Source organism: Pongo pygmaeus, chromosome 2 (genome assembly GCF_028885625.2).
Source record: "Pongo pygmaeus isolate AG05252 chromosome 2, NHGRI_mPonPyg2-v2.0_pri, whole genome shotgun sequence".
Classification (NCBI taxonomy): Eukaryota; Metazoa; Chordata; class Mammalia; order Primates; family Hominidae; genus Pongo; species Pongo pygmaeus.
In genome coordinates this window covers 157,254,353-157,326,441 of record NC_085930.1, presented here as the reverse complement: position 1 = coordinate 157,326,441, position 72,089 = coordinate 157,254,353, and the positions used below count along the sequence as shown (strand labels likewise).

General features: G+C 35.3%; 1 long non-coding RNA gene across 1 annotated transcript in view; it reads left to right on the top strand.

Annotated features, from left to right (window-relative positions):
- Nucleotides 1–355, top strand: part of LOC129033482 (uncharacterized) — a 7,064-nt gene extending 6,709 nt beyond the window's left edge. Inside the window, exon 3 of the long non-coding RNA XR_008501588.1 lies at nucleotides 1–355. This exon is cut by the window's left edge and continues 2,878 nt beyond it. This is a non-coding gene — a long non-coding RNA (uncharacterized LOC129033482).
- The last annotated feature ends 71,734 nt before the right edge of the window (nucleotides 356–72,089 follow it).

The following is a 72,089-nucleotide window of genomic DNA, read 5'->3' as shown; positions in this document are numbered from 1 at the left end:
TTTTGATAAGCTCTACATAAATATTCACAAGTAGGTTTTTATATCCTCAGTGCACATTGTTCAATATCAACAAATATTAGATGATTAGTTACTCTGCTGAAGCATTGACCTTTCAGATGGTCACTGACAAAAAACTCTCAATGAACTTTGTACATTACTGCTTATTTGGACTGTGAATTCTAGTTCAATTGTGAGAAATGTTTATTTTCCCACCCCTGTTTATATAGTTATGCTAAAATACTTCATTGCTATTTTCTTTAACACATGCACTGAATAGAAACAAAAAAGGGAAAAGACTTGTACAGTTATTGTTATAAAACTTCTGGAAAAAGCTAACATGGAGATAGAAATTTTTAAAAAAATGAATGTCAGCATGTGTTAACCCAATTTTATGAACTAAGATTGAGAATTCACAAATGATTAACTTTGGGAAAAATCAATTTACAGGTGTCTGGCTTTATTTCTGGGTTCTCTAATTTGATCCTTTAGTCTATGTGTCTGTTTTTGTACCAGTGCCATGCTGTTTTGGTTACTGTAGCCTTGTAGTATAGTTTGAAGTTGGGCAATGTGATGCCTTCAGCTTTGTTCCTTTGCTTAGGATTGATTTGGCTATTCAGGCTTTTTTTTTATTCCATATGAATTTTAGAATAGTTGTATTTTCTGATTCTGTGAAAAATGACATTGGTAATTTTCTAAGAATAGCATTGACTCTGTGAATTGCTCTGGGCAGTATGACATTTTAACATACATCACTGATTCTTCCAAGCAATCATCATAGAATGCTTTTCCATTTGTTTATGTCATCTCTGATTTCATTCAGCAGTGTTTTGTAATTCTCATTGAAGAGATATTTCCTCTCCCTGGTTAGCTGTATTCCTAGGTATTTTATGCATTTTGTGGCCATTGTGAATGGGGTTGTATTCTTCTTTTGGCTGTCAGCTAGCCATTATTGGTGCATAGAAATGCTACTGATTTTTGTACACTGATTTTGTGTCCTGAAACTTTACTGAAGTTGTTTATCAGTTCCATGAGTCTTTGGGCAGAGACTATGGGATTTTCTAGATATAGGATCATATAATCTGCAAGAGAGATAGTTTGACATCCCGTTTTCCTATTTGTTTGTTTGTTTTTAAAAAATTTTGTGGGTACATAGTAGATGCATATATCTCTGGAATACTTGAGATGTTTTGATACAGGCATGCATGTAAAATAATCACATCATGGAGAATGGGGAATCCATCCCCTCAAAGCATTTATCCTTTGAGTTACAAACAATCCAGTTACAATCTTTATTTTAAAATGTATGCTCCAGTTATTGTTGACTATAGGCATCCTGTTGTGCTATCAAATATTAGTTCTTATTCATTCTTTCTAATTTTTGTACGTCTTAACCAACTCACTTCCCTCACAGCCCCCAGCTAACCTTCCCATCCTCTGGTAACCATCCTTCTACTCTCTATGTCCATGAGTTCAGTTGTTTTAATTGTTAGATCCCCAAAATAAGTGAGAACATGCAATGCGTTTTTCTGTGCCTGGCTTATTTCACTTAACATAATGATCTCCAGGTTCCACCCAGGGTGTTGCAAATGACTGGATTTCATTCTTTTTTTATGGCTGAATAGTACTCTGTTGTGTATATGTACTACATTTTTTTAATCTGTTCATCTGTTGATGAACACTTAGATTGCTTCTAAATCAGCTGTTTTAAATAGTGCTGCAACAAACATAGGAGTGCAGCTATCTCTTTGATATACTGATTTCCTTTCTTTTGGGTATGTCTTATGGTTATATATCCATCAGTGAGATTGCTGGATCATATGGCAGTTCAATTTTTACTTTTCTGAGAAACTGCCAAACTGTTCTCCATAGTGATTGTGTGTCCGGCATTGGTGGGTTCTTGGTCTTGCTGACTTCAAGAATGAAGCTGCGGACACTCATGGTGAGTGTTATAGTTCTTAAAGATGGTGTGTCTGGAGTTTGTTCCTTTAGATGTTGAGATGTGTCTGTAGTTTATTCCTTCTGGTGGGTTTGTGGTCTCGCTGACTTCAGGAATGAAGCTGCAGACCTTTGCGGTGAGTGTTATAGCTCTTAAAGGCAGCGTGTCTGGAATTGTTTGTTCCTTCTGGTGGGTTTGCGGTCTCACTGGCTTTAGGAGTGAAGCTGCAGACCTTTGTAGTGAGTGTTACAGCTCATAAAGGCGGTGCAGACCCAAAGAGTGAGCAGCTGCAAGATTTATTGTGAAGAGTAAAAGAACAAAGCTTCCACAGCGTGGAAGGGGACCCAAGCAGGTTGCTGCTGCTGGCTGGGTGGCCTGCTTTTATTGCCTTATCTGGCCCTACCCACATCCTGCTATTGGTCCATTTTACAGAGAGCTGATTGGTCCGTTTTACAGAGAGCTGATTGGTCTGTTTTGACAGAGTGCTGATTGGTGCATTTACAAACCTTTAGCTGGACAGAAAAGTTCTCCAAGTCCCCACCAGTCCCAGAAGCCCAGCCAGCTTCACCTTTCACTGGTACTCGCCGTGGGATCCTGCAGCACCCAGCCTGGGCACTCTGGCAGCCCAGAGGGAGCTCATCCCAGACAACCAAGAGGAAAAGAGGGGAAGCAAGAAAGAGATGGAGGCAAACAAACAGACAGGCAAAATATCTGTGTCAGTGTACATCTTTCATCTGTCATTGGGTCAGGATCTGTGGGACAGACCCCACACCTTGTTAGATGGGTAGTTTGCAAATATTTTCTCCCATTCTGTGGGATTTCTCTTCGTTATGTTGATTGTATCCTTTGCTGTGCAGATGCTTTAAAACTTCATGTAACCCCCTTTGTCCATTTTTGCTTTGGTTGCCTGTGCTTGTAGGATATTGTTCAATAAATTATTGTCCAGACTGATGTCCTGGAGAGTTTCTCCAATGCTTTATTGTGGTAATTTCATAGTTTGAGGTCTTAGATTTAAGTTTTTAATTAATTTTTATTTGACTTTGGTATATGGTGAGAGATGGGGTCTCATTTCATTCTTTTGCACATGGATATACAGTTTTTCCAGCACCATTTTGTGGAAAGACTGTCTTTTCCCCATTGTATGTTCTCAGCACCTTGGTCAAAAATGAGTTCACTCTAGGCATGTGAATTTGCTTCTGGTTTCTCTATTCTGTTCCATTGATGTATGTGTCTGTTATACCAGTACCATGCTGTTGTGGTTACTCTGTTGTATAACTTGAAGTCAGGGAATGTTATTCCCCTAGTTTTGATCTTTTTGCTCTGGATAGCTTTGGCTATTCTGCATCTTTTGTGATTCCATATAAATTTTAGGATTGTTATTTCTATTTCTGTGAAGAATCCCATTGGTATTTTGGTAGACATTGCATTGAATGTATAGATTAGATTCCTTTGGTAGTACAGTCATTTTAACAATATTGATTCTTCCAATCCATGAACATGAAATAGTTTTTGGTGTCTTCTTCAATTTCTTTCATCAGTGTTTAATAGTTTTCATTATAGAGCTCTTTCACTTCTTAGGTTAAGTTAATTTGTAAGTGTTTAATTTTATGTGTGGCTATTGAAAATGGTATTACTTTTAAAATTTCTTTTGCACATTGTTCACTGCTGGCATATAGAAATGAAACTCATTTTCACATGTTGATTTTGCATTGTGCAACTTTACCGAATCTGTATATCAGTTCTAATAGTTTTCTTGTGGATTCTTTAGGTTCTTCAAAATATAAAATCAAATCTTCAAACAAGAATAATTTGACTTCTTCCTTTTCAGCTTGGATGCCCTTTATACTTTTCTCTGATCCAATTGCTCTAGCTAGGACTTCCAGTACTAGGTTGAATGATAGTTGTGATAGCATCCTTGTCTTGTCATGTTCCAGGTTTTAGAGGAAAGGCTTTTGGTTTTTCCCCATTCAGTATGATACTAGCTATGGGTCTATCACATATGGCTTTTATTACCTTTAGGTATGTACCTTCTCTTCCCAGATTTTTGAGGGTTTTTATCATAAAGGAATGTTGAATTTCATTAAATGCTTTTTCAACATCATTTGAAATGATCATTTGGTTTCCATTCTTCATTCTGTTGATATGATGTATCACCTTGATTGATCTGCATGTGTTGAACCATCCTTGCCTCTCAGGGATAAATCCCCTTTGGTCATGATAAATGATCTTTCTAATCTTTCTATTGTTGAACTCATTTTGCTAGAATTTTGTTAATAATTTTTGCATCAGTATTAATCAAAAAATATTTGCCTGTAGTTTTCTTTTTTTAATGTGTCTTTGTCTGGTTTTTGTCAGGATAATACCAAACTCATAGTATGAGTTTGAAAATATTCCCTTCTCCTCTATTTTTCAGAATAGTTTGAGTAGAACTAATTTTAATTCTTCTTTAAATGTTTGGTAGAATTCAGCAGTGAAGCCATTAGGTCCTGGGCTTTGCTTTACTGGGAGACTTTTTATTACAGCTTTGATCTTGTTACATGTTATTGGTTCATTCAGGTTTTGGATTTCTTCCATTCAATCTTGGTTGATCATATTTGTTTAGGAATTTGTCTATCTTTTCTAGGTTTTTCAATTTATTGACATACAGTTGCTCATAGTAGCCACTAATGATCATTTGAATTTCTGTGGTATCAGTTGTAATGTCTTCTTTTCCATTTCTGATTTTATGTTTTTGTATCTTCTCTTTTTTTCTTTGTTAGTATGAGTAAAGATTTTTCAATTTTGTTTAACTTTTTAGAAGACCAGCTTTTCATTTCATTGATCTTTTGCATTATTTTTTCATTTCAATTTCAGTTATTTCTGCTCCGATCTTTATTATTTCTTTTCTTCTGCTAATTTTGGGATTGATTTGCTCTTGCTTCTCTAGTTTTTTAAGATACATTGTTATATTGTTTCTTTGAAGATTTTCCTCTTTTCTATGTAAGCAGTTGTAGCTATAAACTTCCCTCTGAGTGCTGCTTTTGCTGTATCCCATAGATTTTGGTGTGCTGTCTTTCCATTATCATTTGCTTCAAGAAATTTATGTATTTATTTATTTATTTATTTTTTGAGATGGAGTCTTGTTCTGTTGCCCAGGCTGGAGTGCACTGGTGTGGTCTCAGCTCATTGCAAGCTCCGCCTCCCAGGTTCACACCATTCTCCTGCCTCAGCCTCCCAAGTAGCTGGGACTACAGGTGCCCGCCACCATGCCCAGCTAATTTTTTGTAATTTTAGTAGAGATGGGTTTCACCGTGTTAGCCAGGATGGTCTCGATCTCCTGACCTCGTGATCTGCCCACCTTGGCCTCCCAAAGTGCTGGGATTACAGGCGTGAGCCATCTCGCCTGGCCTGTTTCAATAGATTTTTATATTTACTTCTTAATTTCTTCAATGACCCACTGGTCATTCAGGAGCATATTATTTACTTCCCATCTACTTCTATAGTTTCAAAAAGTCCTCTCACTATTAATTTCTAATTTTTTTCCACTGTGGTCAGAGAAGATGCCTGATAGTATTTCAGTTTTTTTGAATGCTTTAAGATTTGTTTTATGACCTGAAATATTTTTTATCCTTGATAATTATTCATGTGCTGAGGAAAATAATGTGTGTTCCTCAGCCATTGGATTAAATGTTCTGTAAATATATATTAGGTAAATTTGCCCTATAGCACAGATTAAATTTGATGATTCTTTGTTGATTTTCTGTAAGTCTGTCCAATGCTGAAAGTGGGGTGTTAAAGTCTCCAGCTATTATTGTATTGGAGCCTTGCTCTCTCTTTTGCTCTATTTTTTTTTATGTATCCATGTGCTGCAGTGTTGAGTGCTTATATATTTAAAATTGTTATGTCCTCTTGATGAGTTGACTCCTTTATCATTATATAGCTACCTTCTTTATCTCTTCTTATAGTTTTTGTCTTGAAATCTATTTTGTCTGGTATATATATAGTGACTCCTGCTCTTTTTCAATTTCCATTGGCATGGAACATCTCTTTCCATCCTTTGTCCTCAGTCTATGTGTGTCTTTATAGGTGAAGTGTGGTTCTTGTAGGCAATAGATTGATGAGTTTTGTTTTTTCACCAAATTAGCCAGTCTATGTCTTTTGACTGGAGCATTTAGTCCATTTACATTCGATGTTATTATTGATAAGTAAGGACTTACCCTTGCCATTTTGTTACTTGTTTTCTCATTGTTTTTATGGTCTTCTCATCTTTCTTGCTTTCCTTCCTGTCTTCCTTCTTTAAAGGTGATTTTCTCTGGTAATATAATTTTGTTTCTAGCTTTTTCTTTTATTTTGTATCCGTTATATGATTTTGTTTTCATGTTACCATGAGGCTTGCAGATACTACCTTATAACTCATTATTTTAACCTGATAACAACTTAACACTGTTTGCACAAATAAGCCAAAAATAAACTAATAAAAAATCTACTCCTTAACTTTACATCCCTGCTTTTTAACTTGTTGTTGTTTCTATTTATATCTTATTGTACTGACTCTATCTTGAAAAGTTGTTGTAGTTATTATTTTTGATTGGTTTATTATTTACCCTTTCTATTTAGGATAAGAGTAGTTTACATACCATAGTTACAGTAATATTCTGTGTTTTTCTGTGTACTTAATATTACCAGTGAGTTTTGTGTCTTCAGGTGATTATTTATTGCTCATTAATGTCCTTTCCTTTAGGATTGAAGCACTCTCTTTAACAATTCTTGTAGGACAGGTCTGGTGTTGATGAAATTCCTCAGCGTTGTTTGTCTGGGAAAGTATTTCTTCTTCATGTTTATTTCTTCTTCATGTTTGTAAGATATTTTCACTGGATATACTATTCTAGTGTAACAGTTATTTTTCTTCAGCATTTTAAATATGTCTTCCTACCCTCTCCAGGCCTGTAAAGTTTCTGGTGAAGAGTCTGCTGCCAGACATATTAGACCTCCATTGTATATCATATGCTTCTTTACTCTTGCTGCTTTTAGGATCTTTTCTTTATCCCTTGGGAGTTTGATTATTAAATGCCTTGAGATAGTCTCCCTTGGGTTATATCTACTTGGTGTTCTATAACCTTCTTGTACTTAGATATTGGTATCTTTTTCTAGGATTGGGAAGTTCTTTGTTATTATGCCTTTGAATAAACTTTTTATCCCTGTTTCTTTCTCTACCTCCTCTTTAAGGTCAATAACTCTTAGCTTTTCCCTTTTCAGGTTATTTTCTAGATCCTTTAGATCAAAACATCCATGCTTTGTTGTTTTTAAATTATTTTTTCTTTTGTCTCCTCTGTATTTTCAAATAGGCTGTGATCATTAATTCTTTCTTCTGCTTAATCAAGCTCACCAATTCTTTCTTCCGCTTGATCAATTCAGCTATTAAAGGACTCTGTTGCATTCTCTAGCATGCCAACTGCATTTTTAAGCTCCAGAATTTCACTTGGTTCTTTTTAATTATTTCAGTTTCTTTGTTACATTTATCTGATGGAATTCTGAATTCCTTCTCAGTGTTCTCTTGAATTTATTTGAGTTTCCTCAACACAGCTATTTTGAATTCTCTGTCTGAAAGGTCACATATCTCTGTTTCTCCCAATTGGTCCCTGGTGCCATATTTAGTTCATTTGGTGAGGTCTTGTTCTCCTAGATGATCTTAATGCTTGTGGATGTTTGTGAGTTCCTGGACATTAAAGAGTTAGGTGTTTATTGTAGTCTTCATAGTCTGGGCTTGTTTGTACCCATCCTTCTTGTGAAGCCTTTCTAGATATTTGAAAGAACCTGGATGTTGTGATCTAAGCTGTATTAACTTTAGGGGACACCTCAAACCCAGTAATGCTGTGGTTCTTGCAGACTCACAGAGGTACTGCCTTGATGGTCTTGGACAAGATCTGGAAGAATTCTCTGGATTACCAGACAGATCCTCTTGTTCTCTTCCCCGACTTTTTCCCAAACAGAATTTCACTCTCTGTTCTGAGCCACCTAAAGTTGGGAGTGGAGTGACCCAGGCATCCCTGTGGCCACCACCACTATAACTGCACTGCATCAGACCTGAAGTTCCCACAGCACTGGGTTTTGCCCAAAACCTGCTCTAATCACTCCCTGGCCACTACTTACATTTGTTCAAGGCCTTGGGCTCTACAATCAGCAGGTGACAAAGCCAGCCAGGCCTGTGTCCTCTTCAGGGCAGCAAGGACCTTTAGGCCCTGGATGGGTCCAGAGGTGCATCAGAGAGTCAGGGCCTAGAGTCAAAAACCTTAGAAGTCTACCTGGTGTTCTATTGTACTGCAGCTGAGCTGACACTCAAACCACAATACACACACTGTCCTTCCCACTTATCTCTCCCCTTTCCAAAGGCAGAGGAGTCTCACCCTCTAGTTACCACCACCCCAGGCCATGAGGAGTACTGCCAGACTACTACCAATGTTCTCTTAAGGCCCAAGGACTCTTGTCAGTTTTTGGTGAATGTTGCCAGGCCTGGGAATCAACCTTCAGGGCAGTGTGCTCCCCTCTGGCCCAGGAGAAGTCCAGATATGACATATGAAAATCAAGTCCTGGAATTGGGCACCCAAAGAGCCTGCTTGGTACTCTACCCCACTGTGGTCTTGCTGGTACCTGAAGCCAGCAATCCTCTGAGGCTCTCCCAAAGCCCTCTGTGTAGTACTTGGGTAACATTGTTGGTTATTCAGGGCCTAAGGGCTCTTCAGTTAACAAGTGATGAATGTTTGTAGGACTGGGTTCTTTCCCTCATGGCAGCGGGTTTCCTTCTGGCTCAGAGTGTGTCTAGAAACATCATCTGGGAGCTAGAGAGACCTGGAACAGAGGCCTCATAACTCTGACAAGTGCCCTACCCTGCTGTGGCTGAGCTAGTATCCAAGATGCAAGACAAAGTCTTCCCTACTCATCCCTCTCCTTTCCTCAAGTGGAAATAAGGGGTCTCTTTTGGAGCCTTGAGCTGTGCAGCCTGGGGTTAGGGGAGGGGTGATACCTGCATTCTCTTAGCTGCCCCAGCTGATGTGTCAGCAGCTCAGTTGTCCCCCAGTCCACTGTCTCTGGGCCTAGTTCAGCTCTAGGACTTGTCTACGAGTTGCAGTCCTTATGGCCAACAGTGCCTTTCAGGTTTCCTTGGAGACACAGAGCACTGTAGCCCTCAGTGGTGAGGTTTGTGGGGACTCAAGTTTAGACCACTAGGATCAGCAATTCCCTTCTGTCTAGGGTTGGTTTAAATGCTCCCTCCATGGTCAAGTGTCATCTGAGTTTGGTCTGGTTTCCCTTTCTGTTCTAACAGGACAGCACTGAGTTCAGTGCCTCATAATTGCTGTGCTCTCCCTCCCTCAGTGTTCAAAGATGCTCTCTGCACCAGGCAGCTGCTGCCTAAGTTGTGGGAGGGTTGACGTCGGAGATTCAAGACTGTTTTTTCTATCTCTTTAGTGCCTCTTTCAGTGATATAGTTAAAAACAGGTACTATGAGTGCTGTCCTGATTTTTGGTTATTATGAAGTTGTTTTTCTGTGTGGGCTTGTTAAGTTGGTGTTATTGTGGGAGTACCATGGGGGACGATCAATGGAGTCTTCTATTCTGCCAGTTTGCTTTGCCTCTCCTTTCTTCCTGTTTGGATACCTTTTATTTCTTTCTCTTGCCTGACTGCTCTGGCTAGGACTTCCAGCATTATGTTGAACAGGAGTGGTAAGAGTGGACATGCTTGTCTTTTTCTGGTTCTCAAGGGGAATTCTTTCAGCTTTTGCCCAGTCAGTATGATGTTGGCCATGGGTTTGTCATAGGTGGCTCTAATTATTTTGAGGTATATTTCTTCAATGCCTGGTTTGTCAAGGGTTTTTAATATGAAGGGATGTTGAATTTTATGTAAAGTTATTTCTGACTCTATTGAGATGATCATGTAATTTTTGTTTTAGTTCTGTTTGTGTGATGAGTCAAGTTTATTGGTTTGCATATGTTTAACTAACCTTGCATCCCAGGAATAAAGCCTAGTTGATTAAGATGGATTAGCTTTTTGATGTGCTCCTGGGTTCAGTATGCTAGTATTTTATTGAGGATTTTTACATCAACGTTCATCAGGGATATTGGCCTAAAGTTTTCTTTGTTGGTTGTGTTTCTTCCAGATTTTGGTATCAGAATAATGCTGGCCTCATAGAATGAGTTAGGGAAAACTCTCTTCTTGATTTTTTGGAATTGTTTCTGTAGGATTGGTATCAGCTCTTCTTTGTACATCTGATAGAATTCAGTTATAAATTTGCTGGGTCCATGGCCTTTTCTGGTTGCTAAGTGTTTTATTCTTAGAACCATCTAATCTTTGACAAAGTTAGTTGTTTTGCTTTGACAAAAACAAGCACTGGAGAAAGGACTCAATATTCAATAAATGGTGCTGGGATAGATGGCTAGCTGGCTAGCCATATGCAGAAGATTGAAACTGGATCCCTTCCTTTTACAATATACAAAACTCAACCCAAAATTGATTAAAGACTTCAATGTAAGAGCTAAAACTACAAAAACCTTAGAAGAAAACCTAGGAACTACCTTTCTGGACATAGGCATTGGCACAGATTTCATAAAAATGTCTTCAAAAGCAATTGCAACAAAAGCAAAAATCGACAAATGAGACCAATTAAGCCAAAGGGCTTCTGTACAGCAAAAGAAACTATCAAGAGAGTACACAGACAACCTACAGAATGGGAGAAAATATTTGTAAGCTATGCATTAAAGAAAGAGCTAGTATCCAGAATGTATAAGGAACTTAAACAAACTAACAAGCAAAAACCAAACAACCCCATTAATAAATGGGCAAAGGACATGAACAGACACTTCTCAAAAGAAGACTTAAATGCAGCCAATAAGCATATGAAACATAATCAACTAAATAATAATTAGAGAAATGCAAATCAAAACCATAATGAGATACCATCTCACATTAGTCAGGATGGCTATCACTAAAAAGTTAAAAAATAACATGTTGTCTGGGTTGTGAAAAAAAGCGAACACTTATACACTGCTGGTGGGAATATAAATTAGTTCAGCCACTGTGGAAAGCACTTTTGAGATTTCTCAAGGAACTTAAAACAGAACTATCATTCAATACAGCAATCCTATTACTGGATATACACCCAAAAGAATATAAATCATTCTGCCATAAAGACACATACACGTGTTTGTTCATTGCAGCACTATTCACAATAGCAAAGACATGGAATCAACTCAGATGCCCATCAGTGGTGGACTGAATTAAAAAGAAAAAACTGTTTTATATATACACCCTGGAATACTACACAGCCAAAATAAAAGGAAATCATGTTTATTGCTGCAATATGGATGCAGCTGGAGGCCATTGTCCTGTGCAAATTAAAGTGGGGACAGCCATCTTGGCTCTACTCCTGTTACTGTTTTCCAAAATCTTATCTCTACTTTTTTCTTAATCCTTGAATTAGAGCTTATTATTGTTTTATCAGTCAAAGCTTATTTTGCTTTCTCCACAGATTTATCAACTTTTTAAACCTGAATGGTGATTAACCTATGCTTACAAGTTCTCAAAAAGAGTCTTTATTTATTTATTTTTTTTCAGACCCGTGGACCGAGAGGAAAAAAAGCTCCCTTCTAATCTCCCTTCTAATCTCTTTGTGTGAATGGACTTCTCATTAGTTAATTATTATTATTATTATTTTTCCTCAAGGCTGTAGTTCTTGGAGGGTCACAGTTTTTTGTGTTTGTGTGGGAGTTTTGCTCCAATTTCTTGTATTGTTTAGAATTAAGGGTTCATTCCATTTCTAAGCCCTTTATTGCTGAGATCTCTTTATTGCTGAATATCTCTTACCAGGATATTCCCAGAATAAGTTTGTTCTCCTCACTCTAAAATGGACTATTCCCCTTGATATCAGCCACTTGGTATTTCCTTTATTTTTTAATAGATTCTTTAAAAGGAATTATTTTATCCTTTTGTAGGATTTCTAGATGTTTCATTGTTTGAGGGCAGCAGGTTATTTAGTGTTGCATCTTGTCATATGCAAAAGTTGTAATCTTTATTTCTTTTTTTTTAAACCAGAATTCATTCTCTAAAAATGTTAGTGGTTAATTGAAGATGCGGAAGTAGTTGGGAAGTATGTGTAAATCTGGGCTTTTAATTTCCTATTTAGTCAAAGGAATTAATGAAGACAAATAACTTGACCATTATCGTACAGTTGTCCTTGACTGAAAAGGCATGTGTTACCTGCTCACTCTATCCACTGAAGTTCTATGATGTGAAGTATGCAATGATAACACATTTTCAATTTGCTTTTGTTTGTTTGTTCCCATTGCTTTTTTGTCCTCATTTTTCCAGGGCCTCACAAAGTTTGTGGTAAGTAATTTGTGCTAATTTTGCTGAAGGAGTTAATGAATAAATACACACTCAATATGAATATGTGACTCATGCACTATACTAAGGAACAAGAAAGTAAGGGGATGGAGTTTTTTGTTTTGCTTTCCATCTCAATATTGCAGTGGTAAATTGTTTTAACAAATCATTCTAAGTCAATCAAGTTGTAGCTCTAACATAATAATACATAGAACATTGCATCTAATGTGAATCAGCTCAAGTATCTCAAACCTCAGAATTATATTTACTTTATTAACCCATTTTTAAACTTCAGAGGTACACAGTAATTTTCATTAACATAGCTTTGATTGAAATAGTGAACTGTAAATAACTCATTGTAAGCTGGACTGACTCACTTTTTGTCAACTCACATCTTTGTAAATATTATATTTCAAATTTTAAGAAATCAGAAACTGTCTTGGATAGGTAGGTAATCCATGTGCATCTATTAAGTTTTATCATTCAAAGAGATAAATGTGAGAAAATAATGATTCTGATTGTATCTTAAAGACAGAACTATATTAGCATTGTAGAAAAACAATGCTAAAGTTAAAACTGAAAATTCTCAATAGCAGCATTTTGAGATTTAAATTTTATCTGTACTCCTGATACATGTTATTAAAATGCAGATACTTCAGAAAATCAAAACATAGTTTTTTCTGCAATAAGGTTAATTTCAGCAATTATTACTTATCATAAGTTAATTATAAAAAGAAAGACTCAAAGTTATTCATACTTAAAATAGAACAAGAAACAAATGTAGTAATAGGATATATCAAATGCGATTAAAATAAATGCAATTCAAATAAAAACCTAAATGTGAAATATATTTAAATCTCCAATCCTTGTCCCTCTTTAACAATTCTTTCGTTGTAACTCACGTGGACAGTTCTTGTTGATTGCTGTAATGAAACATAACCTCAACGTTTTTTACATCATTTGTTTACTAAGAGCCTTTGATATGACATTATACAGATACTTTTGAGATAAAAAACCTAGCTTACATTAAGGACTTCAACCTAGAGCTTGGCCATCTACAAAGCTGTCTCCTGTAGGGCGGTCCATTGCCATCTGAGTCCTCATTAAAATCACCTGATCTTTGTCCAGTGTCCTCTGTGGCAACATGGATGCAGTTGGAGGCCATTATCCTAAGCAAATTAACACAGAAACAGAAAAACAAATACCACATGTTCTCACTTATAAGTGGGCGCTAAACATTGTGTACACATTGACATAAAGATGCAAAAAACAGGCACTGGGGACTGCTAGAGGGGTGAGAAAGGGAGAGGGGCAAGGGCTCAAAAACTACCTACTGAATACTATGCACTACCTGGGTGATGGAATCATTTGTACTCCAAATCTCAACATCACACAATATATCCATGAAACAAATCTGTACATATAATCTAAAATAAAAGTGGAAATTATTTAAAAAAATTATCTGGTCAATCTGGCCATAGCACCACTCTGGCCCAATTAAATCAACTTTTATCCTTATAAACATGTTGTTCATAATACATACTGAGGTGGCAATATATTTTATAACAATAAATGTATAAAGAAAAATGAAGTGCAACACTTAAGCTAGATGTGTCTACTGTTACTGCTATCCCTGAGCTTGATGCTTGGAGCAGGTGGGGGCAATTCAGGTAGGTCTGAGTAAAGGGTGGGAGATTAGGTCTCCAATTGTTTACAACTGGAGTGGGAGTTGGGGGAGCAGGCAGTATTTGGGGCAGCATGTGTTTTGGTATTTTAAAAATAGCAGTTTACGATCAAAGTAGTTTGACTTAGTAACTGTTCTCATCCTCTCCCGACTTTATTAAAAAGAGAAAAAACTGATGTATAAATTTTCTAAACTGAGGTAGTCAGTGGACCATAAGTGGATTTATTAGAGTTGCTAAAAGATTTAGTTTTTTTTTCTTTTTTGGGGAGAGAAAACTTTTTTGATTAAAAATAGAAAAGCCCAAGATGATAGTCTACATAAGGCATGGTCATGTCTTGGATAGACAAGAGGAATGAAGGGAAAAAGTTGTGATATAGTATAAAATTTAGGTTAAGGAAGGAATTAATGTTGAAGATGAAATATATAGTGAAAGAATAAGGTTTTCTAAAAATAACATAGAGAGGGGAAATTGCTCAGCACTTAACATTTTGTCCTTTTCCTGTTTGAAAGTATATTGCTTATGTTATTGGGTTGTCCTGAGTAAGAACATTCAAGTTTTGAGAAATAATAGGCATATTAATATGTGCTTACTCATTGTATTTGCTTTATAGCAAAAAGTTAGTTTCCTGACTTTTTTGCCTGAGAAAATCCTACTATTACAATATTTATGATAGATGTGAGATGTAGACTTATCTAAACTTCTACATTTTTCCATTTTCCCCTGAAGCTAATGTGAATAAAACAATGTAAAGAATAGATTACCTCTCCTTTGAAAATGGACCAGTGAGGCAATTCCTTGGTAATAACTCAACACATAGTCTACTGATACTGAATTTTTTATGTAAGACCTTACAAAAATGTGTCTGTTTATGGTCTTGGCTACTTTTCGTCTCAATGGGGATGAAAGATTATGGACTATGACTTTATATGTAAACCATCATGATGCTATCATTCTTTAATATTAAAAAATGGTTTCTTATATTGTTAGGGAGGTTGATCCCTTTAAGCATAATTTTTAATTGAAACTACATTTGGGGAATTTGTAGTTTATTAGATAAGCCTGTTACCATCTTACTGCATATTACTGTCTAGTGTCTATTTCTTCACATTTGCAGGCATGGGCCCAAATCCAGAAGGCTTAATGATTAATTCCATGTTTCTAGTGATAGCAAAAGTTATTGTCTTTATGGTCAGGAGTAAGACCTGCTAAGAGTCATTTCTCCTCTTCTTGGTGACTACACACTTGGTAATTGGCTCTAAGAACCAAATTATGAGTTGTCTCTGTGTTTATTTTCATATTGAAATGGACTTCAAAGTTGGAAAAAGAGTCAGGAAATTTTCCTGGGAAGAACTGTGCTAGATGCTCAGATGACTATGGCACAGTTTCCATCCATGAGGAACTCTTGGTCTAGAGCTGATACTGATAGTTTAGTGCGCTAACAATGTGATCACAGACTTAACAGCCACTGCTCTGCAAAGGAAGGATGTTTAAACTCCATCATGAAGTCTGAGTTTCTCAGATGGCTAATGGAGTCAAGAACATTGTATGCAAAAGTGAAATAGTCCGGGGTATTCTGCAATAATGGCAAGTAACTTGCATCTGGATCATAGAGCAGGAGGGACAGTGCAGCCAGAAGTAAGGCAGGACAAGGGTTTGGATGATTTTTTTTTTCATGGAAGTAATAAAGTAGAGTAATAACATTATACTCAGCAATTTAAAAATAAGCTCTAGTAGACTGAAAGTATGGACAGACCATGTGGGAGAGTAATTAGGCAGTCATTGCTGTTATCCTGGATAAAGCTGATATGGACGTAATCCAAGGCAGCTGCCGTGAGATTGAAGAGGTGAGGGGACCCAGGGGACACTGGTGGACAGCAGGATGTGGGCAGTGGCAGTAAAGACTACAACTCAAGGATTACATTTGGTTTAGGTAAATGTGAAAGTGGTGATTTTCTGAGTAAAACAGGAATGTGTAAGCAGGAGCAAATCTGGGTCAGGCAGTGAGGTTTTTTCATGGACTTGATGAAGACAACCTTCTCTTCTCATCTCCCCAGATGAAAGAGAAAGTACTCTGAAGTCAGGGCCTTTTCTAAGAGCTTGCTTTCAAGCAAATATCTTCACTTGATTAGCGTAAAGGAAGAAATCAGTGATATTTGAAAAGACGTTTAAAGACATTAAAAAAGAGAAGACATGCTGTTGAATTTCAATAAATCCTACTGTAAGGATGCAATGGTTTGATACTTAAGGGAGGTATAGGTGTTACTATTTTACTATGAGCAAAGTTTTTATTAAAAGTTTACAAGTGTAAGATGGTCTAAGACGGTTGTAGATACTTATTTGTTGCAGAGTGCATTTTCAAGTACTCTTCCCTGAGAGGCTGTATCACTTTATGCAAATCCCTTATATAGTCTTAATCACATTGTTACAGTTACTTATATTGAGGACATGAACTGTCTTTTATAAATCTCTGTATGTCTCTAACCAAATAATGTATGCGGTGTAATTAGAACATTCTAGATCCTCAAAAATATTGTGTTAATTGAAGCATCCATTAAGTAATTGAGGTACTAATTACAAATTATATAATCAATTTCTTTAAAGGATATATTTATTTCCCAATTTAAAAAATATTTATTTTCTCTTGAAATAAAATAGCATATGTATTATGAACACTTTTAAACTGTTCAGATGGAACTTTCAAACCTGTAACTGCTATACACTACTGAGTTACTTTGTCACACTTGTTGTTAATTTCTAACACTTTTCAAAATCTTTAATTATTTTGATAATTTCTTCATATATATATATTTCTTCCTTAAAATGTAAACTCCACCAGAGAAAGGAACCCACCTGTCCAATTTACATCTGTATACTCAGTGCATAGGGTAGTACTGGCTCAAAATCAGTGCTAACTATGTTTATCTTGAGTGAAACAATTAATGGATTTTAAAAATCAAATTATATGACTTTGTTAGGAAAACACGAGGCCTTATTTTTAATAACAATAAATAAGTAGATGCATAGTATAATTGTTATGAATGAAGCCTTATTTTCTACTATTAAAAAAAGTAGTAATATTTGGAAACTTTTGGTTGCCAGGCACAGCACTAGATCTTTTAGTCCTGTTAAATCCTTGGAAATCTCTCAGAAGTTTTCTAAATTCAGCATATCTTATACATGAAAAATCTGAGACTCAAAATGGTTACAAAACTTGCACAATGTCTTACAGTAGAGTCTGGATTTGAATCTAACTTTGTAGAGTGCCAAACATGTGTTTTTTCCATTAAATTGCAAAATGATATTCTTTATTGCAATTAAATTTTGTTTTTTAAAGTATCACAAAATGCAAGGGCTGTTTGAAAAACAAATATATGTACTCCTAAGAAAAATTAGAAAATGAAGATATTCTTATTTGCTTTCAGAATGGATGTATCGAATGATAGGATTTCCTATCTGGTATTTGACCAGGTGTCTCAGGCTGAAATATATCCTAATTATGTATTAGTATACATTACAGTAAACTATGCCAGACCACAAGCATGAAAGGATGTTAGACACTATACATGTCAATTATAAAAATAAGGAAAATATGACATTTTATGCCTCTGTAACTCCATTATTGACCCCAAAACAATGTGAAGAATTATTCTCTTGAGATACAAAGGGGAGTAATAAAATGAAATGTTTTCCTTTTTGTTTTCTATGGAAACTTAACCTTCTGTTTTCAATGTGTACACAGAGGAATAAATGTCACATTGCTAGAATTATTCCAAAGATTTATATTATACTTTATATTTCAAATAAACGCATCTCCCTGTAAGCCAGTTTGTATGAGTTTTTCCAGTAAGCATAAAAATGAAAACTGAACCTAAAGTCAAAATTACCTTCCTGAAGAATTTATGTAATAAAAACGCTCCTCTTTTATAAGTTGTATAGAAATATCAATAGGGCTTTTCTCATAAATGAAGAAAATGATCTTGAATTTTATATAGAATAATAAAGTCATCAATAGCCAGAAGCTTTAAAAAATGAAGAATAAGAAAAGTCTTCCTTTATAGATCCAAAACATATTATAAAGTCATTATAATCAAATCAGTGGTAGTCCAAGGGAATAAGCAAATAGATCAGTGGAATGAAATAGACGATCCAGAAACAGATCCAAGCATAAATGAAAATTCAAATGTGACAAAGGTAGACTTTTCACTGAGTGGGATGGCACAGGCACAACGTGGTAAAAGTGGCTGCCATATGAAAAAAAATATGTAAAATTGTGCCCTTGCTTCGTATCATCACCTAGAACATCATCTTCCAGATAGCTCCATATTTAAATATTAAAAATTAAATGAGTACCTTAGAAAAATATCTGGGAAGCTACATATACATCTCAAAGTTAGTGGTTTTTTTTCCAAGACCAGAAATTCAGAAACTGCTAACAAGATATAGAGATGCTTAATAATATTTTTTTAAAATATTTGAAAGTTGGAACATCAAAATCAATAGATAAATAATAGATTTGGAAAAAAGTTTGAAAAATAGATAAGAACCAAAGGATTAATATATACACATGATTTTAAGAATTCTCAAGAAAAACATACAAACCAATACAAAGATTGTCAAATAATATGAAGAGCTCACAGAAAAGAAAATCTAAACTGATAAATGAAGTAGAAAAAAATGGTTAACCCCACTACTAGTTACAGAAATGCAAGTTAAATTAATAAAGAAATATTCTTGAATACTTATCAGACTGGAAAATATTTTAAGACTTTACCCATTGTTCACAATAATGATGAAAAAGGCCAAATGTGAAAATTTTCAGTTTTTTTTGTGGGAAAGTAATTTGGCAATATACATTACAGTAAAAAATATGCAAAACCCTTTGACCCAGAAGTCTTAATTCTGGAAATCTATCCCAAAGAAATAAATGTAGCAAAACATGTGAACAAATATAATATTCAAAGTACTTTAGCACTGTTATTAGTGGCAAAATCTGAGAAATAAAGTCAAATCCCAGCACAAAGCAAGAAGCAAAAACTTTTGTGCAAAAGTGGGGACATAAATGTATGTGTATCTATATCTGTGTGAGGATATTTGTGTCTCTGTGTGTATATATGTATATATATACACAGATACATATGCACATGCATATGTTTATATGAACATGGAAAAAAAGTAAAAACAAAAAGGAATGTATACCCAGTGTCAACATGCATTATCTCGAATGGGTGAGGTCATGTCAGAAGAAAAGGGGAGATGCAGAGGAGGGAAGAGGCAAAAACAAAACAATATATTTTACTTTTTTAATCAAAAAATTAAATATCTCATCCCATTGGGTGTGATCCAATTTAGGTATAATTACTTATGTAAAAAGAGTCAGTTTTATCCTTTGGAGTCTACGAAATGAAACAAGACATAGTCCATTCCTATCTAAGGTATACAGAAGTTTATTATAGTTATTCTTTGTAAACTGGGAATGTGAACCTTGTTGAATCACACTGCCCACCCAAATCTCTCTTCTTCTGGAATTACAGTGGTTGTTCATTATATTCTACATTTTACAGTAATTACATTTTAAAGTAATTTGGCTTTATTGATTTGCAGAAAACATGAGTACACAGACTTGTCTAGCCAGCTTGAAAACATGCTGGGCAATTTATCTGGCAACAACATGTTGAATGGAGTATTCATATTATTACCATAATCAGGTAAATTTGATATACTTTTAAGTTTGATGCTCTAAGTCTTTACTTCTTGCCAAAATTGTATTAAACCAAAGTTTTCTTTCCTTATTGTACTGTCTGGAGAGAACATTGTATACACTTAAAAAATTTTTCCTGCAGGCATAGTGAGCTAGTCATCCTTTTTGATTAAAATTTTTTTAAAAGTCTTTGTAAGCAGTATTTCTGATTCATAATATAATGTTAAAATATTGTTTTTAAAGTAAATTCGAGGGGATGAATTTTCACAAAATACAGGTGACCATTTTTGTTTAAGACTTTAGCCATTGAGAATTTACCTCTGAATACATCATATTTCATTCATCTGAGAATAGATCCTAGGATCCATGCCATGCAATTTGTACATGGCATTCATAGAAAACCTTATCAGGCTTCATCTCTCACTTAATGTATATTTGTGCATATTTGACACATAACTTTCTCCCGTTTCCTTATTTTATTTTTAAGTCCACAGAAATCTATATAAAGCCAATTAGAAGGAAGGTCAGAGGTTGCTACAGGTAGCAGAATAGCATAGTGTTTAAGAGCTCATATTCTTCTGTGCTTCAATCTCTTCATGTGTAAAATGGTAACACAATGGTGCCCATATAATGAGTTCATTGTGAACATTACATGAAGTAATATTGTAAAGTGCTTAAATAGTGCTTGGAACATAGCAAACACTCAATAATTGTAAACTCTTGTCAGCCGGGCGCAGTGGCTCATGCTTGTAAGCCCAGCACATTGGGAGGCGGAGGTGGGAGGATCGCTTGAGGTCAGGAGTTCGAGACCAACCTGGCCAAAATGGCGAAACCCCATCTCTACTAAAAATACAAAAATTAGCTGGGTGTGGTAGTGGGTACCTGTAATTCCAGCTACTGGGTAGGCTGAGGCAAGAGAATCCCTTGAACCTGGGAGGCAGAGATTGCAGTGAGCCAAGATATCACCACTGCACTACAGCCTGGGTGACAGAGTGAGACTGCGTTTCAACAAAACAAAAACAAAAAAAATGGAAATCATAACAAACAGTCTCTCAGACCACAGTGCAATCAAATTAGAACTCAGGATTAAGAAACTCACTCAAAACTGTACAACTACATGGAAACTGAACAACCTGCTCCTGAATGACTACTGGGTAAATAATGAAATTAAGGCACCTATAAATAAGTTCTTTGAAACCAATGAGAACAAAGACAAAACATACCAGAATCTCTGGGACACAGCTAAAGCAGTGTTTAGCAATAAATGTTATATGCAGTGTTATAGCACTAAATGCCCACAGGAGAAAGTGGGAAAGATCTAAAATCGACACCCTAACATCACAATTAAAAGAAATAGAGAAGCAAGAGCAAACAAATTCAAAAGCTAGCAGAAGACAAGAAATAACTAAGATCAGAGCAGAAATGAAAGAGATAGAGACATGAAAAACCCTTCAAAAAATCAATGGATCCAGGAGCTGATTTTTTGAAGAGATTAACAAAATAGACTGCTAGCCAGACTAAAAAAGAAGAGAAGAGAGAAGAATTAAATAGACACAATAAAAAATGATAAAGCAGATATCACCACTGATCCCACAGAAATACAAATTACCATCAGAGAATACTCTAAACACCTCTATGCAAATAAACCAGAAAATCTAGAAGAAATGGATAAATTCCCAGACACATATACCCTCCCAAGTCTAAACCAGGAAGAAGTTGAATTCCTGAATAGACCAATAACAAGTTTTGAAATTGAGGCAATAATTAATGGCCTACCAACCACAAAATGTCCAGGACCAGATGGATTCACAGCCAAATTCTACCAGCGGTAGAAAGAGGAGCTGGTACCATTCCTTCTGAAACTATTCCAATCAATAGAAAAAGAGGAATCCTCCCTAACTCATTTTATGAGGCCAGCATCATCCTGATAACAAAACCTGGCAGAGACACAACAAAAAAAGAAAATTTCAGGCCAATATCCCTGATGAACATCTATGCAAAAATCCTCAATAAAATACTGGCAAACTGAATCCAGCAGCACATCAAAAGCTTACCCACCACGATCATGTTGACTTCATCCCTGGGATGCAAGGCTGGTTCAACATATGCAAATCAATAAATGTGATCCATCACATAAACAGAACCAACGACAAAAACCACATGATTATCACAATAGTTGCAGAAAAGGCCTTCGATAAAATTCAACACCGCTTCATGCTAAAAACTCTCAATAAACTAGGTATTGATGGAACGTATCTCAAAATAATAAGAGTTATTTATGACAAACCCACAGCCAATATCATACTGAATGGGAAAAAGCTGGAAGCATTCCCTTTGAAAATAGGCACAAGACAAGGATGGCCTCTCTCACCACTTCTATTCAACATAGTAATGGAAGTTCTGGTCAGGGCAATCAGGCAAGAGAAAGAAATAAAGGGTATTCAAATAGGAAGAGACGAAGTCAAATTGAATCTGTGTGCAGATGACATGACTGTCTATTTAGAAAACCCCATCGTCTCAGCCCAAAATCTCCTTAAGCTGATAAGCAACTTCAGCAAAGTCTCAGGATACAAAATCAATGTGCAAAAATCACAGGCATTCCTATACACCAATAACAGACAAACAAAGAGCCAAATCATGAGTGAACTCCCATTCATAATTGCTACAAAGAGAATAAAATACCTAGGAATACGACTTACAAGGGATGTGAAGGACCTTTTCAAGGAGAACTACAAACCACTGCTCAAGGAAATAAGAGAGGACACAAACAAATGGAAAAACATCCCATGCTCATGGATAGGAAGACTCAATGTCGTGAAAATGGCCATACTGCCCAAAGTAATTTATAGATTCAATGCTATTCCCATCAAGCTATTGACTTTCTTCACAGTATTAGGAAAAACTACTTTAAATTTCATATGGAACCAAAAAGAGCCCATATAGCAAACACAATTCTAAGCAAAAAGAACAGAGCTGGAGGCATCATGCTACCTGACTTCAAAGTATACTACAAGGCTACAGTAACAAAAACAGCATGGTACTGGTACCAACACAGATATATAGACCAATGGAACAGAACAGAGGCCTCAGAAATAACACAATGCATGTACAACCATCTGATCTTTGAGAAACCTGACAAAAACAAGCAATGGGGAAAGGATTCCCCATTTAATAAATGGTGTTGGGAAAACTGGCTAGCCATATACAGAAAACTGAAACTGGACCCCTTCCTTACACCTTACACAAAAATTAACTTAAGATAGGTTAAAGACTTAAATGTAATACTTAAAGCCATAAAAACCATAGAAGAAAACCTACATAATACTATTCAGGACATAGGCGTGGGCAAGGACTTCGTGTCTAAAACACCAAAAGCAATGGCAACAGAAGCAAAACTGACAAAGGTATCTAACTAAACTAAGCTTCTCCACAGCAAAAGAAATTGTCATCAGAGTAAACAGGCCACCTACAGAATGGGAGAAAATTTTCGCAATCTATCCATCTGACAAAGGACTAATATCTGGAATCTACAAGGAACTTAAACAGATTTACAAGAAAAAAACAAACAACCCCATCAAAAAGAGGGTGAAGGATATGAACAGACACTTCTCAAAAGAAGACATTTATGCAGCCAACAAACATATGAAAAAAAATCTCATCATCACTGGTCATTAGAGAAATGCACATAAAAACTACAATGAGATACCATCTCATGCCAGTTAGAATGGTGATCATTAAAAAGCCAGGAAACAACAGATGCTAGAGAGGATGTGGAGAAATAGAAAGGCTTTTACACTGTTGGTGGGAGTGTAAATTAGTTCAACTATTGTGGATGATAGTGTGGCGATTCCTCGAGAATCCAGAACCAGAAATACCATTTAACCCAGCCATCCCATTACTGGGTATATACCCAAAGGATTGTAAATCATTCTACTATAAAGACAATGTATGTTTATTGCAGCACTATTCACAATAACCATGACTTGGAACCAACCCAAATGCCCATCGATGATAGACTGGATAAATAAAGGTGGCACATGTATACCATGGAATAAGTGCAGACATAAAAAGGATGAGTTCGTGTCCTTTTCAGGGACATGGATGAAGCTGGAAACCATCATTCTCAGCAAACTAACACAGGAACAGAAAACCAAACACTGCATGTTCTCACTCATAAGTGGCAATTGAATAATGACAACGCAAGGACATAGGGAGGGGAACATCACACACTGGGGTCTGTTAGGGGGTGGGGGGCTAGGGGAGGGATAGCATTAGGAGAAATACCTGATGCAGATGACAGATGACATGTTGATAGGTGCAGCAAACCACCATGGCACATCTATACCTATGTAACAAACCTGCACGTTCTGCACATGTATCCCAGAACTTAAAGTATAATTAAAAAAAAGAAACAAAGCAAAAACAAAAACAAACAAAATTACACAAATAATTGTAAGCTCTTGTTGTTAGAGTTACACTCACAGCAATCAACATTTGACAAAATATGATCTGAATTTTCTGACCCCATAAAAAGTGGGGGTCAGAAAATCTACTAAAAAAAAAAGATAATTTCAAAAAGCACAGAAATCTTGAGCTTATCTAGTGGAAAAGCAAATAATGCCTACAGAGCTTCCAGACCCTGAGAGTACAACAGGATTATAACTAAGTGAAATAATGTAGCATGACAACCCAAGGACATAAAAAATTTGATTTACATTTGGTGTTCTGTATTTAAGAAAATGGAGGAGAGATAGCATGGCTGAGTGGTCTAAGATTCTGAATTAAGTCTCCAGTCTCTTTGGGGGCGTGGTTTTCAATCCCACCGCTGCTAATTTGTCGCTGGGCACGGTGGCTCACACCTGTAATCCCAGCACTTGCAGAGGCCAAGGCGGGCGTATCACGAGGTCAAGAGATGGAGACCATCCTGGGCAACATGGTGAAACCCTGTCTCTACTAAAAATACAAAAATTACCTGGGCGTGGTGGCGCGTGCCTGTGATCCCAGCTACCCAGGAGTCTAAGGCAGGAGACTCGCTTGAACCCGGGAGGCGGAGGTTACAGTGAGTCGAGATCGCACCACTGTACTCTATCCTGGCGACAGAGCAAGACTCCATCTCAAAAAAAAAAAAAAAAAAAAAAAAAAAAAGAAACCAGAAAAGTGTATGATGCAATTCAAAATGATTCCTTAAAAACATTCAGAATTTAAAAGAATGTGTTTGTGCTTAATTCCCAGTTACCTAATTATCTAAAAAGATTCATTATCTGAGGGTGGTAGAAAGCACAGTTTTGTACAATATTTACAAATGTTTTATTTTGTATAATCTTTTACAATAAACTGTAAAATATTTGGACTATAATACATTAAAATTAAAAACTTAAATGATAAATTTATTAGTACTGAGTCTTTAGAAGTTTCTACCATGCATATTATCATATTTAATCTCATAAAATCCTGTGAGATATACATTATTATGCTCAATTTAAATATGAGAAAATAATCTCAGAGTGAGTAAATCCATATTGATTTCTTATCGTTATAAACCAATAATAAACCACCACAAATTCAGTGGCTTAAAACAACACCAATTTACTATCTTACAGTTTTGTACATTGGAAGTCTCACTGGTCTAAAACCAAGTTTCAGATAATATTCTAAAATTAGATCATGGTTATGGTTGCACAACTCTGTGAATAAAAAAAATCACTTTAAGTAAATGCTATTGTATGTGAATCATATTTTAATAAAGCTGTTAAGAAATTTAGTAGTGTAATAGTAGAATAAGTAATTTTCTAGCATCTAATTTGTGAAAAGCATCATGTTAGTTATGAAATATTGCTGAACACATTGCCTTGTGTGCCCAGAGCAGTTACATTCTCCTGGAAAATATTCCTTCACAACCATGACATAAAAGTTGTACAGGTCAACTCCTCCTAACCACAGGTTGAACACTGCAGCTGAGCCATTAAAGGGTCTGATCCATAGTCCTTCATCCACAGATGACAGTGTCATCCAAGATGGATCAATCAGTCTTCTGCCCAAAGATTTTTTTGGTTGGAGTTGGAGAGTTGTGTCTCTGGGTGAAGAGCTTACAAAGAAAAAAAAAGAAAAAATCAGCCTGCAATTATCAGTGGCCATTTTTTTTCTTCTGGTTATTTTCCCCTCCCAGTGAACTGCAGCAAGAAAGAATTAAAACCAATTAAAGAAAAGACAACAGATGGAATGGGGAAACCTTGATGTCTTCCACATTCTAGCTTCCAATGCTCCTGGGCCAGGTTAACTCTGTCCTTTCTGTTGCTCTGATATTATTCAAATTGATTGGAGTTGGGTCTCATGATTGCAACAAAAGTTCTGTTCTCAACTATCTTAGAGATGACTTGGGAAGAAAAACTATAAAGATTTGAAAAAAATAAATAGAAATCTAAGCCCGAAAGTAAAATGGGAAAAAAGGGAGTCTGCAATGAAAGTGCAACGTGAAAACAAGAGTATGCAATTAATTTCTAAGTGAGCGATTTAGATAAAGAGTTTCGTAAATTTAGAGGAGAGAGACAATACTGTAGCTTGGGTGATCTGGAAAGATTTTCTAGAGGGAAAGGGTCCAGACTAGAGTTAGACCTTGAAAAGTAGATTCTTTTAATTTTTTCTTAGGGTCATCTATGCTAGCTCACTTAAATGAGTTTCATTTGGAGAGAGATTTTAAAAGGATCCTTCGGAGGCAGACAAAACATGTCTTGAACAGGAAAGGGGAGAAGAGGCAAATTTCATCTGTGATTACAGCAAGGATATTTTGTTCAGATGTTAGTATTGATGGGCATATGATAGACTTTTATAATGGGAATAACATCCTTTTTGTCCTAGGGTATGCACTGCATTAAAAATGATAAATTCTGGCTCTCAGTAAAATCAGTGAAACTTTTAAGCTGATGAAAGATTAATGGAATAGTGTCAGAATCAAATAAGGATTGGATTCTGGTCAGTGTTGTGAAAGCAGTATAGTTCTTTGTTTGTTTGTTTAAATTATCAGCCTAAGTTCCAGTAATCCTTAAGAATCTATGCAATTTTCAGTTATACTTGTGTGGCTTTGATGTCTCTCTTTATTTTGAACCCTGATCTTGATTCATGAAAGTCTGTTGCATAACATGAAAAGAATGGACAAAATGCCTCTACAAGTTGCCTAGTGTTCCATAATTTATTTATGTCTTTTGAATTTCTTTTTAAACACATATCCCTGAGGTAATACTCTTTGTAAACTGTGAAATCCCATGGGTGAGATTATAATGTTGGTCACTTCAACAATGAACTGAAGTAGTCCTTAAGAGCTTTTCATCAAAATTGTTTTTCTCACAAAGAAAGGGAAATATAAAAATCAAGTTTCTAACACTGGGAATTATCTTCACTGGGCTTCCCCAAAGGAAATACTACCAAAAATATATTTCCTTTGGTTTCTTCTGAATGATTAACATGTAATTCTGAGCAAATTAGTAGAATTGTAGATTGTTAGAGTGAAAGAAATCTCTCTGACTTTGTTTAATGCAATAAACATCTTTTACAGTGTTAACACTGAGATCCTGAGAAACTGTTAGACTTCCCAAGTCAGGGACTGAGCAGCACCTAGAACAAAAATGTCCCAGCTTTTTAGATGACACCATATTCTTTTCTCTTAAAAATATTAAAATATTGCCTAATTCAAAGTATTTCAGAGATTTTTTTCATGTTAGTTCCATTTTAGCCAGTACAAGTATCTATAATTGGTCATAAATTGGAAGTTTCTCATGTTTTTGCTTTTTTACTTTGGCATCCTCTAAAATGTTCACATGCAGGGAGAATAATGTTAGAGTTTTATAATACATGGTTTGTAAAAGTCTTGGATGAAAATCTTTTAAAAGCTACAGTAAAATTCAGAACTGAAAGGAAATTACTTAAAAGGCATGGAATCTGAAAGCTGCAACACAAAATGTAAAATTTTTAGATGATATAAAGAATGTATGGGTAAAGTCAATAGTTAAATCGGTAATAAATTTGGAAACTTTTTATAATAATACCTCATGTGATCAGACCAGATAGGAGTTACAGCTCTGACAAGATGTTGATTCTTTTGGAATTCCTCTCATCTGGAAGGTGGCTAGGATCTCCAGGCTACTGTAGCCCAGCCAATGGCAGCCTCATAGTCCATTTACCCAGGATAAAGTACAAATATACATTTACAACTAAGTCAATTTACCCCATGATGATATAGAAATATAATTCTCTGGTTGTCATGGGGTAAAAAGCATTGGAAACACTTATCTGTGACAAAAAGAGGTCTTAAGAACTAAAACAACAATGTTAAAAGCCCAATAGAAAAACAGGAAAAGTATATGAACAACAATTTACAAAATTGCTATCTAAATTGCCAATATAAAATGTCTCCAGGTTTTTTTTAGTAACCATAGAGATCTAAATTGAAGTAAAATCTGTATATCTCTTTATACTCATAAGACTGGCAAAAATTTAAAAGTATGGTGAAATCTATTGCTGGTAGGGATGCTAACAGAATAATATTTTCATTTACTGCTAGTGGTTAGGTGAAAAATTTCTGCCCTTTTGGAAAAGTGATCTGTGCGTATCTTTTGACAGAGCAATTTTATACTGTTGGAAATACATTCCTTTAAATATGATCACCTGCCCTGATTTGCCTACACACATAGACACCCAAGAATACTTATTGCATTATGACGTATTTTTTTTTCTTTTCACAGCAGCAAAACTTAGGAGCCAAAATGAACAGATAAATAGTAATAGGGAAATGCTTACTTCAGTTTGAAATAACTTGAAACATTTTAGTTAGGAGTAGTAAGTTCAGGGATCTATTTTACAACATGGTGACTAGAGTCATTACAACGCATTCTTGCAAAATTCTAAGAAAGTGGATGTAAAGTGTTCTTGGCACAAAAATGAATGATAACTATGTGAGATAATGTACATGTTAATAATTAGCTAAATTTACTCATTTCACAATGTATACATACTCCAAAACATCATGTTGTACACAGTTAATATCATTTTATCTGTCAATTTAAAAATAGACCTTTCATAAAAGATATCTATGAAAAGACTCTTAGAATGAGAAATGAGAGCTTTTATTAAAATGCCAGCAATAAATCTAGCAATATTCCTTTTCTTATATTTACAGGAATAACTTCCAGATGTAATATTCAATTTGGAATTATAGCATTTTCATCTAGATAATTATTTTTTGGAAGATAGCATAACTCACCTTCTTTTCATACAATATATTTTTATCATTGTTCACGTCACTTGGCTGAAGCTGGTACCATGATGGATTTGTAGCTGCTATTAGAGATGCCACTCAAGGCAGAGGTAGGGGAAAATCTTCCTGATTTTCCTTTCTTTCTACACTCTTATCTCCTCTTAACTTCTTTAATATGCTAACCCCAGCCAGAAATGCTGGCCATAGGAATCTTTCCCTGTAATACAGAACAGACCAGGGTAAGGCAAACAGAAGATCTGAGAGAAAATTGGACAAGGACTGGCACACCTTCCCTTTGGGTGAGCAGATAAATTTGACAGTTTTCTTCATCCCTTCTCCCTGTAATCTCCAATATTTGTTTAGGAGATTTTGGATTTAGATTTTGCAAGAGTCTCTTCTCTTTATAGGAATTTTTTGGGACATTTTGTTTTGTGCCTGTTCTAAGAACAATCTTATACCTAATTTTAAGTTTCATTAATTTTATTGCTCACTATTTTTCATACCCCTTCTTTGCTATTTTTATTACAATTCTTAATTTTTTCTTTTGCTCTTATTCACATATTATGATTTAGGTAGGTGACACATTCTTAAGACCTTACTCTATTGTTTCTTAACATTTCATCTTTTGTGTAAGGAAGAGAATTCTAACGACAAATAGATAATGATAAATAGATTGATCTCTTGTGAAAGGAAGAGATTCTAATGACAAATAGATAAATGACAAATGATAACTCACATAGTTATCTTTCATTTCTGTACCAAAAACACTTTACATCCACTTTCTTAGAATTTTGCAAGAATACATTAAATTAACTCTAGTCACCATGTTGTACAGTAGATCCCTGAACTTACTCCTCCTAACTAAAATGTTTCAAGTTATTTTAAACTGAAGTAAGCACTTCTCTATTATTTGTCATTTTAAAGGCTACTTTTTCTTTCTGCATGGAAATGTATAGATTTCATTTTAAACGTTGGTTTTGAAATTAAGAACAGAGAAAATGAAAACCTTAGCCTAGTACTTGAAAAAAAAAATTTTTTTTTGATCTGATGCTTTAATTGTGTTTCAGTGAAGGGATTTTTTCCCTCTTTGATCATTGATTCTTCTTAATCTTACCATTTTATATTTATATTAAATATTCTTTTGATTTACATGTATTTAATCCCAGATAATTAACAATTACTTTAATCTGGATTTGTAGTTCTAACAGAAATTCCCTGAAATTTCTGGCATGTGTATGGTCTCATTTTGCTTGTTTCCAGGATTTATGTAGATGTTTTCTAGATATTTTTGTGTTTGTCATTTTAGTGGGAACTTAGAAGAGGATAGAGTTAAACATCTGCACTCAAATCACCATTCAAAATAAGAAATATCTCAATAAAATTTAAACATTATAAAACTTACCATTCCTTTCAAATATTACCAAAGTATGTGGCTACTTGGAACAAACAAAATGTTGTCTCCCTAAAGTGTTTCCAAGTTATAGAAGATGGAAAAAGGTCTTCCTTTAGAAATAGGAAAGTGAGGATTCTAATTCATCTCCTGGGCTCTTTGGTGGCCACAGGTTTTTCAGGCTATGTTATTGGTGTGAACCATCCTAACCCATCTGGTCATCTTGATGCAATGTTTCATTGGTGTGCTATGATGTCAAGCTGAAAGAGAATGTGGCACAGCGGAATTGCTTTCAAGACTAACAGATTCCTGCATTTTTAAGCAAGCACTACCATTTTCTCATCTGTAAAACAAACCTAATCCTACTTATGTGCATTATTACTTGACTTGTATAGTTTTATTGAGTGATTAAATGTGTTGTAGAGCATGTATTAGGATCCTAGTCTCTGCTTTCAAGAATTATATAGCTAAAAGGACTGTGAGGATTGTGTGAGAATTCATTAGCTTATATAGTAAATATTTGTAGAGAACATAATTCTCTACAATATCCAGTCTCTGCTTTCAAGAATTATATAGCTAAAAGGACTGTGAGGATTGTGTGAGAATTCATTAGCTTATATAGTAAATATTTGTAGAGAACATAATTGTTATTAGGAACTCTCCTAGGCATTGAGATATTAGGATGAATAAAAAATCTTATAAGCCTATTGCGATTATATTTTATTAGAGGACAAAGGGAGATGATTAAAAATTAAACATCTAATATAATATCAGATGTTGAAAAGTTCTGTGAAGAGAAATACAGCAAGAGTGGGGAGTATGTGTGTGTGAAGCAGAGAAGAGAGAACTATTTTAAATGGGGTAGTCTGGATAGCCTTTCTGAGAAATGTCTGGGAAAAGGGCATTGCTGAAAGAAGAATATATTTAGAGTGTTTGAGAAACAGCAAGGTAAGAATGGCTACACTTTGGTTATTTAAGGGAAAAATGACAAAAATAAGAATGAAGTATTTGCTAGAGTTTTTTGGCCATGGCAAAGAATTGAAATGTTATTCTAAGTGCAATAAAGGGAAACCATTGGAAGGATTTGCACAGAGAAAGATTATTTGATTTGTGCTTTGCAAAGATTAGTCTGGGTGTTTAGTAGGGAATAGCTGTAGAGGAGACAAGGTGGAAGTGGGAGAGGAGGAGGTAGAGTGGGAGTGATGGGAGGCTAACATAGGAGAACAAGAGAAAAAGCTGTGCTTTGACTTGGGAGCAGTGTTTTGGAGTGAATGAGTCTTCATCAGATAATATGATACTTGGTATGGATAAGCTTTTAGTAAATAATTCTATTGTTATTATCATGTCTATATTGAGCAGTTACAAAGAAACTACATGTTCAGGCTTTAAGCAAAGTGTATGAAAAATTACAAGCAATTTTCTCCTAACCCCTTCAAGAAAAAATAGTAGGTAATAAAAATGGAACTTAAGAGCCTTCATTAAAAGATCATAGAGAAACTTTTGTAAATTGGTAAGAAAAATAAATCTAATCCAATGGAAAAATGAAGAAAAGGAACTAAGAGGAATAATACATGGTTAACAAACATGAAAATACACTCAACTTTATTGTTCTGTCAGAGAAGTGAAAATCAAAACTGTAGGGAGACAATAGGTCACACCTACCTGTTTGGCAGGAATTAAAAAATTTAACACTAACAGATATTGGCAAGGATATGGAGAAATCAAAACATTTATACACATTGCTGGTGGAAGTCTATGTTGGCATAATGGAATACATGGAAAATAACAGAGCATTATATAATCAATTTGAAATTGCTGTTTTTTCATGACCCAGCAATTCTACTCATAGTTATATACTCTAGGGCAGTTGTTCTCAAAGTTGGTTCCTGGACCTGCAGCACCAGCATCACTTAGGAGCTTGCCAGACATATAAAATCTTGGGACCCATCACAGCCATACGAAATTAGAAACACTAAGATTAAGGCTCAACGATCATGTTTAAATAAGCTCTTCAGGTGATCCTGATACAGCTAAAATGTGTGAACCACTGCACTAGAGAAAGATTTGCACATGTGTACTAGGAGACATGTGCAAACTGTTTGCAGCATCTTTGTTTACAGTAGCAAAGTACCCAAAACAAACAATCTATTATGAATAGAAGGTATAAAGGAATGTATATTCACACAATGGAATACCGTACAACAGTGAAATGAACTATAGCTAAACACAACATTCATCAATCTCAGAAATATAGTAGTCAAAAAACAAGACAGAAGTTTGGAAGCAAAAACATAATTATACATATCAATAAAAAGTAAAGAATGTCTTATTGAAATAAATAAATATATGTAGCATATTTGGTAAAATTATATTAAAGAAATAAGGAAATATTAAGCTCAAAATTCAGGGAAGTGGTTACTTATGATGGAACAGAAAATGTGTAGGATCAGGGAGCAGTCTTCCCAATGGTGATAAAGTTTCATTTTCTAAACTGGGTAAGGAAATGGGTAGTTATTGTAATATTGTGCTTTATGCCCTACATATATTATTTAATTTTTTTATTTGCTCAATATTTGGTAACAATAATAAATACAATATGATTAATAAAAATAAAGCAAATGAACGCACACAAAAAAAGGATGGAGAAAAAAACAGTGGAGCCCTTTCCCTGTTGTATCCACAATGTCAGGAACCATATAAAATAAGTTCAAGAAAAAAACCATCATATGTAGCCATATTTTTTCTCTTTTTTGTCTCACCTTTCCTTTCTCACCATACAGAGATTCACTCATGAGAACTAATACTTATTTTAAGTGCAAAGGCAAACTAATTTTTAAAAATGGATCTTACAGGAAAATGCACAAATAATTAGGAAAAATAAGCCTAGAAATACAGAAAATAAATCTTAAAATTACTAAAAGTTCAAGTAATATGATTCAATTAAAAATGGTAAGCTTTAGTGAGTAAATGAAAATTACATCAGCATGTTCCCTGAGTTTTAATGAGGCAAGAAAGAGCTGTAATCTCTGCAAGAAGGCCAAGTGACAGAGGATATTACAAGAACAACATGCTCTGTACTTGGATAATGCTACAGAAATATTGCCTTCTTGTCATAGACTCTGAATTGCTTTTTATACAGGAAATAGGATTAAAATGCATGCTGGCCATCTACACTACACAGGTAAACTCAGTTGAATTCAAGATGATTATTACAATAAAATATTATTTTGTATATAAGCAGAGGAAATTTCTTTTTTTCCATAATTACATTTAGGCACTTACACATGGCAAATTTCAATTATAGAAGGAAGAGTTTAACCATTTCTATCTCATTTGGAAGTATGTTATTATTTTAGTAGTATTTTATTTTGGCAACTAAACAAATGGAGATAGTTGTGTGTGCGCTAAATGGAGACAAACAAATTCTATGTATAATATTTCAAAGAGTACTTTTGAGACATGAGTTATTGTGCTAACCACATAACGTGCTGTTTTACCACAGAATAAGATAATTATCTTCCCCACAGGATGCCAGTTAGGGACAATAGAAACTTTACATTGCTTTGAATTGTATGTTGAAAAATGTGTGTGTGTGTTTTAAATAATAGGTAGGTATAATCCAAATGAATAAAAAATGTTATAAATAAGCATGTAAATAATGATGCTTCAATTTCAACACTGCTGGGTAGAATACTTGCTCCTGATAAAATTTCTGTTGGCTTTCGCCATTGGAAACACAGATCATGAGTGTTTTCCTTTAAATAGTTTAAATTTTTGAAAAGTTTACTTGAAAGACTGAAATGCAATAGGAGTTTAAGGATCTTGACTATTTGGGATGTCTAACTGAGGGCAGACAGTGAACTTTTGAGCAAATTCTAAAAAGGGCATTGAACCTGTGTTCTGTAGAAGTCTCTTATCGAATAATTAGGTATTTTTCTCAATGTTTTACTTTAATATGAACCAGATTCTCAAGCCAAGTGAGAAATAACAATGACATTTAACTGTATTTTATGTTCAAATTAGCAAATATTAAAAATAATCTTGGCGAGATGATTTGAAGTGATACTTTCATTTGTTGCTAATATATAAACTGATGTATTAGAACTTAAATTCTGCTATAATAGAATACCTGAGACCGGGTAATTTATAATGAACAGAAATTTACTGCCTCACAGTTCTGGAGGCTGGGAAGTCCAAGATCAAGCTGCCACCATCTGAGGAGGGCCTTCTTGCTGCATCATCCCATGGCAGAAGGCAAGAGAGCAAGAGGGGACCACACTAGACCTTGTATATGGGCACCAATTCCACCCTTTAGGGTGGAGCCCATATGGCCTAATCACCTCTTAAAGGTTCCGCCTCGTAATATTGTTACAATGGCAATTAAATTTGAACATGAATTTTGGAGGGGCAAATATTTACAACATAGTAATTGGTATAAACTTTATCAAAATCAATCTGGTAACGGAAAAAAAAGACCCTTAAAAATACCTGTACCCTTCCATTTATTTATTGTACTTTTCATAATCTATCCTAAGATAAAATCATAAACTAAAAAAGATTTAAGGAAGAAAAATGGCAGGAGAAACAAATCAAAAGTTAAAAAAATTGAGAAGTGCTAAAGTAAACTGTTGCAAAGCCAATTTGTAATGAATTATGAAGCCATGTAAATGAAGTTTATGAACAACTATGTACTAACATTAAAACAGCCTAAGTAATTAAAATAGCATAGAAAGATTTAAACAATGTAGCCATAATTGTGCAATTAACCCTCCCCCAATCCCACCAAAATAATAATAAACAGGAAAGAAGATTAACAAACACAGACATAATAATAACTATCTCTGGATAATGGAAGTATGTATGATTAGTTTTTACATTATTCTGTATTTTCTAAATTATATATAATGGGGATATGTTGTTTTATAACAAAACAAATCTGTTGAACTCTTGTTTAGATAGAAAAATCCAAATCAATAATATGTTAAAATAACCTAGAAATTTTCCAAATTTTTGGATATTGTATTGGTATAATGTGATTTCAAAATGATGAACCACTGAGTATGTGCAAAAGAAAATATTTATTTTATATATTTAGATTATACTTTTTTCCCTGTTGGATGCTGGACTATTTTTTCCTCACACCTCTTAGTATGCATTTGCCAGAAATGTGGAAATGGTTGATGGTGGTCCTATGTGTAAACCATTCAGCTGATCCAGAGTAAACTAGAACTTATGAGCCCCATGATGTGAAAATTTGTCTTTAAACTTACCAATGACTAATATTTTAAGCAATGGTTGTATTTTATAACATAGATTTTTTGTTTTCATGTTCACAAAATGTTCTGGGATGAGTTTCTGATATTAAATTTCCCCCACAGCTATGAATAGAAACTCAAATTCAAAGTCAAGAAGTTGTTGTCTTTTATGTTCCAAATGACACTAAATATCATTTCAGTGGCCATGATGACCTACTTGTATCTGTAGTTCTTAAAAGCTATGCTTCTTTGTTCTTGATCTAATGTGTTTGCAGTCAAGTGCAACCAGGTTGATAAATTGTCTTTAAACATTCTGATGGGAAAGCAGGGAGAAATAGAAATAGTTGTTTAGGAAGAGGAAGAAGAAAGTATCTTGTTAAGTACACTCTAGTAAAAGGTAAAATGAAAGTACCACTTCCAAATTATATATCATTTGGAAATATTTCTTTTTCACTAAGGAGGGGAAAAGGCAGGTAAGTTTAGATTAAATCAATGCTAAAGTGTCAATATATTTGAAAATGAAGAACCAACAAGATGCATTTGAACAAAATTAAATTTGACTCTCAATTCTGCTAAGCATATATTTTCAGTAAACACATGTTTTTAAGTCAACTATGTGTACAGAACCACAATAACAACTATTAATAATATTTAACTGAGGTTAACATTAAGATGGGCTTCAAAATCCTAAGAACTTGTTAAATAATCAATGGTAGAAGAGGCAGAATAAGAATTATATTCTCTATAGAATCATAGAGAAATCAACATGGGAGTACAAATTGGGAGGCAACTGAGAGTTTAACAGGATCTTTTCTAAAGATTATCCTAGATATAATATGGTTGACATCAGTAAAGAGTTTCGTAGGTCTCCATTTACCATTTAAAATCTGAGCCTATTAAAATATATTTGGGAAATTATTTTTCTTTGTATTTTTTAAATCACATATCAACATCTTACTTTCTTAGTTCTATTTCACCTAAATGTGTCCCTGTAATGCAATTTTTATATAAATTCCTGCTAGATGGGTTGGCCTAAGTTACTATTTGAAAGGCTTCTAAACTCTCCTGTATTGACCAGCTGAAATTTTCCTTTGTAATGGCACTTTACTTGAAAACATGATAAAAAATCATTTTAGTTAGATAATTTTTCTTAAAAGGTAGACGTAGTTGAATGTTATCACTCATTTGAATTTTAGTGTAAATTTTAAAATCAGATGATTTCCTGTTTGTCTAAACTTTTGAAATTGAAGATTAATATACACAAAGTCAACTGCAGAGATCTTGAGTGTATAGGCTGCTATCTTTTTCAAAGTGAATATACATATTTAAAGCTTCAAATTTCCTTCTAAGTACTCTTTGGCTGCATTCCACACATTTTGTTTTGTCATATTTTCATTATTGATTTCAAAGAATTTTCTAGTTTTCACAGCAATTTATTTTTTGGTCCAAGATTGTATGTGTAGCTTATTCCAAATATTATTTTCTTATTGATTTCTAGCTTTTAATTCTACTGAAGCGAGAGAATATATTCTGTATGACTTCAATCTTTGAAACTTGTTAAGACTTGTTTTATGGTCCGCATTATTTCTTTTAGTGAATGTTCCATGTTTACTTGAAAAGAATGTTTCTATGATAAGAGGGTTGTGTTGGTGGCACCTCCACTATTCTTTTCTGTTTGTTGAATTGTGCAACATCTTCCAAGTGATATTCTATAGGAGTGTTTAATTTCTTCTGGCTCCATCTAGTTGCTGCATTTGAAGCAAAGGTATTGCTTTGTATTTGCCCTAAGGTCATTTGACCTAAATTTGAAGGGGTTAGAGTTTTTAACCTGATCTGTAGAGCGGAGAGGTTGAAAGCACTTAAAACTCTTGTTCAGTTCTCACATGATCTTGCTGCCTGAATATCTGGCTCTTTTCCATAAACATTTCTTCTCAGTTAATGTAGCTCTTCAATAGAAAGCTGCTATTACATATATTGTAATTTATGAAGGATGTTGGAGGGTTACAGCTTTACCTGTGACAGGTTTTGCCCATGGTTTTGATACCTATAACTCAGAGTATCTCAAAGCAAGTTTGAGATACCACTTCCTTTTCCTGTGCCCTGACATTCCCTTCCCAATGCTGTGAAAAAGGTTCTGCTTCTCAGATGAATGGGTGCTATCTGTTTTTTTTCTAAATGGCCAATTTTGAGGATAAAATGGGAAGATATAATTGCTTCTTTTATACCTATTTGTACACTCTGGTGGAAGGGAGTCCTTTTATTTAGGTTCAAAATATATTACTTTCTTGGATTTCCTTCTTAACTTTTTCTAACTTTGGGTCCAGTTTTTTTTCATTGTCTCCTTTCCCAGGCAGCTCTATTCTTGCAGAGCCCTGGCAGGACATATTAAAATTCTAGTAGAAAACACTAAAGGAAAGTCTGTAGAATCACTAGTGACTAAATACTGGGAAACTATTTTCTCAGTCTTCCTCCATGTTGTGTTCTTTGTGTTATCAAGATGATAATGTGTCATATATTTGAATTCTTGAAAAATGGAAAATGTTTAAGATATATGTATATAAAGTATATGCTATATTGGTGCAAGAATGGTAATTTTCATTAAAATGGTAATGAAAAAAGTGAGAAATATTTACATGTGTGTTCATAATTCAACAATACTTACTAAATTCTTATGGCATGGTGTGATGGAGTAGAGAGTCAGATTCAGGTATATCATGTTAGTGTGCCATGAGTTTTAGCCAAGAGTTAATGATATTCTTAGGCTTTACTAAAAACTAGAGAGGTCAACAGCACTTTCACCAAGTGATGCTTTTAAAGGAAAAGGAAAATAATGAGAAGACTATGTTGGAACTCAGGGGACAAAACAGAATATCAATCCTGATCGAAGGGTCAAGGAGCCAGAAATAAAGTATATGTTGTCCTGTGTGTGTGTGTGTGTGTGTGTGTGTGTGTTTCTGTGTGTATATAGAAGGGAAGTTAATCAGAGGACCATTTAAAGCCATTTTCTGGCTCGGGTTGTAGACTAAGCTCTCTATTTTGTTTTTATTGGAGCAGAGTAGGACACAAATAAGATAGCTGTACTTAAATGAGTCTTCGATCGGAGCAAAAAAGCCCATGTATATTTGTTTTTCCATTTTTCATCTACTTTTGCCAATTTTGAGCAAAGTTGCAAAACACACTAACAAGGGGTCGAGAGTATCATCAATCTCATTAACTGTGGTGAAAGTATAAATTGGTAGATGATTTTAAAGAAACCTGTCTATCTGTCTATCTATCTATCTATCTATCTATCTTTCTATCATCTATCTATCCATCTACCTACCTATCTATCATCTATAAGAACTTCAGAATAATATCTATTCCATTTGGCCCAGTAATTCCAACTTTTAGAAATTTATACCAAGAAAATTAGATAAAGATTTATTTATAAAGATTTTCCATGCATTGCTATTCTTAATCATTTATTTAAAAAATTGGCAAATGTAACACAAATGATGAAAACTACATAAAACATATAACAATTATAAAGCAAGCACATATATGAATATCACATAAATCAAGACAGAATGGGGCCAACACACAAAAAACCTCTTTCCTACTTGCCCCAAAGGTAACCACTATACTGAATTTTATTTTAACACCAAGCATGCATCCTTAAATAATATGGGTTTTCCTGGTTTTTAAATCTTATGTGAATGGAATAATTCTGCATATATGTATTTGTGTCTTGCTTCTTTAACTCAATATTATGTGTATAAAGTTTATATATAAATCTATAGCTTATTTATTTTTATTGTTGTGTAGTTTGTAATATTTGTATATACAACCAGTTACGAATATGTCATCAGTTATTTATCCATTTTATTTAATATTGATGAATGTTTATATTATTTCTTTTACTTTCTTTTTATTTATTTTATTCCTTTTAACTCCTCCCCTTCTCCTTTCCTTTCTTTGCTTCCTCCTTCTTTCCTTTAACCTTCCCCTCTGTCTTATCCTCTTCCTCAGTCATTCTTTCCTTCATTTGCTATTACAAAATAAAATCAGTGCTGCCATAAGTAATCCGTATATGCATGCTGCATTCATGTGCATGCATATCCCTAGGGTATAAATACAGAAGTAAAACTCTTGCTTGAAAGTTCATTTTCTTTCTCCATTAGCAATATTTGGTACTGTAATGCTTATAGTTTTGCCAGTTAGATGGCTGTATTAGGGTTCTCCAAAGAAACAGAATAGGACACACACACACACACACACACACACACACACAACACAGATATATTAAAAGAAATTGGCTTACACAATTATGAAGACTGAGAAGTCCTACAGCCTGCCATCTGTAAGGTAGAGATCCAGGAATGCTGGTGGTATACTTCCAGTCTGAGTCCAAAGGCCCAAGAACCTGGAGACCTGATGATGTAAGCACTAGTACAAGTCTGAAGGCTCTAGTACCAAGATCACTGATGGTTTAAGTTCTAGCCAAGGGCAAGAGAACACCATTGTTCTAATTTAAGCAATTAGGAAAGAGAGAAAATTTTCCCTTTTGTTCTATTCAGTCTCCAATGAATTGAAAGATGCCTACCAAAATTGGGGGGAGAAATCTGCTTTACCTCCCTCTACTTATTTAAATGTTAATCTCATCCAGAAACACCCTCACAAACACACCTAGAATGTTTAACCACATACCTGGGCACCCCATGTCCCAATCAAGTTGACACATAGCAGCTGTTGTATATGGTTTTTTTTTTTTTTTTTTTTTTTTTAGATGGAGTCTCGCTCTGTCATCAGGTTGGAGTGCAGTGGCATGATCTGGGCTTACTGCAACCTCCACCGCCTGGGTTCAAGCAATTCTCCTGCCTCAGCCTCCAGAGTAGCTGGGACTACAGGCACGTGCCACCACACCCAGCTAATTTTTTGTATTTTTAGTAGAGACAGGGTTTCGCCACTTTAGCCAGGATGGTCTCGAACTCCAGACCTTGTGATCTGCCTGCCTCAGCCTCCCAAAGTGCTGGGATTACAGGCGTGAGCCACCGCACCTGGATGTATATGGTATTTTCTTGTGGCTTAAATCTGAATTTCTCTGAGCAATTTTTTATGTGTATGGACCATTAAAAGTTCCTCTTTTGAGAAGAGCCCATTTTCACTTTGGGTCATGTCTTTTTTGGGTCATATGTAACTTATGCTGGTAAGTTACAGTTGAGCCTTTGTCATTTACATATCATGCAAATGTTTGCAACATGACTGAGGGAGAGAATGAGAGGAAGGGGAGGGGAGAAGAAAAGAAGGAGGTAGAAACAAAAGAAGAGAGGAAGAAAAGGGAAAAGAGAAAACAAAAAGAAGGAAATAAATGGAAAAAAATAAGAAGGAAAAGAAAATGTCTCTCTCATTTGTCTTGTAACTTGTTTAATGTTGTTTCTTTGATACAGAGACATTTTAAATTTGAAGGAAAACATCAATCTTTAACAACCTCTTTAGTACTTGGTATCATTTTGGATTAAAAATATTTCATTACTTCAAGATCATAGAGATATGCTTTTATATTATCTTCTACAAAGTGCCTAGTTCTGCTATTGACTTTTTTAGATCAATAATCCACCTGGAATTCTTTTATAAGGTATAAACTATGAGTGAGTGAATTTCAAATTTTTTCCAGTTTGATTGCCAACTGATGCAGCACTTTCACTGAAAAAATATATTTCCTATTACTCTGCATTCATGTCTTGTTGGTAAATCAATTGTCCATTATATGTGTACTAGTTTTCTGATCTTTATTCTTTCCATTGGTTTGTTATTATTTCTTATCTCTGTGTTAGTGCTCAATAGCTTTAATTACTTGAGTATTGATACCTAATAGTGTAAGTTCCTGTTGGAATCATTTATTTTGAGTATCTTGTGTAATTTGCCCCTTTGCATTTCCATATAAATCACTTCCAATAAAAAACTTTTAATAAAATATCCGTTAGGATTTTTGGGTGGAGAATTGACATATATAGAGAGCACTGTCTATGAACAGCACATATCTCAGTTTATTTACAACTTCTCTAGTGTCTCTTAAAATTTGTAGAACTTGCCTGTTAATAAGTTTTATACATTTTAATATTGTTTTCTAGTTAATAGACATATCTGATACCTTTTTAAATATTTCCTTTCTTTTTTGTTTTTGCTTTGTGCATTTTGAAATAAAATTAACTTTTATGGTAACTTTGCATCTACCAATCTTACTAAACTCCTTATTAAGTTATAAATTTTTGCTGATAATTTTTGAATACTTAATACATTCAAAGATATATTCTGAGAATAATTGAACTTTTTTCTTCTTTCTTTTTTTCACACTTTTTATTCACTCTTTTCCCATAGTACTGTGGAAGAATTCCATGAATGGAAGTAGTGATAAGGGACATTCTTGTCTTGTGCTACATATCAAATAGATAAATATTTTGATGTTTTACTATTAATTAGTATGTTCTTAGTAGTTCATTTTGTATATACTGTTTATCACATTAAAGAAATTTCCTTCTATTCCAGTCTTGCTTAGAGTTTATATAATAAATATATATTTTATCTCTTTGTGTGTGTGTATGTGTGTGTGTGCATTTTTTGAATTGTTTTACTTTTTCTGTAGTTATTGAGAGGATTAAAATAATTTTTAAATCTATTAAATCAGTGACTATGTTGATTATTTTTGATTAAACCAAACTTGTCTTCCTATAATAAATTTAGCTATTCAATTAGATTTTTATATGTTGCTCAATGCAGCTTGCTAATATTTCATTTAGAAGTTTTGCATGTGCTAATGAGTGAAATTGGTCTGTACCTTTCCATTTTTTATTGTCGCTTTCAGAACATTGGTATCAAGGTTGTGTTAACTTCATAAAATCATATATATATATGTATTTATAGATTATGTATTATAAGTATATATAAATAATATATATAAGTATATATAATAACTTCTTTTTTTATTTCTTACCAGCATTTCTCTGGAATTAGAATTGTTTCCTTTTTGAATGTTTGTTAACACTCACTGATTAATACATCTGGCTTTGAGGTAATCATTGTGCAAAGAGTTTGATTACCAATTCAATTCACTTAATGTTTATAATACTAGTCAGGTTTTCTAGTTCTTCCAGAGTTAGTTCCAGTAACTTATATTTTTAAAAAGAATTAGACATTTATCATTTTCAGAATTACCATGAAGCTGTTCATGAAATTTGGTTATCTGTTCAATGTCTTTATTTTTTCTCTCTCTGTTCTCACCCCATTTCTCTTTATTATTCTCTCTCTCTCTCGCTCTCTCTCTCTCTTTTTTTTTTCAAGTTAACATTGTTAGCCTTTTGATAAACCCCTGTTTTCTTTCGATGATTCCTTTTATTGTAAATTTTTTTTTCTATTTTGTTTCTTCTACTTTCTTTGGGTTTATTTTGCAATTCATTTTTGAACCTTTTGGGTAAACGTTTAGCTTAAGCATTTTCAGTCTTCTTTCCACTAATGCATAAATAAAGTTCACGTAGTTTCAGTTATGCAATGCTTTGGCTGGATTCTACCAGTGTGTTATGTACTATTTTTCTTACCATTTGGGTGAATATATTTAATTATCAGTTTAATTTCTTCTTTAGCACATGATTTATTTAGATTTAATTTTTTATTTCTAAAAATATAATGAATTTAAAATAATCTTATTGTTACAAATTTGTGGTGAGAATATACTATACATTAAAACTTTAGACATTTTATGAGATATGATTTATTACACCTATACAATATTTAAAAATTTCATTATTATTATTACACTTTAAGTTCTAGGGTACATGTGCACAACGTGCAGGTTTGTTACATAGGCATACATGTGCCATGTTGGTTTGCTGCACCCATCAACTCATCATTTACATTAGGTATTTCTCCTAATGCTATCCCTCCCACATCCCCCCAGCCCCCAACAGGCCCCGATGTGTGATGTTCCCCTCCCTGTGTCCATGTGTTCTCATTGTTCGATTCCCACTTATGAGTGAGAACATGCGGTGTTTGGTTTTCTGTCTTTGTGATATTTTGTTGAGAATGATGGTTTCCAGCTTCATCCATGTCCCTAAAAAGAACATGAACTCATCGTTTTTTATGGCTGAATAGTATTCCATGGTATATATGGGCCACATTTTCTTAATCTAGTCTATTATTGGTGGACATTGGGTTGGTTCTAAGTCTTTGCTATTGTGAACACTGCTGCAATAAACATACATGTGCATGTGTCTTTATAGTAGCATGACTTATAATCCTTTGGGTATATACTCAGTAATGGGATTGCTGGGTCAAATGGTATTTCTAGTTTTAGATTTTTGAGGAATTGCCACACTGTCTTCCACAATGGTTGGACTAATTTACACTCCCACCAACAGTGTAAAAGCCTTCCTATTTCTCCACATCCTCTCCAGCATCTGTTGTTTCCTGACTTTTTAATAATCACTCTTCTAACTGGTGTGAGATAGTATCTCATTGTGGTTTTGATTTGCATTTCTCTGATGGCCAGTGATGAGCATTTTTTCATATGTCTGTTGGCTGCATAAATGTCTTCTTTTGAGAAGTGTCTGTTCATATCCTTTGCCCACTTTTTGATGGGGTTGTTTGATTTTTTTCTTGTAAATTTGTTTAAGTTCTTTGTAGATTCTGGATATTAGCCCTTTGTCAGATGCATAGATTGCAAAAATTTTCTCCCATTCTGTAGGTTGCCTGTTCACGCTGCTGATAGTTTCTTTTGTTGTGCAGAAGCTCTTTAGTTGAATTAGATACCATTTGTCTACTTTGACTTTTGTTGGCCATTGCTTTTGGTGTTTTTGTCATGAAGTCTTTGCCCATGCCTATATACTGAATGGTATTGCCTAGGCTTTCTTCTAGAGTTTTTATGGTTTTAGGTCTTACATTTAAGGCTTTAATCCATCTTGAGTTAATTTTTGTGTAAGGTGTGAGGAAGGGATCCAGTTTCAGCTTTCTACCTATGGCTAGCCAGTTTTCCCAGCACCATTTATTAAATAGGGAATCATTTCCCCATTGCTTCTTTTTGTCAGGTTTTTCAAAGATCAGATGTTTGTAGGTGTGTGGTGTTATTTCTGAGGCCTCTATTCTGTTCCATTGGTCTATATCTCTGTTTTGGTACCAGTACCATGCTGTTTTGGTTACTGTAGCCTTGTAGTATAGTTTGAAGTCAGGTAGCGTGATGGCTCCAGCTTTGTTCTTTTTGCTTAGAATCGTCTGGGCTATGCAGGCTCTTTTTTGGTTTCATCTGAAATTTAAAGTAGTTTTTCCAATTCTGTGAAGAAAATCATCAGTAGCCTAATGGGGATGGCATTGAATCTATTCAAATTACCTTGGGCAGTATGGCCATTTTCATGATATTGATTCTTCCTGTCCATGAGCATGGAATGTTCTTCCATTTGTTTGTGTTCTCTTTTATTTCATTGAGCAGTGTTTTGTAGTTCTCTTTGAAGAGGTCCTTAACATCCCTTGTAAGTTGGATTCCTAGGTGTTTTATTCTCTTTGTAGTCATTGTGAATGGGAGTTCACTCACGATTTGGCTCTCTGTTTGTCTGTTCTTGGTGTATAGAAATGCTTGTGATTTTTGCACACTGATTTTGTATCCTGAGACTTTGCTGAAGTTGCTTATCAGCTTAAGGAGATTTTGGGGTGAGACGATGGGGTTTCCTAAATAGACAATCATGTCATCTGCAAACAGATTCAATTTGATTTCATCTCTTCCCATTTGAATACCCTTTATTTCTTTCTCTTGCCTGATTGCCCTGGCCAGAACTTCCAATACTATGTTGAATAGGAGTGGGAGAGAGGGCATCCTTGTCTTGTGCCTATTTTCAAAGGGAATGCTTCCAGCTTATGCCCATTCAGTGTGATATTGGCTGTGGGTTTGTCATAAATAACTCTTATTATTTTGAGATACGTTCCATCAATGCCTAGTTTATTGAGAGTTTTTAGCAGGAAAGGCTGCTGAATTTTGTCAAAGGCCTTTTCTGCATCTACTGAGATAATCATGTGGTTTTTGTCATTGGTTCTGTTTATGTGATGGATTACGTTTATTGATTTGCATATGTTGAACCAGCCTTGCATCCCAGTAATGAAGTCAACTTGATTGTGGTGGATAAGCTTTTTGATGTGCTAGTGGATTGAGTTTGCCAGTATTTTATTGAGGATTTTCACATCGATGTTCATCAGGGATATTGGTTTAAATTCTCTTTTTTTGTGTATGTGTATCTGCCAGGCTTTGGTATCAGGATTATGCTGGCCTCATAAAATGAGTTATGGAGGATTTCTTCTTTTCCTATTGATTGGAATAGTTTCAGAAGGAATGGTACCAGCTCCTCTTTGGGCTTCCGGTAGAATTTAGCTGTGAATCTGTCTGGTCCTGGACATTTTTTGGTTGGTAGGCTATTAATTATTGCCTCAACTTCAAAACCTGTTATTGATCTATTCAGAGATTCAGCTTCTTCCTGGTTTAGTCTTGGGAGGGGGTAGGTGTCCAGGAATTTATCCTTTCTTCTATATTTTCTAGTTTATTTGCATAGAGGTGTTTATACTATTCTCTGATGGTAGTTTGTATTTCTGTGGGATCAGTGGTGATACCCCCTTTATCTTTTTTTATTGCATCTATTTGATTCTTCTGTCTTTTCTTCTTTATTAGTCTTGCTAACAGTCTATTTATTTTGTTGATCTTTTCAAAAAACCAGCTCTTGGATTCATTGTTTTGTTTTGTTTTTTTTTTTTTTTTGAAGAGTTTTTGGGTCTCTATTCCCTTCAATTCTGCTCTGATCATGGTTATTTCTTGTCTTCTGCTAGCTTTTCAATTTGTTTGCTCTTGCTTCTCTAGTTCTTTTAATTGTGATGTTAGGGTGTTGATTTTAGATCTTTCCTGCTTTCTCTTGTGGGCATTTAGTGCTATACATTTCCCTCTATGCACTGCTTTAAATGTGTCCCAGAGCTTCTTGTACATAGTTTTGTTCTCATTGGTTTCAAAGAACATATTTATTTCTCCCTTTATTTCATTATTTACCCAGTAGCCATTCAGGAGCAGGTTGTTCAGTTTCCATGTAGTTGTGCAGTTTTGAGTGAGTTTCTTAATCCTGAGTTCTAATTTGATTGCACTGTGGTCTGAGAGACAGTTTGTTGTGATTTCTGTTCTTTTACATTTGCTGAGGAGTGTTTTACTTCCAATTATGTGGTTAATTTCAGAATAAGTGTGATGTGATGCTGAGAAGAATGTATATTCTGTTGATTTGGAGAGTTCTGTAGATGTCTATTAGGTCTGCTTGGTCCAGAGCTGAGTTCAAGTCCTGGATATCCTTGTTAATTTTCTGTCTCATTGATCTGTCTAATATTGACAGTGGGATGTTGAAGTCTCCCATTATTATTGTGTGGGAGTCTAAGTCTCTTTGTAGGTCTCTAAGAACTTGCTTTATGAATCTGTGTGCTCCTGTATTGGGTGCATTTGTATTTGGGATACTTAGCTCTTCTTGTTGAATTGATCCCTTTACCATTATGTAATGACCTTATTTGTCTCTTTTGATCTTTGTTGGTTTAAAGTCTGTTTTATCAGAGACCAGGATTGCAACCCTTTATTTTTTCTTTTCATTTACTTGGTAGATCTTCCTCCATCCCTTTATTTTGAGCCTATGTGTGTCTTTGCACATGTGATGGGTCTTCTGAATACAGCACACCAATGGGTCTTGACTCTATCCAATTTGCCAGTCTGTGTCTTTTAATTGGGGCATTTAGCCCATTTACATTTAAGGTTAATATGGTTATGTGTAAATTTCATCCTGTCATTATGATGCTAGCTGGTTATTTCGCCCATTAATTGATGCAGTTTATTCATAGTGTCAATGGTCTTTACAATTTGGCATGTTTTTGCAGTGGCTGGTACTAGTTGTTCCTTTCCATGTTTAGTGCTTCCTTCAGGAGCTCTTGTAAGACAGGCCTGGTGGTGACAAAATCTCTCAGCATTTGCTTGTCTGTAAAGGATTTTATTTCTCCTTCACTTATGAAGCTTAGTTTGGCTGGATATGAAATTCTGGGTTGAAAATTCTTTTCTTTAAGAATGTTTAATATTGGCCCCCACTCTCTTCTGGCTTGTACGGTTTCTGCCAAGAAACCCACTGTTAGTCTGATGGGCTTCCCTTTGTGGGTAACCCGTTGGCTGCCCTTAACATTTTTTCCTTCATTTCAACTTTGGTGAATCCGACAATTATGTGCCTTGGGGTTGCTCTTCTCGAGGAGTATCTATGTGGTGTTCTCTGTATTTCCTGAATTTGAATGTTGGCCTGCCTTGCTAGGTTGGGGAAGTTCTCCTGTATAATATTCTGAAGAGTGTTTTCTAACTTGGTACCATTCTCCCCGTCATTTTCAGGTGTACCACTCAAACGTAGATTTGATCTTTTCACATAGTCCCATATTTCTTGGAGGCTTTGTTCATTTCTTTTCACTCTTTTTTCTCTAATCTTGTCTTCTCACTTTATTTAATTAATTTGATCTTCAATCAGTGATATCCTTTCTTCTGCTTGATTGAATCGGCTATTGAAGCTTGTGTTTGCTTCACGAAATTCTCATACTGTGGTTTTCAGCTCCATCAGGTCATTTACGCACTTGTCTACACTGGTTATTCTAGTTAGCCATTTGTCTAACCTTTTTTCAAGGTTGTTAGCTTCCTCGTAATGAATTAGAACATGTTCCTTTAGCTTGGAGAAGTTTGTTATTATCGACCTTCTGAAGCCTACCTCTGTCAACTCATCAAACTCATTCTCCGTCCAGTTTTGTTCCCTTGCTGGTGAGGAGTTGTGTTCCTTTGGAGAAGAAGAGGCATTCTGGTTTTTGGAATTTTCAGCTTTTCTGCTCTGGTTTCTCCCCATTTTTGTGGTTTTATCTACCTTTGGTCTTCGATGCTGTTGACCTACAGATGGGGTTTTGTAGTGGATGTCCTTTTTGTTGATGTTGACGCTATTCCTTTCTGTTTGTTAGTTTTCCTTCTAACAGACAGGCCCCTCAGCTGCAGGTCTGTTTGAGTTTGCTGGAGGCCTACTCCAGACCCTGTTTTCCTGGGTATCACCAGCGGAGGCTGCACAACAGCAAATATTGCTGCCTGATCCTTCCTCTGGAAGCTTCATCCCAGAGGAGCACCCGTCTGTATGAGGTGTCTGTCGGCCCCTACTGGGAGGTGTCTCCCAGTCAGGCTACATGAGGGTCAAGGACCCACTTGATGAGGCAGTCTGTCCGCTATCGGAGCTCAAACGCCATGCTGGCAGAACCACTGCTGTCTTCAGAACTGTCAGGCAGGGACGTTTAAGTCTGCGGAAGCTGTCTGCTGCCTTTTGTTCAGATATGCCCTGCCCCCAGAGGTGGAATCTAGAGGGCAGTAGGCCTTGCTGAGCTGCAGTGGGCTCCACCCAGTTCAAGCTTCCCTGCCACTTTGTTTATTCTGTGAGCATAGACCCGCCTACTTAAGCCTCAGCAATGGGGTATGCCCCTCCCCCAGCCAAGCTCCAGAATCCCAAGTTGATTTCAGACTGCTGCGCTAGCATTTGGATTCCCCCTCTTATGTAACAGTCTTTGTCTTCTAAGTGGAACATTTATTCATCTGTATCTAATACAATTACCATTTGGGTTTAAATATACTATCTTGTGCTTTTGATTTATCACTTATCTACTATATAACTCTCTCCTTTTTTTAGGATTCATTGAGCACTTTTTTCAATTCATTTATTTTCCCTCAACTACTTTGGAAGAGTGCGCACACACACACGCACACTAGTGGTGACTCAAGAAAATACAGTATGCATCCTTAACCTATTAAAGACTAATCTTAAATAATATTTGACCCTTCTTCTGAAAATTACCACGGACCTTAGGATACTTTAACGCTAACTAACATTAATTCATAAACTGTTGTCACAGTATACTTTAATTATTGTTTTCAAAAAGACTACATAAGGCATTATTAATCATTAGATGTACCCAGGCATTTTCTATTTTCTTTGCTCTACATTCTCTTTTACATCTCAGACCATCTTCTATATTGGAATATTTTTCTTCTGACAGTAAAAATACCCTTTAGTGCAGGACTATTTGTGGTGAACATTCTCAGTTTTTGTTCATTAAACATTATTATTCAGGTTTCATTTGTGTAGGGTAATTTTGCTGGATATAAAACTTGAGGTTAGCAGGGATTTTTAGTCCATTAAAAAAAGTCATTCCATTCTTCTAGTCATGTCGTATTGTGATGTGTGGATTTAAAAAAATTATTTTGCTAGGAATTGGTTGGATTTCTTTAATCTTTTACTTGGAGTCTATGGTAGGCAGCATTCTTAAAAAGGACCACTCTTCCCTCCAGATTCCATACCGTAACCTCCAGAACCTGTGAATATGATGAAATATTATTCCCAAAAAGTATGTTAATGCATAGTTGACTTTATAATAGAAACATTATCTAGAGGCTTATCTAATCACATGAACTATTAAAAGCAAAGTATGTTTTCTGTCTGGTGGTAGAGGGGGAAATCAGAGAAATCTGAAGTGTTCAGAAGGCCTCAACACAGTCATAGCTGCTCTGAAGATGGAGGATGCTACATGAGAAGAATATGGGTAGTATCCAGGAGCTCAGGTTAACCAGTCAGCAAGGAAAGGAGCCTTAGACTTCAGTCACAATGAAAAAGTAGTAATTAAAATTGTACGTAGTCTATAGTCCCAATGCTGTTGAAACTGAAATGTGTATAAAAAGAATGAAAATAATGTATTTTAATAGTTTAATGGTATATCTATGTGTTCTTAAATTATAGATATTTTTTCTTTTTATGTTTTCCTGAATTTTTAAAGTTTTGTATCATAAAAAATAAGTTATTTAGAAATTATTACCATCTGAAACTTGAAAAGATGATGATTTGAACTTAATTTTAGTTAGCCAAGAATTAAATCTGTTTTATCCACAGTGAGAAAGAACTTGAAATTCAATTTCATCCAAAAAATGAGTTTTATGTTTCCTCTAGCCTTATCATAGTAATTGATACCATATATTGATGTCTTATGAAGTTGATATTTGATATGTGATTCACTATCTCATTTAACCCCCACAAACAAATTTATGAGGAAGCTAATGTTTTCTATTCATATTTTTCACATGAGCAGATAGAGGATTGGCAAAGTCCTACAGTTATTTAGTGGTAGAGCTGGGATTTTAACCTGAGTTGTTTATTATAAATGGATTATAGACTGAATAATTAATACTTATCTTAATATTTTCAAGAGATAAAAATATAATAGGAGAAATACTCTTTTAAGCGTAAGCATCACTTCTGTAAAAATATTTCTTTTATTTTACTTTTCATTCTCATTTGTGATTCTAGTAACCAGAGATTCCTTTTGGATTGAATAATACAAAGATCTCAGTTTCTGTAGACATAGCAGGCTCTCCAAAAATACCATGAGACTAAACTCTATTAAATAAAATAATTGTTGTTTCTTGACAAGATTACACTAGATGTTCTCTTCCAAGATAGAAGTAATTGGGATCATATGTAATACAATCAATTAGGATGAGCCCCCTCTTTAATTACAATAGTCATATTCTATGTATAGTGTATAATTCAGAGTTTTAATAATAATTATATAAACCATCAATCAAGTATATTTCTAGCCTTAAATACAAATTAAAAATTATTATAAAGTATTGCTTCATAAACCTTCTCCACTCAGTAGTGCAGATATGTAATATACTTCTATTTGAATAACAAAGCAAAGCACAACTGAGCAGGGATAAATAGATCAATATCTAATTTCATCCATATCTGCATCTTTAAACATTTTCTAGCCCATTTAGAATGCATACCTCTGGTGTGTGCAAAGTGTTTCTTTCTTAAATACAAAATAAGTAGCACATGCTGTTGGAATCTTGCCTTAATCCTTTTAGCATCTTAGCATTATAGTACTTTACAAGCAGAGCTCTAACTGCCTAATAACTTTCTGTGGCTTCTAGAGTCTCCTCTACTCACTAGCAAATCAGGCCCAAAGTCCCAGAGATTTAATAATTCCCAGAAACATCCTTTAATGTATAAATGATGGAAAATGTTTAATACTTCGGTTCTTTTGACCACTGATTACTATAATTCAGAGCTGCTTGCTCCACATTGGATCTCAGAATCTTAGTCTGTATTCTGCTGCTATAACAGAATACCCAAGACTGAATACTTTGTACTGAACAGAAATGTATTGGTTCATAGTTCTGAAGGCTTGGAAGTCTAATATCAAGGTGCCAGCATTTGACAAAGGGCCTTTTCTTGCTAAATCACAATATGGTGGTAGGTATCACATGGTGGAAGAGCAAAGAGATGGCAAGAGAGAGAGAGCAAAAGGGTGCAAACCCATTCCTGTGATAACCAATCTATTCCCATAATAACAGCATTAGTATATTTATGAGGGTAGAGCCCTCATGACCTAAACACATTTTAAATGTCCCACCTCTCAATACCATCACAATGGCAATTAAATTTCAACATGAGTTTTGAAGGTGACAAACCTTCAAACCATAGCATGGTCCTTCAGGGGGATTAAATTACAGTGGCTCCCTCCGTGGTAACTGACTTGATAATAGCCACTTTGTTTGTTGCCTTTCCTTCCTTATCTCTAGTTCCTATTTACTACTAGTGTTTCCTGAGGCCCATTCCAAAATAAACAACTTGCACTAGATTCCTTGTTACAGAATCTACTATGGCAAAATCCAAACTAAGATATTTTGTTATATAAGGGGTTCAAGGTAGCAGATACTTAGAATGGGAGTTTAGAATTAAATACTTGCAAGCCAAATGACAAAAAGGGACCTAATGTTAGTGCAAAGAGACGGTGATGAATCCTTTGGTTAAAACATCAAAACTACTAATTATAGTGGTGACTATTATTGAACTGCTCATCTGTAGTGAATTGAGATGGAGTACAGGAGAAAGGAGATAAATTGGCTTATGCAGTGTATTCAGTATTTGAGTGATGTGGGGCGCTGTGACTAAGGACTGTGGAATTGATTGACTATTGTTAGGTGCCATCAATGTTTGAGGAAAGAAAATGGCAAGCTCAAGTCAGACAGTTTACTTGGGGCATGGCATCCCTTGTAGCTGAAGAGCAGACTGTGCTGAAGATCTTTGATTGTTACCATGGTAGAATTACAAAGAAAGGTGAATTCATAGTCCTGCCAACTCCCTATATAAAGTCAAGAGGCATGTAAGTAGGACTAGGGCCCTGTGACCTGAGATGTCATTAGTGGATGAGCTTATAGTGGACACTATAATTTGTCAGAGAAGGTTTTAGCAGTCAGAGAAATTCCTCTTGCTAGAGATTAATAGCCTTCTCTTGCCTGAAGACCATGCAAAGTCCACACCTGAGGTAGATGCACTGCGAAGTGATGCTGTGAACAGTCAGTGAGGACCTAAGGGCTGCCAAAAACCATGTGGGTGAGCTTGGAAGTAGATCCTTTGGTCCCAATTCAATTACTCTCTATTACCAAATTTTCCTGCACTGACCACTTGAAATATTCCAGTTTTCAATGGCATTTTGCTTGAAAGCAAGACAAAAAGTTATTTTAGTTAGATATCTGTTTCTTAAAGGTAGATATAGTTGAATGTTATCACTTATTTGTATTTTAGTGTGACTTTCTGCATCTTTGGCCAATGTCTTGACTGCAGTATCCTGAAAGACCTTGAGCCAGAACTACCTAGTTAAGCTGCTCCTAGGTTTCTGGCACGGTAACTATGAGATAATAAGGGTTGGTTGTTTTAAGCCCCCAGGATTGAGGTTGATATTTTATGCAGCAATAGATAACAAATACAGTGATTGAGCAAAATGCTGCATTGGAAAAATTGTAATCCATTGAGCAATTTCCAGACCAGAGTCAGTTCTGTGATACAAAGCCCACCATTTCAAGAGAAAGCCAGTTCTTCTGCAGCGGCACAGCAGGATTCCTCAATTTTTCTGTAACTGTATTTAGGGATATTTACTGGAGAAAGGGAAATATCTAGATTTTTAAAGAGCTGTTGAATTTAGGGTCTGAACTCACACCTGTAGATTCAAAATGCCATCATGGAACCCTTGTAAGAGTGAGGTAGTATGAGGGCCCTGTGATAAAGATCCAAGTCTGTTTCACAATGCATCCAATATGGGTCTATGGCCTCCTGCTATGGTCATTTTACTATCACTTGAGGGCCTAATTAAGATGGATATACTCAGCAGGTGGGCAAAACTCATGCATTATTTACCTGACCTGTGGAGTAAGAACCATAATTATAGGAAAGGCCAACTGGAAGCTCTTGAGAGTGTCTCACCCCAAATGAAAGTAGTATGTCATAAACAATCCTGAGTGCATGGTGAGTGGAATGGCAGGGATTAGTGGCAGCCTCAATGATCTCATGGATGCAGAGCTGGTGGTCTTTATCATATCTCTTCTTGGTGAATCAGTATAGTCTCCGAAAAAAATGGATCCAGATAACTTATTGCAGATGATGGTGGACTATTACAAACTTAACCAAATGATAACCCCAATTATAGCTGCTATTTAAAAGATGATTATTTACTAGACAAATCAATGCAGACTCTGCCATGTATATGCACTTATTTATCCTGTAAATGCATGCTTTTAAAACCCTTAAACATTCATTTTAGAATCAGTTCACGTTCACTGAGAATGAACAGCAGCACACATTTATAATCTTGCTTCAGACTGTGTTAATTCTCCTGTTCTCTGTTACAGCATGGTCTGAAGAGACCTTGGTTATAGAGAAATTGTATAGGGTATTTTACTGGTCCAGTATATTGGTGACATTGTGTTAATCAGATCTGGTAACCAGGAGCTTGTAAGTAATCTGGATATTTGTTCACAATGTTGGAGAGAAACGCAATAAAAATTAAGGGGCCTACCCCTTTGATAAGGCTTAAGAGATCAGATGATCTGGGTCATGCTGAGACATATCTTCTAATGTAAAGGTTGAAACATTACATTTCGCATTTCCTGTTACTAAGAAAGAGATGTCATATTTGGTAGCTCTCTGAATTTGGAAGAAAGCACATACCACTTTGGTTATACTGATCCATCTTATTTGTTGAGTTACTCAGAAAATTGCTAGTTTTGAGTGAGGTCCAAAACAGAAGATTTTATAGCAGGTTTAAGCTGCAACATTGTTTGGATCATATGATCCAGCAGGAGCTATGTGGAATTTCTCTAAGCCCCAATGTAAGAGTCATAGAACCCTTCTTCCAGACTTTTGACTACCAGCCAAGCCATTGATCACTGCCACGAGTTCATGGATATCTTTAACTCAACCACTTATCCCTCTGCATGATGACGAATATACTGCTGGTATCCATTGTATATAAGGATGCTATGTGGACTCTCTTCAAGCTTCAGTAAGAAAGTCATAGTACTCCTTAGGTTCTGGAGCAAGGCCATCCAATCTGCAGCAGAGAAAAATATTCAGAGCTAGAAAAACAACTTCTATAATGCCATTGTTCCCTGACCCTAGGGCAGGAAGCTCCTGACCATGGAACATTAAGTAATTATGCAACCAGAAGTGCCCATCACAAAGTGAACACATTATATCCACCAAATCATAATATCAGGAAGCAACGGCAACAATCCATTGTACAATGGAAATGGTATATTCAGGATGGGGCTCAAGAGGATCTGAAGTCCATAAACAAGTGACCCAACAGGGGACCAGAGCCCCATGTTACATGTCCCTGTTGCACCAATGCCTTTTCTTTCACTTACAGCTATGACCTTGTTAGGGGATACCTGAAACTAAATGATAGATAAAGAATCAAAACAAAACAAAACAAAACACCCAAGCCTATATCTCTCAGATGGGTTGACTATGTTGATGAAAGCCAGAAATGAACTTCTGCTACATTCTAGCCCAAATCAAAAGTGTCTCTGAAAGATAGTAGAGAATACATTCCTCCAAGTGGGCAGACCTTAAAGCAGTACAGCTGGTAATAAACTTTATGCAACAGGAGAAGAAGTTGGGTTAATGATATACATGAGCACATTGGCAATGATGAATAGCTGGGCTGGTGGTCAAAGGTTTGGAAGAAGCAACATTGAAAGATGGGGATCAATCTGAAGAAAAAGCATGTGGAAGAACCTGCAGGAATGTGTCTCTGATTAATGCCTACGAAATTATCCACCACAGAATAGCCACCTGGATAAAATGACTCAGCCAGTGGATATCAGCCAGACTTGTTTTTCAGTTATTTAAATGATAGTATAGGGACTCACACATGGAGTAGCAGAAATGGAGATTATGCATGGTCTCAAAGGCATGAGATGTTTCTCACCAAGCCTAATATGGCTACTGTTACTCCTGAGTGTTCAACCTGTCAGCAGCAGAGACTTGTAAGCAGACTTACACTATGCTTTCAATTTAGCCTTCTCTGAAGAGACCAACAAACTACCTGTCCTCACATTGATAGTATTATATTTTTTCCATCCTAGAAGGACAGCAATTGTCCGGACTGGGATTAATATTCTAATTAGGCTGGCCTTTCATACCATACTGCCTTCGCCATCACCAATATCAGGTTTCAGTGTGTTTGACTTATTATCACTTATTATCACAGCATCACATATATTATCTTAGATCAAATGATCCACTTTATAGCAAATAAAGTATAACAATGGCACATGTTCAAGAGCTCCATTGATTTCACCAGTTACAGCACCTAAATGTTTCCAGGCTAATAAAATGTTGCTTAGAGCCAATGGGAATTAATATGCTCTTTCCCTGATCAGCAAAACATGCATCTAGGAACCAAAAGGTGAAAGTTGGAGTGCCTTCTCCATTATTACTCCCCATGGCCCACTTGGTGAATTTGTGCTGGACTAGACGCCTTGTTTTCAAAGGGGATTATGCTGCTAAGGTTTCTCTAAATCTAAGCTAACCACTGCCCAGTTCTTTAAGGGTTGTCATGCCAGTAGACAAGCAGATAAAGAAAATGTTTCTATACTATTATAATTGGTATAATTAGACAGTAATAAATACATACCATGAGTACCGTGAGGAAATATTGTTGCTACATATTACATGATGTGGGCAGAGAGGGATATGTCTAGAACCTAGAGATGCATTAGGTCATAGGTCACATCGTAGTGCTTCCATGATCATTGATAACTGTGAATAGGCAATTATAGCCATCATAACCTAACAGGATACCTGCAGTGCAGACTCCTCTGCCTGGATTATCCCAATAGACAAGTAATTTAGTTTGGCAGAAATGTTGGTTGAAAGTGAAAGGAAACTAGAATGGGTAATAGAGGAGAGAGATGATGAATATCAGTTGTGGTCTCAAGATCAACTGCAATAGCCAGGACTAATCTCCCTCCACCATTTTTTTTTTTTCCAAAATTGTATCCGGTTACCATTTCGAAGAGGCTTTGCCAGGATGGATGGAGTGAACTTGACTTGGGTCACAGGTAGATCTGAAGAAATATTTGACTATAACAGGTGTTGTCTGTGCTCCTCCCATATCATTGCAGTGTAAAATGGCCTGTGACTTTTAACTGGGTGAGGGCTTTCTCTTACACCACAACTTGCCTTGTACAGCAGCTTGAAGTGCTGGATAATTCAAATCCCCTGAGGGATCCCTCAACTAAGGGTGATGGAAGTTTGTGCACAAATATCTCGCTTTATCCCCTCTCAAGTGGGTTGAGTCTGTGGAATTTGTTTTACATTCAATCTGTAACATGATCAATCTCCAGTTACTTATAGTGGTAAACTAACTTAACAACACTTTCTTCACTGGCTGCCCTCAAATTCCTATCTCAGTTCTGCATAATCTGACTGGCATTTCCTTAGCTCACCTCCCTAATAAATAAACTTTTTCCACTTGAATTCTCAACTCACAGTCTGCTTCTGGGAAACACAAATGAAAAAAAGCATGCATTGCCCATTTTGGCTTTGAGCTTTACCTCACCAGTGCAAAAATACTCAGCAGTCAGATCAGGCAATCTGACTGCTGAATATTTCCTTTGCAAGGGTTTTATAGTTTACAAAAGCTGCAAAGGCAGGGAGCTTTTGTAAACTATAAAATCGCATGGATTACATGAAGTAATGTAAAGGCTAGCATTTCATACTTGAGGCTATCTAATCCCCTTTGGATTACCAGGATGTACAGGGCTACTTGCTTCGAATTCCAGTACTTTGAGGCTCTTAGCCTTGTTATGAATAATACTTATTGAGTGTTTAATATATTCTGCAAACTGTTCCAAGTGCTTTACATATGTTGGTTAACTTAATCTTCAGCAATCCTATGGAGTAATATAAAGTATCTATGGGGTAAAATTAGTTTTCTTGATGCTGAATCCGTGATCATACCACTGGTCTTCCCCTATTTACTCATATCTACCTCTTCTAATATACATGCCTGAGGGACCAGATGAATAAGCTCTGCACAAGATAAGAGCAAATAAGTCATTAGCAAGTGTCACTCAACTTTGTAATACCTGTTTAGGTTCTTCAGATGATTTTTCAGATGTCTTCATACAGTGAAGTTGCTTGATAAGTGACTTATGGAAATTGTATATTTCATATGAATTGCAACCCCTGTTTAATGAATATGCCCTTGCTGTTTCTGTTTTCATATTCCCTCCCCATGATGTTAGAGCTAATTCTAGTCTTTTAAATCTGTGAGTTATAGTCTCAATTTAAATCAAATGCTTTGGGCATAGGTATATAAATACATGTTCAAATTTACTTAAGATGTATTTATTATTGTTGTGTGCTCCAAAACTTAGGATAACTATAGGGATATATGTTTAGTGAAAGAGCAGAATTTGAAACTGTAAACCAAAAACTGTTAATATGATTTAGTTGTTTAAAAGAGTGAATCATTTAGAGGCATATATTTGAAGTGATTATCTGAAATATCAACCTTTAACTAGATTTTAAAATATTATATTTTAAATTTAAAACATTGCTTTGAAATGTGACTTTGTAAAAATAAATAAATAAATAGATAAATAAATAAATAATTGTATTCCCAGTTCCTTTCTCATTGAAGATAGATTGACTTTAGGTAGTCTTATTAACTAAATTATGTATAAGTTATGACTACATACTTTCCCTTCTTGCAGTCATAGCCCTTCTAATTCTTTCTTTATTAGTCAAAATTTTGACATATTTCGTGTAATATATTTGCTATTTGATGTATGGTACTACGAAAATTTGTCATCTGGCTATTTAAATATTTACTTCAGTGAGGTATAATAGAATTAGGACAATTCATTGAGAAAGGCACTATTTAGAGGATAATATATTATAATTGTGTAGTATTTTAGCAGGATAACTACATCATTAGCTTCATATTTATGCATATTCTTCTTTGTTCCTTCTGAAGAGAGTCAGCAGCTTGAGATTTGGCCCAACAGCTACTGACAAGGGAGCTTTCTGCAAGGATAAAAGCTTTGAAAATCACTACAAATAAAGCATCTTGTTTTCCGTTAAGTTACGTTCAAATATCCATGTACTGTACCCTGTAATTAAGTCAAATATCAATTTTAATCACTGCATCCTTAGTACATAATTTCTGTAATGCAATTGCAGCAGTATAATATGGAGCAGCTAAAATGCCCTCGTTAAATGGAATTTTAACTGCGGGAAATTGAGATACAAAGAAAATCATCATACCTGCACTTAAGCAGTTAAGCTGAGAGATTTATGTTTAGGAAAGTAGAGGAAAAGAGACTGGTTTAATTCACAAATTATTGTCCCTGCTAGTGTACATCTATGATTTTGAAATAAGAATACTGACTATGCTTTGATTTTAGAGAGTATCTGAGAGTATCTTTAGAGAGTATCTACATCTATGATTTTGAAATAAGAATACTGACTACGCTTTGATTTTAGAGCGTATCCGAAGAAGTTCCTTAAAGATAGGACTCCTATTAGTTAATAAACTGATCCTACAATTAAGTTTGAATGCTATTATCTTAACAGATAGCAACATTAATTTTGGGGAAGAAAAGTATCTTCCTTTTGCTAGCTTTCTAAGAAAGGAGTTTGACTGTGCAAGTAAAAGCTTTATTATTTAAAGTACAACTTGCAGCTCTTCAATTAGGAGCAATTTCAAATGTCAGATTTAAAGTCTATACAACATCTCACATCAATGTAGCAATTGCCTTGTACGTCACTTGGCAATAGTTTAACTCTGTTTAAGACTGGAAGAAAATATTTTGAGTAAAATAGAAATGACAAAGTAACTACTAGATGTCATCATATTTTCTTTATATGGACACATTAGCATATTAGGAAAAAAATGTCTGGTCATATATGGATATTGCTAGGCTTAAAACTCTTGCTCCCTTCAGTGAGCTGGCTCAACATTCATACTGTCCTTGCTGCAAGAAATGGAAATCATCTGAGATGTCATTATGTAGCTAGTGGTTCTAGAGTCTTGACAGAATATTTACAATTAAAAAAGGCAAAGTTTTGAAAAATCCATGAATAATTCATCTGACCATTTACACAAAACATTCAGCTGAAATATTCCAGTGTTGCATATACAAGTGCATGCTTAAGCTACTCCTTTTTCTTTATGATGAGAGGGAAATAGTTTGCTGGGCACACCCTTGTCAATGGTGCAAATCCTTTTAGAATCCAATTTTGAACCTGCCATTTGGATTAGGTTCATGTTCATAGCTTTTGAATTATTAATTACTTGAAGGCCAGGGCATCCCAATCTGTGTCGTAGATGCATAATTTATCATGATATTTAAAAGCATGTGTATCTTAAAGGCTTTTGGAACTTTATTTCAATGCCTAATGACAACACATCTGGAGCTTTTTATGTTTTCAAAGTCTTGGCAAAAAGACAGGGCCTTCTGGTACTGTGGCCTCACGTGACAGCTCAGTACCTTTTAATGTCCCCTTTCTGTCTTTGAATTTTATACTTTTCCTTTCTGATTTGGTTCTTCCCCCGACCCCCAGTCCTTCACATCACTAACTCTTTCTTTGGTCTTTGTATATGTTTTAAGACTATTTCACAGGCCCCTCCATGGTGCCCCCATGTTTTCTTTGCATCTCTCTTCTTTATGTTCTTCTTTTGTGCGTTCTGCCTTTTTTGATTTCTGCTGCTTGAGAAAACCCTTTCAGACATTTATTTCCTATTTATTGTGTTATTTTTCTTTGTAGGAAGAGCTTAGTTAATTTATTACTGATCTGAATTTTGTCTGAGATGCCTCTAATATTTGCCACACCACAGTGAAGAAAAGGGGTGGAGAATGGCAAACTTCCTTTAACTTTTGTTGTTAGAATGATAAAAGTTGAGTGGGGTGATTTCAAAGCTGGGCATGATTCAAGCCTTCCTCTTCTCCAGAGTTCAAGTCAGCCACCACCACAATGAGGCTGACACCTTCCCACTTCCTTGCTCTTAACCGTAACAATGACAATCAGCACTCAGTCAGAAATTCCAACTGGCAGAGTCGGAAAAGAAAAAGGGGCCAAGGATTGCTGGTGAGACGGAAGAAGCTTGAAGTGCAGACACATGCTTAAAGGAAAACTGTTTGATAAAAACACCTCATTTTTCCATTTTAAATGCCTTTTCAGTTTTTGTCTCAATTATTTTTACTCTTTCTTCTAAAGTGAGGTTTGAGTGATCTTTTTTAGAATATAATTTTTATTGGTCCATGAATTAAGACAGATTATTATGAAGAATTATTGTTTTATGTATGGGATACAAATCAGAATTTACATTTATGTTTCCTTATTGTTTTTGAGGAACGTGACTGCTGCCTAGAATAAAAGATTCTCATAAAAGGGTAGTGGTCGCAGAGATACATGTATTGGCTTATTGAGGCCTTTCTTCATATTTTTTTATGTAGAATTAAATACACTTATTATGAAGACATCTTAGGTGATATATTGAGAAATAAGATTTAAAATGTGATTCAACATTTCTGCATACTTTATGTAACCTGCCTGTGAAAGAACCCTAGGGTTGGTGAAGATAACGACATACTAGCAATGTGATACCGCTTATTAAAATTTCTGTATGTAGTTGTTTTCTTTCAGAAGATCCAATCTGATTCTTGGTGTTTCAAAATCCATCTAATGCAGGTTTTCTCCTCTAACAGAAAAGGGCTATCTACAGGCAGGATATCCCATTTTGGTATCCTGTTAAGTGACTTTTAGACTTCCAGAGTTTGTCTTCTTTACCACTTGATATTGACGTCTTACTGCTCTTCACATCTAAGCCAAAGGATAGAGTTCTCTTCTATATTAATTCAAAGGTTCTTTAAGAAGCATGCACACAGGCTTTGTTTCACACCTTTGAACTGAGGTGCCTGGGATGCCTTCCATTCCTCAGAACAGACAAAAGCGAGCTCTCAACTCTTCTATTAAATGACTCAAATTTGAGTTTTCCTATGACAGCTTTCTCAGCAAACTCCTAATGAGGCGAAATTGGCTACTCGTGGATTTGGTTCTCTGTATCCAGCACATTTTTCAACAACAGCCCCTAGAATACATTAGGGCACCTGAGGTTGTGCTTGATACAAAATAGGCATTCAATATCTACAGACTGGCATCAATATTGACACTTACAGGCTAACAGAATGACTGAGTGGTTAGATATCTAATCACTTGCAGTGCTCTCATCAAGCCCATGAAGGATTGATTCACACTCCTGTACTTTTTCATATGCATTCTCTCTGGTCAGAATCTTGTCTAGCTGAGTCATTAAGGTAAGAAGAAAATGAGGAGAAAAGACGGGAGAAATAGCCAACATGTACCAAGAACCTGCTGAGCCAGGTACTGTGCTAAGCACTTTACATTAATTAGTTAATTTAACCTCACAATAACCAAATGAGGCAGGAACCATTATCATCCCCTTTTGACAATATAGAAAACTGAAACCAGGAGATCAATGAACTTTCCCACAGTTACACAACTAGTGTGGAAATTGGACTTAGTTTCTGTCTGTGTGACTACAGCTCTCAAGCTATTAGGTTGGTGCAAAAGTAATTGCGGTTTTTGACTTTTTTTTAAAAGGCAAAAACCACAATTACTGTTGCACCAATATAATGAAAACCTTCAATCATTCTAACTTATCTAGCTAGCGAATGCGAACTTGTTTTACAAAATCTTTGCAGCTAACCATTTCTCCAAGGAGCAGAGCCTGGCTTGACAGTCATTTCAGTGTTTCCCCTTTGTGCAGTTAGATGAGATTATTACTATGTGACTATTCAGTTTTGTGTTCTTCCTGTTCCTTGAAGGCACGGATGATGTCATCTTATCTCCTGTGCCTGGGTATTTCCTGAGTCCTAGTTGAATAAATGAGTGAATGTCCTTATTGTACAAATTTTTATCGCAGTTATCATATGCATTGCAGTTATTTATTTTATAATCTTATAATCTTTTTTCCTAGCCTTCCTTCTGATGTTGTTCAGAAACATCTGCCAAATGAATGAAAGAATGAAAAAGTGAAGTTATGAATAAACACAAGTGATTGTGGTGTGGAAGGCTTGTTTCCAAATCTTACTTGCCATACTCTTAAAAATTTATTTGTTCTTATCTATCTGAATAATTCCAACTCAAATGTCAAGACTCAAGATATGTATCTTTTCCTCAGAAAATGCCACTGTCCCCAGTATTTACACCCAGGGTACACTCAGACTGACAGAGAGAAAAGGCTCATTGTTGGAGCCTCTAGCTCTGACCAGAGCTGGATGATGGCACTTCCCATGTTGTAATGCAACTGTTTATTTGGGTCTAGGTCTCCTAATAGGCTAAGACCTAGACACTAATATTTTATTTAACTGTATGTCTTTAATATGTAGCATATTTATTAGCATGCAGCCAACAGTTATTGACTATTAACTGCTATTTGTTGAATGAGTGAGTCATTTTGTATATTTATAAATAGGGGTGGGAACGAAGAAAATTAAAGGAAAAAGAAGCTAAAGTTAAACTTTTAGTTTATTTTTTTTATTTCCATAGGTTTTTGGGGAACAGGTGCTATTTGGTTACATGAGTAAATTCTTTAGTGGTGATTTGTGAGATTTTGGTGCACCCATCACCTGAGCAGTACACACTAAACCCAATTTGTAGTCTTTTATCCCTCACCCACCTCCCACCCTTTCTCCTGAGTCCCCAAAGTCCATTGTATCATTCTTTTTTCCTTTTGAGACAGAGTCTCACTCTGTTGCCAGGCTGGAGTGCAGTGGTGCCATCTTGGCTCACTGCAACCTCTGCCTCCTGGGTTCAAGCAATTCTCTTGCCTTAGCCTCCCAAGTACCTGGATCTACAGGCACACACCACCATGCCCAGCTAACTTTTGTACTTTTAGTAGAGATGGGGTTTCACCATGCTGGCCAGGATGGTCTTGATCTCTTGACCTCATGATCCGCCCACCTTGGGCTCCCAAAGTGTTGGGATTACAGGCATGAGCCACAGCGCCTGGCCCATTGTATCATTCTTATGCCTTTGCACCCTCATAGCTTAGCTCCCACTTATGAGTGAGAACATACAATGCTTGGTTTTCCATTCCTGAGTCACTTTACTTAGAATAATAGTCTCCAGTTCCATCCAGGTTGCACAAATCCTGTTAATTTGTTCCTTTTTATTACTGAGTAGTATTCCATTGTATATATATGCCACAATTTCTTTATCCAGTCGTTGATTGATGAGGATTTCAGCTGGTTCCATAGTTTTGCAATTGTGAATTGTGCTGCTATAAACATGTGTGTGCAAGTATCTTTTTTGCATGATGACTTCTTTTCCTTTGGGGAGATACCTAGTAGTGGGATTGCTGAATCAAATGGTAGTTCTACTTTTAGTTCTTTAAGGAACCTCCACACTGTTTTCCATTATGGTTGTACTAGTTTACATTCCCACCAGCAGTGTAGAAGTGTTCCCTTTTCACTGCATCCATGCAAACATCTATTTTATTTTTTATTTTTTTTATTATGGCCATTCTTGCAAGGAGTAAGGTGGTATTGCATTGCAGTTTTGATTTGCATTTCCCTGGTCATTAGTGATATTGAGCATTTTTCACATGTTTGTTGGCCATTTGTATATCTTCTTTTGAGAATTGTCTATTCATGTCCTTAGCCCACTTTTTGATGGGACTGTGTGTTTTTTTCTTGCTGATTTGTTTGAGTTCATTGTAGATTCTGGATATTAGTCCTTTGTCAGATGTATAGATTGTGATGATTTTTTCTCCCACTCTGAAGGTTGTCTGTTTACTCTGCTGACTGTTCCTTTTGCTGTGCAGAAGCTGTTTAGTTTAATTAAGTCCCATCTATTTATCTTTGTTTTTCTTGCATTTGCTTTTGGGTTCTTGGTCATAAAGTCTTGCCTTGAGGCAATGTCAAGAAGGGTTTTTCCAATGTTACCTTCTAGAATTTTTATAGATTCAGGTCTTAGATTGAAGCCCTTAATCCAACTTGAGTTGATTTTTGTATAAGGTGAGAGATGAGGATCCAATTTCATTCTTTGACATGTGGCTTGCCAATTATTCCAGCACCATTTGTTGAAGATCAGTTGACTGTAGGTATTTGGGTTTATTTCTGGGTTCTTTATTGTGTCTGATTGGTCTATGTGCATATTTTTATACCACTATCATGCTGTTTTCATTACTTTGGCCTTGTAGTATAGTTTGAAGTCAGGTAATGTAATGCCTCCAGATTTGTTTGTTTTGCTTAGTCTTGCTTTGGTTATGCAGTGTTTTTTTTTTTGGTTTCATATGGATTTTAGGATTGCTTTTTCTAGTTCTGTGAACAATGATGGTGGTATTTTGGCCAGAATTGCATTGAATTTGTAGATTGCTTTTGGCAGTATGGTTATTTTCACAATACTGATCCTACCTATCCATGAGCATGGGATGTGTTTCCATTTGTTTGTGTCATCTGTGATTTCTTTCAGCAGTGTTTTGTAGTTTTCCTTGTAGAGGTCTTTCACCTCCTTGGTTAGGTATATTCCTAAGTATTTTATTTTACTTTATTGCAGCTATTGTAAAAGGAGTTGAGTTCTTGATTTGATTCTCAGCTTGGTCACTATTGGTGTATAGCAGAGCTACTGATTTGTGTACATTAATTTTGTATCCTGAAACTTTGTTGAATTCATTTATCAGTTCTAGGAGCTTTTTGGAGGAGACTTTAGGGTTTTCTAGGTACATGATTGTATCATCAGCAAACAGCGACAGTTTGACTTCTTCTTTACCAATTTGGATTCCCTTTTTTCTTTCTCTTGTCTGATTGCTCTGTCAAGGACTTCTAGTACTATGTTGAATAGAAATGGTGAGAGTGGGCATCCTTATGTTGTTCCAGTTCTCAGAAGGAATGCTTTCAACTTTTCCCCATTCAGTATTATGTTGGCTGTGGGTTTGTCATAGATGGCTTGTATTACATTGTGGTATGTTCCTTGTATGCTGGTTTTGCTGAAGGTTTTAATCATAAAGGGATGCTGGATTTTGTCAAATGCCTTTTCTGTGTATCTGGAAATGATCAGGTGATTTTTGTTTTCAATTCTGTTTATGTGGTCTATCATGTTTATTTACTTGTGTGTGTTAAACCATCCCTGCATCCCTGATATGAAACTCACTTGATTGTGGTAGATTATCTTTTTGATATGCTGTTGGATTTGGTTAGATAGTATTTTGTTAAGGATTTTTGCATCTATGTTTATGGGGGATACTGGTCTGTAGTTTTCTTTTTTGTTATGTCCTTTCCTGGTTTTGGCATTAGGGTGATACTGGCTTCATAGAATGAATTAGGGAGGATTCCCTGTTTCTCAATCTTGGGAAATAGTGTCAATAGGATTGGTACCAAAGTCCATTTCACTCCCCTGCAACCTCCACTGGAGCAGGTGCTGGTATCTATGGCTGAGAGACCTGAAGATGGTTCACATAATGGGACTCTGAGCAGACACCCCCCAGTACCAGCCCAAAGCCTGGTAGCCCTGCTGGGTGGCTAGATCCAAAAGAGAAATAACAATCACTACAGTTCAGTTCTCAGGAATCCATATCCCTAGGAAAAGTGCAAGAGTACTATATTAAGTTAGCACCCTGTGGGACAAAAGAATCTGAACAGGAGCCTTGAGCCCCAGACCTTCCCTCTGACATAGCCTACCCAAATGAGAAGAAACCAGAAAAACAAATCTGGTAATATGACAAAACAAGATTCTTTAACACCCCCCAAAAATCACACTAGCTCACCAGCAATGGATCCAAACCAAGAAGAAATCCCTGAATTGCCAGAAAAAGAATTCAGAATGTTGATGACTAAGCTAATCAAGGAGACACCAGAGAAAGGTGAAGTCCAATTTAATTTTTAGTACTTTAAGGAATCTCCACACTGTTTTCCATAATGGTTGTACTAGTTTACATTCCCATCAGCAGTGTAGAAGTGTTTGTGTGACTTGTAAGGAGGGCGAGATTGCACCTACCAGTAAACTTCCCTTTGGAAATAGTCACATAGTGCTGTTAAGAAGTATATAATAAAAACCCTTTAGGCCAGTAGTTGTAAAAATGCACCCCAAGGCTTCCAAAATTTTAGCAACAATACTCTTAAATTCCAGCAGATGGTGGTGTTGTTATGAAAATCTGCCATCCTTGGTTCGCTAAAATAAAACACATCTGACTTTTCATAAAAACAATTTTGTTCTTTTTTCCTTTGAAAAATGGAGAGAAAAGAAGGTACCCAATAACTCTTCTTTCTAGAAGCTTTAAGTAAGAAAGAAAACTTAAAAAAAGAAAGTGGTCACTGTTGATCCATGATAGAAGAATTATAAAAAAGTTTATTTTTCATAATCAATGGTATATAGATAGATATGGATGATATATTATATATAAATATAAATTTTATATGAATATAATTATGTCACAGAAACGATAAAAATGATACATTGTGTGTTGGTCACTATTTATATGTAATTATATGTATATAAATCGCATATATCTATACATAATTTTTTTCAGTGTTTGCTGTTTAGGATTGGAGAAGGAACAATGGTCCCCTTCCCTACATCTACAACTATCAACCCTTCAAAATATGATTAAAAAGGACTCTAATTATTTAAAAATATAATAATGTATCTTTCCATGGATGGGGTGTCCATGTTTGTATTACCTTGAGATCAAATTCTGACAGAGTATATGGGAACATTTCTCTTTTGCCTTAGTCCAACCCCACATTTATTAGTCCAAAATTAAAATGCATATTATCTTTTGACTGATCAATGAAATGGGTACCAGTCAAAGACTACAAAGCATTTCAAGAAAGACTTCAGAATATCTGAGTACTGTACAAGCAAACAAGATTTTGGTTTAGATTATTTCTTAATACTTCCTAAAGTTCAGCAATTTCCTGTAGAACAACTGAATGATTTCCTGAAGTAACACATATTTCTGCTATTGTAGAAAAGGAAGATAATTAATTTTCTCCTTAAATCTTCTTATGCTTTTTATGCTTGCATCTATTTAGTATACACATCAAAGGGATAAAAAATTGATATACAGATGGTCCCCAATTTACAATGGCTTGACTTGACTTTTTGACTTTATGATGGTGCAAAAACTGTGCACATTCAATAGAAAGTGGTAAGACACTCTCTTGTGATGCTGCAGCTCCCAGTCAGCCATGCCGTCATGAGGGTAATCAACTGGTACTCTGTAGTGTCCTATGTTGCCAGATGGTTTTGCCCAACTGTAGCCTAATGAAGGTGTGTGAGCACGTTTAAGGTAGCCTAGGCTAAGCTACAATGTTAAGTAGTTTAGGTGTATTAAAGGCACTTTTAACTTATGATATTTTCAACTTACAATGTTTATGGAGATGAAACCTTATGTTAAGTCAAGGAGCATCTGTATAAGCAGGCTCATTATCCTTATATTAATGAGATCAAAAAAGAGAAGCATTCACTAAGACAATTTATTTCTTTTAGTACTATTTTCTTGATAAGGAAAAAAGACAAAAAAAGTTGACCAAATTTTTAAATATTTACATTTTATATTTTTAAAGCATATCAATTCTATACAGGCCACCTAAATATTAGACTTTCAGATACGTGACTTCTAACATATTCTGAGGGCATTTTTATATGTATGTAAATGTGTATATCTAGACATTTACATACATATATAGACTTTTATATACACATATATTTATCTTTACATCTCTGAAATTAGTATTGAAATATGTGAGAAACAGGATTTGTTGTGTGTGCTCATTTTAAAAACACTGTATAACTGTGTAAAATATTTTTCATTGTGGAAAATGATTAGATGGTATTATGTAGAATTATTTTACAGCCGGTGATATAAGGGGTGATTTTTTCAAAGAATTCTTTTACTATTTTGAAGTGTCCTTTTAAAAGAATGATACTTTTTATAACTGATAAAATAATTATTGTAATATAAAATTTAACGTCCAAAGACATTATCAGGAACACACGGATTATTGAAAAAGTAGTTTGTAAAACCTAATGTCTAATATATTAACTAAAATAAAATTTATTTTTGTTAATCTAGGTCATAGCTGCTTTTGGAATATCATGAAACATATGAATGACTTCATTCCAAGTGAAAAATCATTCAGTAGAGTCAAACTATAGTGTTTTCCAAAGGAATTTCCTTTTAATGACTTGCAGATGTTGTTGTGTTTAATGTCAATAAAAAATTGAATTCAGTTTTTGGACATAAAAATTTACATGAAATACATCCCCTGAGTACATTAAGTGTTTTCATATTCATGAAAAAGGCCATTTGGAAAAGAGTAAAAACAGATATTTAAAAAATTTATTACTAAAAATGTCTGCTAAATATTGCAATGACTTTCCTAGAGCAATCCCTTAAATTAAAAGCCTAAGAAAATAATCGATTTTATTTTAGAGAGAGAAAGTGTTTTTAGGATTGAGAAAGAAATTACTTCTTAATATTTCAAAATCCTGTACAGGCTAAGCATTCCTAAACCAAAAATTTGAAATGTGAAATGCTTCAAAATCCAAAACTTTTGAGGGCCAATTTGATGCCACAAGTGGAAATAATACAGTTGACCTCACATGACCGGTTGCAATCAAAACGCAGGCACACAACAGACTGGTGATCATGATAACAGTGATGATGAAGATGACTGACATTATTAACACTGCAGAAAAAGTACCTACAGATGGCATGGTGAAAATGTGTGATGGGCTTATTGAAGGACTAGGGCAGCATGCATTCATCACAGAACAAGAAATCATGTAAGTTATAAAATCACAGAAAGAATTCTAAGACAAAAAAATGAAAAATTAAAACAAGTTTTTAATGAGGCAGATGACATTCTGGAAGAAACATTTTAAAAAGCCATCCAATAGGATGCTTCTTCATCTTTAGAGGACCCACTTTCTGGTTCCTCAAGTGCTTCTGATTCTTCTTCTCGCCTATCTCAAAATACAATACGCCTATCTCAAAAAAAAAAAAATAATCTTAACAGAGGATTGCATGTAGAGACTGAAAGTCTGCCATTGCTTGTGGATGTTGTTTAACAGCTGATACAGGCATTCTGGTGATGACACTGTGCTGTTTGGTTACCTCAAACACATTATTTTTTCACTGTATTAATGGTGTGTCCTCTTTTTTACAGTTAAATACCTATGTGTGAATAAGTGTAAGAAAATGATTGCTTATTAATAGCATATAAATTCAGAGTCAGGAGTGATGGTAATGCCAGAAAAAAAATCCTCAGATTATCCACATGAATGGCTGAGATAGTGACACTTTTGCTTCCTGATGAGTCAATGTACACAAACTTTGTTCCATGCTCAAATCTGTTTAAAGATATTGTAGAAAATTATCTTCAGGCTAGGTGTACAAGGTGTATATGAAACATAAATAAATTTTGTATCGTGACTTGGGTTCTATCCCCAAGATATTTCATTATGTATATGCAAATATTCCAAAATTTGAAAAACTCCAAAACATTTCTCATCCCAAGCTTTTTGGATAAGGGATACTCAACATGTATTTTTTTTTTCCAATCTGCATTTTAAATTTTCTGATAAAATCTGTGGAAAAATATCTCTAAAAAACAGTACTCCTTTTAAAGTCATAAAGTTTCTATTTCAATGTATGTTAGTAATTCACAAAGTAATCCTCTAATAACAGCATCACAATCAGCTGGAGATTCCCGTTGAAATGATGTCGGTGATGTCGGTGGGACTTAGGGATATATGGCCCAAGGCATCTCGTCATAGGATCTTTTAGGGACCACAGTGGCTGAACAACAAGCTAGAATTTCACTCCACCAGCTCCTTAGCTCTTCTTACCAAGTCCCACGCAGTCATGTAGTGATGGTAAAGGCAGTGGACTGTAAGATGCCACTGAGAGATGGGTTTAAACCTTTAAAGAAATAATTTTATGACATGGAGAAATTTGTTAAGAACAGACTCTTAATTCTTTTAACTGTTAGAATCTGCTTTAAAAAATGCAGGTGCCTAAGCCCTGTCACGAGGCTCCCCAATTAGAATATGACTTGGTCTCACCTGTTTCTGGATTCTTACCTCTGTATTTTCCCAACCTGTTTGGTGCTCTGAGTTCTACTTTTGCTGATTTTTTTTTTTCTTCCAGTGTATCATTTGCTCTCTTGCTTCGAGGCCTCCACATATAATGTCTCTTCTGCCTAAAATACTCTTCTCTATCCCTCTCCCCATCCCTATACCTCCTTTATCTTCTTGGCTAACCAGGAGTCTCTGCAGAGAAGGTGCCTAGATGTGTGCTTCTCTAGAACTTTGCCCTTTTCTCTGTCGTAATACTTGCAATTGCCTCTTTGTTTACTTACCTTGCTAGATTGCAAGTTTCTTGAAGTCAGGAACCATGACTCGTTAGCTTACCATGCTATTTCAGTGCCCAGCACAATGCTAGGCCCTCAAGAAGTATTTACTAAATGAAGAATCCAGATTTTTAAAAAAAAATTTCATGGGTATATAGTAGGTGTACATCTTTATGAGGTACGTAAGATGTTTTGATACAGGCATGCAATATGAAATAAGCACATCACGAAGAATGGGGTATCCATCTCCTCAAGCATTTATCCTCTGAGTTACAAGCAATCTAATTACACCCTTTAAATCATTAAAATGTACATTTAAGTTATTATTGACTATAGTCACCCTATTGTACTATCAAATAGTAGGTCTTATTCACTCTTTCTATTTTTTTCATACCCCTTAATCATCCCCAACTCCCCATTCCAAGGATCCAGATTTTTTACTCTCTCCCCATATTTTTTTTAAAAACCTTGTTTTATTTTTTATTTCCTAAGGGTGCTAAAATTCTGATAAATCATTCAGAAGTAATAGCATCACAATATTAGCATTTATTTAGTCATCTATCACGTCATCCTCCCACCCCCAGAATTAGGGCATGTGGGTGAAGTCTTAGGAGCCTGCAACATTTTTTTTTTCCTTTTAAAGGGGCTAGGCACACTCATACCGAGTTGCTCCTTGGCATTTTAAGTGCTGTTAGCTTTAGAGTTAA